General features: G+C 39.4%; 1 protein-coding gene across 5 annotated transcripts; it reads right to left on the reverse strand.

The window, feature by feature from the left end:
- Positions 1-28451: 28451 nt before the first annotated feature.
- Positions 28452-53376, reverse strand: LOC132385137 (uncharacterized). 5 transcript variants are annotated; one of them, XR_009509096.1, is made up of 5 exons: positions 53075-53376; positions 41846-41913; positions 39424-39511; positions 33380-33487; positions 28452-33282 (listed from the first exon to the last, which is right to left on the reverse strand). XR_009509096.1 is itself a non-coding variant. In XM_059956954.1 (3 exons), the coding sequence occupies exons 2-3, from the start codon at positions 33211-33213 to the stop codon at positions 32010-32012; spliced, it is 672 nt and encodes a 223-aa protein (XP_059812937.1). In that variant the 5' UTR covers positions 33214-33282; positions 33380-35264; the 3' UTR covers positions 28452-32009. The 5 variants fall into 5 exon arrangements, 2 of the variants coding, with proteins under 2 accessions (XP_059812937.1, XP_059812930.1); XR_009509099.1 differs by lacking the exon at positions 33380-33487; XR_009509097.1 differs by lacking the exon at positions 33380-33487 and having other exon boundaries at positions 28452-33320.
- Between the last annotated feature and the right edge of the window lie 18713 nt (positions 53377-72089).

The following is a 72089-nucleotide window of genomic DNA, read 5'->3' on the forward strand; positions in this document are numbered from 1 at the left end:
GTAATTATCTTAACGAAGTACATAATTGATCATGAGATCCAAGTATCGTGTATAATGAAATACATTCTATAGTGAGTATTTCATAACATAATTTAATTGAATAAGCTTGAAGTCGTGATCCCCCAACATTACAACAGCGATTGTTAGAACAGAATTATAGTCAGTCACATGTCAGTATTTCAGGCTTTATTTTACAAATATAGTTGTCTGGTTAAATTGATTGGTACATTCAAGAGAAACTTCTTTGCTCAAAACGTGGGATTCATTTGAAGATGGAGAGTATTGGATTGATTTAGGGAGAAGTTGGATCAATAAAAGAATAAGATACAAGTGTAAAGGGGGTTTCTTCTTTTTCTCTTTGTTACTGTGTATGTAATCAAAAGGGCTTCTTTTCTTTTGTTAACTAGCAGGAATGCTTCTTTGTTGCGAGGGAATGCTGGCAGAATTGTATTCCTTTGTAAACCAAATGGGGATTAATGTTCTTTCTTCTGAGTCTGTAAGCTTTTGTTGACGGGCTTTTGGGCAGATCGGCGTGAGGGGGTCGAGAGAGAGAACGCAATGCTGTAAGCTGGGCGAGGAATGGACCCCAAGCGGGGGTCCGAGGCCCGGAGGTACTCCGATGAGGGGGGATGAAGCTAGAAGTGCTTGGTTGACCACTTCGGAGGGTCCTGAGCTGCGAGTCGAGGAGTTCGGAGGGGATCGAATGGTGGCCAGAAGACTTTGGTGATTGAGCTCCAACGGTTGTGCACGAAGTGGTTTGGACTTTGATAAGTTTGGCACCTTTTCTTTATTTTTTCTCTTCATATATACTGTATCACTATTAATCACTTAGTTATAGTAACCTTTATAAATTGTACACATTTAATTGCTTATGGTGTACTGTCTGTTTTTGGGCGAGGCGGGGACATCACACAGCATCCACACCAGCTGATTACCCAGTTTGGCGGGGCCGAAGGCTGCTCCCCCTAGACGAGAACGAGCTGAGCGAGCCTGAGGCGACCCAGGGGGTTACACAAATAAAGGGAGAAAATAAATAGACAAACATGAAATTAAGTAAGAGGTGGAATCCCATAAGATGAAAGCAAGTTGTTCAGCTACCTGCAATCACAAAGCTGATGAGACCATGTGGTGCGGGGATATGAAACAATGTAGTTAATGTTCTCCGCAATGCTTCAAAGGGGGATTGGATTTGGAGTAATATTCTGTCTATCCCAATGTGGAAATAGCAGCCTTAATACAAAGGTAACTCATGCCTAGAAATATCTTTAATGAGGCAATATTCCTCAGAAAAGTGATTATTACATTTCACTATAGAGAGAAAAAATATATATACTTATTTTAATTCAATAATGCTACAAAAATGCCATTTTGTGATTACATTTCCAGGCAGATGCATATTCCGGTTCTCTCACCCCACTTTACCTCCTGTGGATAGCTATTGTTATGTAAGGTAGTAAAATGAAAGGTGTGGCATGTTACACTTTGGCACAGAGTAAGAGACAGGCTAATGAAAGGGTGAGCAGGAGCAGATGTAGCAGAGTGCGTGTGTGCATCAAACCTTGATGATGGCTTGTGAGGAGAGTGATTAGTGATGCTTGAGGAATTCCTAGCTAGAGAAAGAAATGAGGAAAACAGAAGATGCTGTAACCTTCATAAAACACTGCATAATCTGCAGCTGAACACTTCAGCCAATTCTGGTCACCACACTCTAGGATTGATGTGAAGGTCCCAGATTTGCTGCAGAAGAGATGTAACAAAATAATTGCAGAGAGGAGGACATCATTTACCACACTAAATAAGCAAAATCTCTCTTCTCCACTCTGAGGGGACACATTTAACATTTTGATGGAATATACAAGAGGGATGCAAGGAAATACATTTTATCCAAAAATACTGTTATTATGGGTGATAGAAACAGAAACAATCAGAGCCTAAAGGGAATTGAATGGGCACTAGAGACGGAATGATCTGTCAGGCTATGCAGAGTGAGAGAAGAAATATGACTGGTGGGATTTCTCAAAGAGGGGCCTGCATCAGCTCAATGGCTCAAATGTCTCCCTTTAGCAATAGTTACTGAGTGACCTATACTGTGCCTCAGAACTAAATGGCACAGGATGCCCATGACATAAACCATCAACAATAGGCTATACATTCCATCTACTGCATCCAATCAAACTCCCCCGAAGCTGATATTACAAGTGCCCTACAAGGTCAGGTTGCATTGGAGAGCAGATTTCTATTACACATGTAATCCCATGAGGAGTAAATTAGACTGAAGCTGTCAAGAACTCATTTAACCTGTAACCTTTATGGAGAAAAACTTACTGCAATGCTACTGGCAGCAAGTGAGGTGGCAATTTTTATGTTCTGACTCACATGAGAAGAATAAATATAATCCTGTACATTACATGATCATAGTCTTCCATTACTTTAGTTTCTTCAGTGCATCTGGCTTGTGGATTTCTATCTGAATTTGATTAAATTTTAATCACAATTAAAAGCCAACTTTTATAGCAATATGCTGAGATTAGTTATTTGTATCAAAATTTGTTGGATTTCATATGTTAATTCAAATTATTCCATTTAACTTGAAGGATTAAATCTAAAAAATGCTAAAAGTCAATAACTGTGAAAAAGGAAAACAGATAGTGTTGCTTTTGGAGGCATATCCTACACTCAGTTTGAGGAAAATAAAGCAGACTAGAATTGAAATAAGGTTGCAAATGGAAGGGGGAATAAGGCAAGTCAGGAGGGAGGCTGAGGCAATAGAGATGCTTTCCACAGAGAAGAAAATAAACTTAATTCCCAGGTAGGGAACATAGGCTACAAAGCTGTCAAATCAGCAGCAAAGGATAGCTAGGCAATATAACTTGACTAGGAGACAGGTGAACAGCGGCTATTTTACAGTTAAAATCAGCTCTTGAGGATGGAGGGAACCACTGGTATCAGCTCACTTGCCTGTAGATAGATCCTGGACCTCAGTGACCCGGATACAATGGATGGGCAGCTCAGCTACATTATTGGGTTTCTTCTTCTTCCTTGAGTTTTCACGGCAGTTGGCATCCACACTGTTGCATTACTGTCATCTTCAGGATTTACTATCCCTCATTGTCCATTCACTTGACTGCCTAACGTCATCTTTCCAGTCCCGTCACTCTTAAAAAAACTAAACAACCATTTCCTCCCCTGATCAATCTCCCCACATTCCAATAAACCTTTAACGCTGTTCTCTACCAGTCCTATTTTGCATAATTGTTGTAGCATTTGTTGTCTTTCCTGTGCAAATTTCCTGCATGAAATAAGGATATGCTCTACTGACATCAGACAGTATATTATATAATATTATATAATTATATAATAATAATTATATATATCTTCTGACATAGATCGGATGTTTACTTATGATAGCCAGAGTATCATTAAGGTTGCTGTGCCCAATTCTCAGTCTACTTATAATTACTTGCTCCTTCCGCTTTACTCCCCTACTCCTTCCCACATCTACTCTGTTCTGAATTGAATGTACAAACCCCATTTCCAGAAAAGTTGGGATATTTTCCAAAATGCAATTGTTACATACCCCGTAACTAGGTCACTTACCAGCAAAGATAGATAGGTCCATTGAAGTCTGATGCTACTATTTTTTAAAAGTCTTTATTTATAAAGGGGCACAAAAATAAGATTAATACAAACATTCAGATAATATACGTCATCACTACTCAATCTAAAAGAGCGGGTATAATAATAACACGGGTAATATAATCAATAAGGAACCACTCGATCGTTTGTCTAGGGGATAATATATTGTCTGATGGAAATATAAAAGTCACTCACTTCCTGCAGGCTTCAGCCTTTTGGGACCGCTGGGGTTTCACTTGTTGGAGAGAGAGATTTGTGAGAAAAGAAACTTGCCCGGGTCTTTTATGAAGCAAATCCTTTGAATTGGGGAAGCTGGTTCCCCGTGGTTAGTTCAAGAACATCGGTTCTGTGGTACCCGCCACCAGCTCCCAAGCAAGGGGAACCCAACGCACATGGCTTCCCGCTACTACGGGATTGTTAGCGTTTCTTCTGGTGCGTCTGAAGGGGTTGTTCCCCCAGACCCTCTTTTATACTTCCTCACAGGGTCTCAGGTGTCAATCAGGTTGGGATGATACAATCTCTCTCTCAACCAGCCCACTTTGCCCAAGGGCTTGCACGTAGCCTAGTCCCCAATCCACAAACGTTGTCTCCAGGAGACAATGGTCAATGTTGCGTTATTTTGCATCGTTGGGGAACGAGGCATCCGGCATGTCTCTCTCCCATCTCCTGGGTCTACTGACCCCCCCCTCACTAGTGCTCCTGAACACACTTTGATATGTAGCCACCATACCTCTACTTTCCAGAAAGTACACTAACCTCTCATTTATCATACGTTTCATAAGTTTACATATATGAGATGACAAGGCAATTGGCTTGTAATTTCCTGGTCTGCTGGCATCTTTTCCAGGTTTCCTTATTGGAATAATTATTGTCTCTTTCCAGCTCCATGGTATTCTCCCTTCATCCTAGACTTTGTTATACAGAAGCAGTAGTTTCTCCAGACTTTCTTCACTCAGGTGATTTATCATACTATAGCATATTTCATCTTTACCTAGTGCAGTCTTTCCTGTTCTAGCTAGTGCCTTTCTTAATTTTCCCATGCTGAAAGGGATATCTTGCACACCGTCAAGGTTAGTTTTCCTACATAAAGCCTCCATATTTTCAGCTTTTGTTCTCTCTCTGCTTCTTCTTCCCTTCTCAGACAAATTATCTGAACTATGTACCATAACAAAAATACTTGCCAACAACTCTGCCTTTTCCTTATTTGTTACTGCAGTCACATTTCCATCCACCAGAACTGGGTATCTCCACTCTTTCATGTCCCCTCCCATCCTTTTTATCATCCCCCACACCTCTCTTACTTGGGTTGTGTTTCTGATTGAATCACAATACTTTTTCCAGTGCGTCCTTTTTGCATGTCTTATTGCCCTCCTTACTACGGCCTGAGCTTGTTTGTACTGAATCAAATGTTGGAAGTTATGAGTTCTTTTAACCAATTTAAAAGCCTTATTTTGATTTCTCACTGCTTCCTTACAATCATCATCCCACCATGGCATTATTCTCTTCTTTGTTCCTCCTTTACTTTTAGGAATGGATGCTAATGCAACTGATATTATACCTTGTTTTAATATGCTGTCAAGTGTTTCTATGTCCATCTCATTACTGACCTGACTTAGATATCTTTCACTTTTTCCAGAAGCTTCTCCCAACTGGCTTTCTCAAGGATCCATTTCCGACCCATATTCTCTGTGACCAATGAGGCAGAAATATTTATCTTGCACCAGATTGGGTAATGATCACTCCCTACAGTTCCTTCTTGGTATACTAACCACTCACATACTGATGCAATAGAGTTTGATACTAATGTAAGATCAAGCACAGATTCTTTACCTGTATAACATCAATTCTGGTACTACTGCCATCATTTAGGCACAGTAAATACTGCACCCAGCAGCTGAACCTTCCAGATACAGGTGTATCATTACTACAATTAATTGAAACACCTTGACTGCACCGCAGCATTATTGGGTTTCATGTAGTATCTGTCTGTTATGGCTTTCTGGATTTGGATTGTTACCTTATCTCCAATTGCTCGTTCTCATTAATTGTAAGTTCCCAACTGTTGTTGATTGCTCATTATTGCATCATTAAGAAATTAGCTTTCACCATCAGGGCGGCCATTTTATATCATTTATACATTTCAGTCGGTTTAGAACCAATTTGTTGGAAGTCGAGGGAGCTTTGATCAGTATTTAATGCTACACATTGTTAGAACACCAGAAGTATTGTCTTTTTACACTGGCTCCCTGTATACTATAACACATTGGTGAATAATAAAATTGCCTTCAATGACAGCTATGTCAGGATAAGAGTTAATTATCTGTCTAGCTTGAAGAAAACAGGGAAAGCTTTTGAGGGAGGGCAGAATACTATATGAGGAGTCCTATTGTATTGGGGTTCCCTGGCCATACACTGGGCAACTTACCCATGAGGAATGGGGAGCGGGTTTTGTGGGCAAGAACAAGATTCCCAGATGGTAAACATGAGGAAATCTGCAGATGCTGGAAATTCAAGCAACTCACAAAATGCTGGTGGAACACAGCAGGCAAGGCAGCATCTATAGGGAGAAGCACTGTCGACATTTCGGACCAAGACAACGCTTCTCCCTATAGATGCTACCTGGCCTGCTATGTTGCACCAGTATTTTGTGTGTGTTCCCAGACAGTGTGTTGCTTCCCATGTGGCAGGGTCTGAGATATCTCGGATCGGGTCCTCAGTATTCTCAAGTGGGAGAGTGAACTGTCTGATGTCGTGCTCCATGTAGGTATCAATGACATGGGTAGTACAAGTGATGAGGTTCTGTAGAGGAAGTTCAGGTGAGTTAGGTGCTAAGTTAAAGGGCAGGCCTCCAGCATTGTGAACTCAGGATCCATACCACGAGCTAGTAAGGCCAGAACTAGGAAGTTATACAGTTTAGTATGTACATGGTCCTGAGCTGCGTATATTTGAATACAAGAAGAATCATAGGAGAGGTGGTTAATAATTCTGAAGATAAGGTAGCTGCTTTACAAACAGAGGCAATGTGTAGTGAAGAGAGGCTATTGATAGGGTGAAATTGCAGTCCACAGGATGACCTGCAATGTAAAAGGCAGACAAAATCAAAAAATTAAAATCAAAATCAAATAGGCAAATAGGACTGAAGGTGTCGTATCTGAATGCATGCAGTATATGGAATAAGGCAGATGAACTTGCAGCTCAGTTGCAGATTAGCAGATATGAATTGTAGGCATCACTGAATCATAGCTGAAAGATTATAACTGGGAGCTTAATGTCCAAGGATATATATTGTATCAAAAGGATGGATAGGAAGGGAAAGGGGCAACCTTGTCCTGATGGTAAAACATGAAATCAAATCATTAGAAAGAGGTGGCATAGGAAGCTGTTGAATCATTGTGGATAGAGCTAAAGAACATCAAGGGTAAAAAGACCCTGTTGGAAGATGTATATGGACTCCCAAACAATAGTAAGGATGTGGCCTACAAATTACAATGGGAGATAGAAAATGCAAACCAAAAGGGCAATGTTAAAATAGTCATGGGGGATTTCAATGTGCGGGTAGATTGGAAAAATTGGGTTGGTGCTGGATTGAAGGAGGGGGTAGTTTCAAGAGTGTCTATGAGATAGCTTTTCAGAGCAGCTCATGGTTGAGCCCACTAGAGGATTAGCTATTCTGAATTGATTAAAGAGTTTAAGGTAAAAGAACCCTGAGGAAAGTTGATCATAATCTGACTGAATTCACCCTGAAATTTGAAATAGAGAAGCTAAAGTCAGATGTATCAGGATTACAGTAGAATTAAGCAAATTACAGAGGCACGAGAGAGGTGTTGGCCAGAATTGTGGGGAAAAGGACACTGGCAGGGATGACAGCAGAGGAGCAATAGCTGAAATGTGTGGAGGAAATTTCAGAAGACACAGGATATATGCATCCTACAGAAGAAGAAATATTATAAAAGAAAGATGGCACAGCCATGGCTAACAAGAGGTCAAAGCTAGAACAAAAGCCAAAGAAAGGGCATATAATAGAGCAACATTTTTGGGAAGTTAGAGGATTGCTAAGGATTACAGGATATAAAGATCAACAGAAGGCAACTAAAATGTCATCAAGAAGGTAAAGATGGAATACAAAAGAAAGCTAGCCAGTAATATTCAAGAGGATACCAAATGCTTCTTCAGATACATGAAGTATAAAAGAAAGACAAGAGTGGATATCGGACCACTGGAAAAGTAATGGAGAGGAAGCACTGAAGAGGATGTAATGGGGTAAAACAAAATATCAGATGAACTGAATAAGTATTTTGCATCAGTCTTCACTGTGGAATACACCAGCAGTATGGCAAAAGTTCCAGGAGTCAGGGGACATGAAGTGTTTGAAGTTACTATAATTGGAGAGAAGTTTCTTGGGAAACTGAAAGGTCTGAAGGTAGATAAGTCACCTGGACCAGATGGTGTGAACACCAGTATTCTGAAAGAGGTTGCTGAAGGGTTTGTGGAGGCAAGCCAAGACCCCATAATGCAAAGATCTCATAATGATCTTTCAAGAACCACTAGATTCTGGAATGGTTCTGGAAGACTAGAAAATTGTAGATGTCACTCTACTTTTCAAGAAGGCCAGGAGGCAGAAGAAAAGAAACTATAGGCCAGTTGATCTGACCTCAGAGATTGGGCAGATGTTGGACTTGAATATTAAGGATGAGGTCTCAGGAAGGCACATGATAAAATAGACTGTAGTCAGCAAGGTTTCCTGAAGGAAAAATCTTCCCTAACAAATCTGTTGGAATTCTTCAAAGAAGTAACAAGCAGAATAAAAGAAGAAGAATCAGTTGATGTTTTGTACTTAGATTTTCAGAAGGTCTTTGAGAAGATGCCTCACATCAGGCTGCTTAAAATGGTACAAGACCTGGTAATACAGGAGAGATTTTAGCTTGGATAAAGCAGTGGCTAATTGTTAGGAGGCAAAGAGTGGGAAGGAAGAGAGTCTTTTCTGGCTGGCTGCTAGTGACATGTGGTGTTCCACAGGGGTCTATGTTGGGACTGATTCGTTTTTACATTATATGTGAATGATTTGGGTGATGGAATTGATGTCAGACAATATAAAGTTAGATGGAGGGGCAGGTAATTTTGAGGAGCCAGAGGGGATAGAGAAGGACAGACAGATTAGGAGAATGGGCAAAGAAATAGCAGATGGAATACAGTGCTGGGAAGTGTATGGTCATGCACTTTGATAGAAGAAAAAGCTATTTTCTAAATGGAGAGAAAATACACAAAAAAAAGTGAGGTGCAATGGGACTTGGGAGTCCTTGTGTAGAATTCCCTAGAGGTTAATTTGTAGGTTTTGTCCATGCTGAAGAAGACAAATGCAAAGTTAGCATTCACTTTAAGGGGACTAGAATATAAAGCAAAGACATAATGTTGAAACTTTATAAATTACTGGTGAGACCACACTCAGAGTATTCTGAGCAAGTTTGGACCCCTTATCTTAGAAAGGATGTGCTGAGAAGATTCAAAGGAGGTTCACAAAAATGATTCCAGGATTGAATGAAGAGTGTCCGATGTCTCTGGACATGTATTCACTAGAATACAGAGAAGAATGAGAAACCTAGTGAATGGTGAGAGGCCTTGATAGAATGGACCTGTAGAGGATGTTTCCTATAATGTGAGAGTCTAAGACCCAAGAACACAACCTCAGAATAGAAGGGTGTTCTGTTGGAATGGAGATGAGGAGGAATTTCTTTAACCAGAGAGTTGTGAATCTGTGGAATTCTTTGCCACAAGCAGCTGTGGAGATGGTCTTTATGTATATTTAAGACAGAGGTTATTAGATTCTTGATTGACCTGGGCATAAAACGATACAGGGAGAAGGCAAGAGATTGGAGCTGGGAGAAAAATTGGGTCAGTCATGGTGGAATGGAGGAGCAGACTCAATGGCCAATTGTATCTATGGGCTGGTGTTATTTATGTGGTAGTATGGTTCTTCTTTGGCTGTCCATCGATCTTCGATGATGACTGAGGCCTGGGCAAGGTTGTATCTGAGACCAGCAGTTGCACAAGCTGAAAGCCTTCCCCTCTCCATGCCACCAATATTGTCCAAGGAAAGTGCATTAGGACCCATGCAGCTTGGCACCGGTGTCGTCATAGAACAATGTGTGGTTAAGTGCCTTGCTCAAGGACACAACACGTTGCCTCAGCTGAGGCTCGATCACTTGACTGACGACTACACCTTCAGATCACTAGACCGATGCTTTAACTACTTGGCCACATGCCATACATGGTAGTATGGTTAGGGGGCCACTGATATCCATATCCTTTAAAGTAAACATATATGAATTTTACCTCTATTCCATGCTTATGTTGAAATGCTTCAATTAAGAGTTATTGTAACTATAAATGGAAAATACACACAATGCTCACTTTATTAAATACATCCTGAACCTAATAAAGTGGCTAATGAGTGTATGTTCTTGGTCTTCTGCTGCTGTAGTCCATCCACTTCAAGGTTCAACATGATGTGCACTCAGAGATGCTCTTCTGCGCACCACTGTTGGAATGTTCGGTTATTTCAGTTTTTGATACCTTTCTGTCAACTTGAACCAGTAAGGTCATGCTCCTCTGACCTATCTCATTAACAAAGCATTTTCACCCACAAAACTGCCACACACTGAATGTGTCTTTGTTTTTTTGCACATTTCCCTATAAAGTCTAGAGATTGCTGTGCGCGAAAATCCTAAGAGATCAGCAGTTTCTGAGATACTCAAACCACCCTGTCAATCATTCCACAATCAAAGACACTTAGATAACACTTCTTCCCCATGCTGATTTTTGACTTGAACAACAACAGAACCTCTTGACCATATTTGCATGATTTTGTGCATGGAGTTGCAGCCACATGATTGGCTGATCATATATGTGCATTAATGCGCATATGTACAGGTGTACCTAATAAAGTGGCCACTGAGCGCAAATCCTTAAATACTCAGCCTAATATTGGCAGTTGTATCAGAGATTGGGAGGTCAAATCTTCTGCTTTATTGAATTAATGTTATTAAGAAATACCCTCCATAATACGTACATCATTATTACAGTCAGGATATTAGGCTTTCAAGATCATTTCTAGAAGTGCTACATACATTTATAATATAATTATTGCCTCATCACCATTTAATTAACATAAGCATTTATAACTCAATCTACGGTATTTGCATCTGATCTGGCTGACCAGTTGTGTTTGTTTCCTCTCTGGCATCTTCTTTGACGAAGCAGATCCCACTAATGATGGCATTGTTAAATATTACAAGCTATTCATTATGAAGGATATTTCAAAGTGCCAAGCCATTTATCATTCAATTCTTTTTAAGTCATTTCAATTTATATCACATTAGAGGCTTTAAAGCACATGAATTTCATTAATCTATAGCACCTTGACCAACTGCATTCAACACATGCAAATTTAAACTAGATAATAATAGCTCTTAATTACCATTAGCAGTATCATGACATCTGAGCCACATCAGCTTGTTGGGATTTTTTTCAATGCTTTTCCTCCTGATTTTTAACATACTGTTCATTTTATAGCAATCCATTTATTTCAAACCTGTGTGTTTAATAATTTTAACCTAATGCTCTTGACTCTCTGACTTTGCCTTTATATTTTACCAGTCTGTGAGGGGAAATGTGGGTGTGATTATGATTATTTCATAAGAAATTACATTATCCTCACAGGATCCCACAATCATCACCATGAGCCAACCACCTCTCCATTTCACTGCTTCTGCAAGTATTCTCATTATTACATAGCCCATTTGGCTGATCTCCCTCCTAATTACTTCCTGAGCTTAGATCATCTTTTTTAAATATTAATCTCATTAATTGAAATTCATTTGTTTTAACACAAGAGATTCAACAGATGCTGGAAATCTAGAGAAGCATGCACAAAATGCTGGAAGAATTCAGCAGGTCAGTCAGCATCTATGGAGAGGAATAAACGGTCTAAATTTCTGGCCAAGGTCCTTCATCGGGACTGGACAGGAAGGGGGAAGAAGGTAATGTAATGGTTAGTGTGAAGCTATCACAACTTGAGGCATTAGAGTTGGGAATTTGATTCCATAGTCATCAGTAAGGATTTGTATGTCCTCCCTGTGAACATGTGGGTTTCTTTCAGGTGCTCCAGTTTCTGCCCACAGTCCAATGACATACCGGTTAGTAGGTTAATTAGTCATTGTAAATGGTCCTGTGTTTGGGCTAATTTTAAATAGGTGGGTTACTAGGTAGTGTGACTCATTGGGCTGGATGAGCCTGTCTTGTGCGATATCTCTAAATGATAAAGTGAAAGGTACTTCACCTGTTTGTGCATCAGTGCATGTTGTTATGAGCATTATGTTGTTCTATGGTTTTTTGCGCATCATTATTGTGTTTCACTTTTCAGAACATTGTGGCCTAAAAAAAATTAGTGTCAACCATTTTTGATGATCTAAATGTCTGCTATATTTTGCCATAAAGGCAAACCTACAACAATCTCTAAAATGGGAAATCCTTGCTTTAGGAAACAATTGTTGAGGTTTCTTTTAAAAGTACTGCAAGCTAACTTCTGCATACATTGACAGTAGTTTGTACTGTGAAACACCTTTCTCAATGGCTGCCATTAAGCTGCCACGGGGAAGTGAAAAAGGTAGTGTTGAAAAGCATAATAGTGAGAGGGAAGAGAAGAGGGGTGAGGGTAAAATATCTCTATACTGAGTACTATGAAAATCCCAGCAAGACTTTAAGATTCACGAAGCAACTGAAGGTGGCTGGGTAAGTACAAACATTTGTGTTGAACTGCTGCAGTATGGTCCTCTGGCTGTGGTGATTGGCTTTGAGAAATCACTGCCATCTTTGCGCATATATAGTTTGAATTATTCCATTTTTGCCTATGATTCTGTTGGCTCTATAAGTTGTATGACTGCTGTCTGCAGCACACTCCCAATCAGATGTTGGACAGCAGACTGATAAAAGCCTTTGTCATATTTGTATTTGGGATAACAGACTTGAACAGCTACAACTGTTATTTAATATGTTTCTGTGTCATGATAATCAATACAAGATAATATTATCACTTGATGACAAGTACCTTATTTACTTGAAAGTGATTTTCCTGGATATGGGAACACTTTGCTTACCAGAGGTCCCTTACGTGGTGAAAACAAGCTCTGAACTCGCTAATAATGACAGATATCAAACATAAGTTTACAATGTCAAAAAGCTAAGCACAAAACTACTGTATTGAGATGATGAAGACAAAATCATAAGATACTTAAGTGGTTCAACTGTTTGAAAAATGCAGTATTAGATGCAATGATGGTTTTTTTTAAAAAATATATTTTATAGATGTTCAGCTCACAGTTCCACAAGGTTTACTCGTCTCTGCATTGAACTGAGGATGTGGCCTGGACTCAGTCAGTTCTGAATGTTATTTGCTTACTTTTATTGTTACACAGTTTTTTTTCTTTCTGCACGCCTGGGTGTTTAACGGGTTCTATTGGGTTTCGTTATTTTGTGGCTGCCTATAAGGAGACAAGATTGTGTACAGACTTTGATAATAAATGTACTTTGAGCTTTGAACGTTATTAAAAAATTTAAATTTGAGCCGATGTTTGTCTGATGAAGATGCTGCCACAGCATTTTTGGAATAATAAGAGAGTAGTGATATCTTTCCAAGTCAGGATATTTTGTAGCTTGAAAGGGAACTTGCACTGAAACCATTGCTTCAAACATTTTCAATTCAGTTTAATTATTTCTAGAGTTCTGTTGTTGTACAGCATCAGGAGGTCCACTTAAGGAGAAATCATACCAAAAAGAAGACACCCCACCATGTGCTTGTCTCCACATGTGTAAACAATTAATCTTGCATCATAAACATGTGACTTCCATTTCTGTGCAGTATTTCTTGGCTGCATTATGCATTTAGAACAGTCCCTACCACACCTATCAAGGAAATAATAGTTAAGAAAAGAATTGCTCTGGACTAAAAGGAATGCACAAGCAAGTCCCTACTTCCATTAGACCAACTTTCCAGAAGAGAGAGGAAAAACATGTTATAAAAGTACTGGAGAGTGTAAGACTATTTCCACAAAATTAAAGACAGTAAAAATACAGTGAAGAGAATTCCATTTCCTGATAAGAAAAATAAGAAATAGTAGATGCTGGAATTCTGAAGAAAAAATAAACCACTGCAAAACACTGAGTCCAGCAGCCTTAGCGGAGGCAAAGGAATGGTTAATTCTTTGGGCTGAGGCTGTGCGTCAGGACTTCCCCATCCTACTAATCCCCAAAATTTGAAGGCAAATCATATAATAAAGTATTCCCTGAAATTTGGAGAAATAAAGGGTGATGTGACTGAAGACAGATAGAGAAGAACCTCTCCATTCCTTGTGCAGGATGACAAGACATGGACTAAAAAGTAAAGCCAGGCCTATTTTTGATAACGTTAGAAAATACAATGCAGACATAATAACATTTTGAAAATTACTTTGGCAAATGATAAGTAATACCTGAAAACTGTTAATTGATTAATCAGAACTGCATGAAAATCTCTTTTCTTTTTAAAAAGATCTTCAAAGGTAATGTATGGCCTGGGTCTCCAGACAGTCTTATCGAATGGAATAGCAAAGTTGAGGGGATGATTAAGCTTCTTCTGATTCTACACCATATAATTGTCCGCTCGGGTCCCTGGGTCTTCCACACCATGCACATAACATTTGTCAATAACTTCCCAAAAAAAATGGAGAAATTTTTAAACTGATGACTGGTTTTAGATTGGATGTAATACAACCAGGTTGGTAGGCATGTATGGAGACAATATCTATAATCTTTCAAGTAGGATATAAGCTGTTATGTGGGTTGGAGTACATGTTGAAGATTGGCAGTCAGTCGGTGAATGAACACAGACAAAAGTACAACAGGCTGAAAAGTGTGGGAGCTAATGAATTTCTTTTGATTATAATTTTGTTCTGTAGACTCTGAACAACTGTTCTGTTGTCATCGTTATATATCTGATTTTCAATGAAGTTCTTCCTTTTCTGTAAGAAATTGACACTTTTCTGTAGAGGTTCATCATCATTGTCAGTCACTTGATGCAAATCAAAACCCTGAAAGCGAACAACAGCAGGCAAATATGTTTTAAATAAAACAAAAATCATGACATTCTTACAGGCAATTACCCTTATCATTGAATTTCACTGTTGCTGTTGAATTTTATTAGCATAAAGATACAGGAAGATGGTTTCTATTGCGGTTGTACCTGGCAGACCTGAAAAAATCTGCTCAAATTATTGAGAATTGACTTTATGGTTCGTAAATTTACTCTTACCTCATTTGCATCAAAAAGTATATTTCCATTAACTCATGAAATCAGGCAGAATTTTAAAATACAGTGTTCAGTTGCATTGAATATATCCCTTGATGTGTGGAAAACTGATCCAGCATTAAACCACTTTTTCATCACAAAAGAAGCATATTTAATAAAGGTGATTGTGCATTAGTTAACTTTTAAATAACTGATGGCCATGGTCTCACAACACTAAAGAAGGCTATTTGGTCCTTTGTGTTTGTATCATCTCCATATATGCTGTTATCTCACTTGCCGAGAACAGAAGTGTGAATGGATCAGTGTTGAAAGGCCAGGTTTACAGAAAGAAATATTACTGAACACAGTTGTGCTGGGAATTTGGTGCAAACATTGCCCTGCAAATGTTGAGCAGCACTGGGCTAAGAACCTGGTGTGAATCCAATGAGGAACTGACCACAGCTCATTGCAGAGAGCCTGCTTGTTGGAGCTGGCAATGGTTGGGCTGATCGAGCAGTGTAGTTGCTCAGCACTGAGGGTCTTGGCTCTGCAACCTACCCAATTCAATGAAGAATTATTTACCATAAAGACATAATGGACCAGACCATGCTCAATCTGGCTTTTGTTTCATCTGTCCTCCACAATCCAGGTTAAGATCACAGCTTGTGTTACCTTGTGTTACTGCACAGTTCCCAATATGCTCAAAGCTTCACGAAAAACAGACTGGTCCAGAAAGTCAGTGGAGCGACTGTTCATGGATCCTAAAGTCCTGTCTCCAAACTGACCAATTAGCATTTTAGCAACTCATGCAGTTAGTCAGAGACATTTACAGACAATTGGAATAGATTAGTAACTTAAAAAATAATTCTAAAGGACAGGATTTATGAACATTGATAGAAATAGTCAGCATGACATTGTGTGAAGGGCATCTGGCCTCACAAATCTGGCTTTTTTTTTTTGAGGAGATAACTACAAAGATTGGTGAAAGCAGAATGGTAGAAATTGTCTACATAGACTTTAGGAAGGCTTGTTGTGGCCAAGAATCTTGAGTTCTTGGGATCCCAAGAGCAATGCCATCTGGAGCTTGGCTCCATGATCACTCATGGTGGTAGGGTCAAGGATGAGACATCAGACAAAAAGCAATCCAGCCAAGGACTCAAAGGTAGAGCTACTAGAAGATGATGGCACATCACAATGGCATCAAGATGGAGGAAATTTGCAGCACTGAAGGTTCCCCAATCATCTTGCATACCATCAATCAGTTAAGGACTGTGTGATGGCTGGCTGTGTATTAGCCTTGCCACATTAAACAAAGTCACGCACAGGTGTTCTCCATTAAGTGAAACACCTTTTGGGAGAACAGCATACTCAATCATGTTCGACTCGAGCGATCACACTATTACTACTAATGTTTGAACCCCTGTTTATGATATACAGTACATCAATAATTGTGGTGTGAATGCAAGGAGGTATGATTAGTACATTTGCAGATGACATGATGGAAAATTAGAGTATGAAATTTAATCCCAATAAGTGTGAGGTTATATACTTTGGAAATCAAGCTAGGGATAGGACATAAACAGTAAGTTGTAGGACATCAAGGAATGTTGGTGGACAGGGTGACCTTGGGATTCCAGTCCATAGTTCCCTAAAAGTGATAATGCAGGTAGTTTGCATGTTGAGGAAGGCATATGATGTGATAGCCTTCATAGGTTAGGGCATCAAATGTAAGAGTTGAGGCAGGATGTTGCAATATTATAAAACACTGTTTATCCTACACTTGGAGTATTGGTTACAATTCTGGTCACCACATTATAGAAGGGATGCGATTGCAGAGTGTTAGGATGATGCTTGGATTGCAGGAATTCTGCTTAGGAGAATTGGACAGGCTGAATGTGCTTCCCTAGAGACCAGAGGATGACCTGATTGATGTTCGTAAAATTATGAAAGCTAGGGATGAGATCATCAGAGTTTCTTCCCCCCCCCCCCACCACCCCCATGTTTGTGGCATGAATTTAAGATGAGAGGAAGAAAATTTTGTGGAAATGAGGAACGTGATTTTTATGCAGTGTTTCACTCACTGTCAGAGGAGTTGATGGAGTCAGATATAATCACTATATTTAACAGACTTGTATTGAATCATAGACCAATAAAGCACAGATAGAGAGCCTCCAACCCATCAAATCCATTCCAACTATGTGTCTGCTCAGCCAGTCCCACCTTCCTGTATGTGGCTCATATTCCTCCTTAATGCTCCCCTCCATGTTTCTATCTACGTGCTTCTGAAATGATGCTATTGTATCTGCTTCAACAACTTCTGGCAGATAGTTCCATATACTTGATATCTTCTGCATGAAAACATTGCCCCTCAGATAGCTTTAAAATCTTTCCCCTCTCAGCTGAATCCATGCCCCAGGTTTTTGCCTCCCCTGCTCTGGGGAAAAGATTGCTACCATCTTCCTTATCTGTGCTCCCACTGATTCTGTGAACTTCTATAGGGTCTCCCTTCATTCTCCTACTCTCCAAGGAATGAAGACCCAGTCTAGCCAATCTCTCCCTTACATTCAGGCCCTCTAGTGTCGTGAAATTTGTTAACCGTGGCAGGAGTGCAATGCAAAACATGATAAATATAGAAAAATAAATAAATGAATTGCAGTAAGTATATACGTATATTAAATAATTAAATTAACAAAGGCAGTGCAAAAACAGAAATAATGAAAAAGTGACGTAGTGTTTATGAGCTCAATGTCTGCTCAGAAATCAGATGGCGGAGGGGCAGAAGCTGCTCCTGAATTGCTGAGTGTGTGCCTTCAGGCTTCTGTACCTCCTACCTGATCGTAACAATGAGAAGAGGACGTGGCCTGGATGATGTTGGTCCTTAATAAGTAAGCCCCTTAATAATAGACATCATCTTTCTGAGGCACTGCTCCTTAACGGATTCTTGGATATTATGGAGGCTAGTACCCATGATGTAGCTGACTAAATTTACAACTTCCTGTAGCTTCTTTCGAACCTGTGCAGTAGCCATCCCCCCCCCTCATACCAGACGGTGATACAACCTGTCAAAATGCTCTCCACAGTACATTTGTAGAAGCTTTGGAGTGTTTTAGGTGACATACCAAATCTCCACAAACTCCTAATGAAATATTGCCACTGTCTTGCCTTCCTTTTTGCTGCACTGATATGCTGGGACATATATATATTTAATGCATTGACTGATGAAGGCAGAGTGATAATTGCCTTTTTGACTATCATGTCGACTTATGATGCTACTTTTGAAATATTATGCAATTGCACTTCTGGATTCCTTTGTTCCATTACACTTCCTTGTACCCTACCAAGTCCAATGTCAAGTGGAAAAGTTGCCCTTCAAGTTCTTTTAAGTCTTTAACCTTTCACCCTAGATTTTGACTGCCCTATCCTGGGGAAAAATACAACCATCTACTTTATCTGTGCCCTTCTTGATTTTATAAATCTTTATATAGTCATCTCTCATTCTCCTGCCTTCCAAGGAATAAGGGCCAGAATGCATTTGGCTAGGCCCTGGGGCTTTATCTACTTTAATGCGAGAAATCCTGCTAATACCTCCTCTTTGGTCATACAAATGCCCACCACAACATCACTACCTGTTTCCCTTTACTCTTGAGCAACCATAATTTTCTCCGCAGTAAACACCAAGGTGGAATATTCATTAGAAATCTTACCCATCTTCTGCAGTTTGAGGCATAGGCTGTCCTACTGCTATCAAAGGGGACTTGCTCTCCTTAGCCAACATTTTAACCTTAATATAGCTATAGAATCTCTTGGAATTTTTATTGGAATTTTTATTTCAAGCCCATCTTATATCCTCTTTGACCTTTTGATTTCCTTAAGTGTAGTCTAAATTTTTCATTGCCATCAAGTTATTCAGTGATCCCAGACCTCCTAAATCTTCCTTTCTTTCTTTCTGTTTCCTTTGGTTCTGTTTTATGTTTCCTTCTTTTTCTTGACCAGAGCCTCGATGTTTCTTGGCCAGCCAAAGTTTTCTAAACTTGCCAGGGTATCCTTCACCCTAGTAGGAACATGCTGACCTTGAACTCCTGATATTGCACTCTTCCAAACCTCCCATTTGCCATTTATTCCTCACCCAATCGAACCACTAGATCCAGTTGAACTTCTTCAAAATTAGCTCTGCTCCAGTTTAGAGCCCTAACCTGTTGTCCTTTACCATCAGTATCTTAAAACTGAGAGGGTTATTGTCACAGCTGTCAAAGCACTTCCTGGTTGCCATTTCAGTTAATAGTCCTGCCTTATTCCCTAAGAGAAGGTCCAGTATTGTGTCTTCTTGACCTAAGGTCCTCTATTCAGACCAATATTTATATAAGCAAGTCATTATATATTCAGTATAAGAGTTGGAATGTAATGGTGAGGTTGTATAAGACATTGGTGAAACCGAGTTTGGAGTATTGTGTGCAGTTTTGGTCACCTAATTACAGGAAGGATATTAATAAGGTTGAAATAGTGCAGAGAAGGTTTACAAGGATGTTGCCGGGACTTGAGAAACTGAGTTACAGAGAAAGGTTGAATAGGTTAAAACTTTATTCCCTGGAGCATAGGAGAATGAGGGGTGATTTGATAGAGGTGTATACAATTATGTTGGGTATAGATAGAGTGAATGCAAGCAGGCTTTTTCCACTGAGGCCAGGGGAGAAAAAAAACAGAGGTCATGGGTTAAGGGTGAAGGGGGAAAAGTTTAAAGGGAACATTGGGGGGGGGCTTCTTCATGCAGAGAGTGGCGGGAGTGTGGAATGAGCTGCCAGATGAAGTGGTGAATGCGGGCTCACTTTTAACATTTAAGAAAAACTTAGACAGGTATATGGATGAGAGGGGTTTGGAGGGATATGGCCCAGGTGCAGGTCAGTGGGACTAGGCAGAAAAATGGTTCAGCACAGCCAAGAAGGGCCAAAAAGCCTGTTTCTGTGCTGTAATGTTCCATGGTTCTATGGTTCTATTAAAGTATACGGAGTTTTGCTAACGGTATTAGTGTAGATGGGCAAACCAGGTGAAATGAATATGATGGGCTAAAGGTCTAATTTCTGTGTTGTATAAATCTTACTAAAATTATTTTTAAAAGTTATATATTTCAAAACATATAAAACGTACTACAAGACAAAAGGACAGTTTCTATCTCATCGTTATTAGACTTTTGAACAAACCTCTAGTAAGATGAGATGGACCTCTTGGCCTCATAATCTGCCTCATTATGATCTTGCACTTTATTGTTTACGTGTTCCGCACTTCTTCAAGTAGCTTTGCACTTTATTCTCCACTGTTATTGTTTTACTTTACTCTAGCTCAATGCACTGTGCAATAATTTGATGTGTATAAACCGTATGCCAGACAAGTGTAACCCTCGGTTCGGTGGCCTGCATTAGTCTAGGGGAAGACAGTCACGGCCCCTGCCAAGCTGGTGAAATCTTGTTTGTGTGGATGCTGCATGATGTTTTCCCTTTACAAATCAGTACCACGAAATAACAAACAATACACCACATGCAATTAAATTATTTGCTTTATAAGTCTTAATTTGACTTGAGGGTTACTAAAGAAAAGGGCGCATTTTAATGAAACAGTTGAGTTAATAACTCATCTCCTACCTTAGGCCATGGACTTATCAATCACCCCTCATGAGCTATTAACTTCAAACTTTCTGCATAATCACTCAAAGAGTTGAACTGCACGTGCCTGTAAAGAGAACTGTATAACTCATCTCTTTCTACCTTGGGTCACAAACTTATTAATCACCCCTGCTGCGGAGGTCCAAGATTTGTATGCTCCACGACCGCTGGACTAAGTGTGTAAATGTAGGAGGGGACTATGTTGAAAAATAAGTGTGCTAGGTTTTCCAAAATTGACTCATTCTACCTTCGGCCATGAACTTAACAATCACCCCTCATAGAAATGATGGGATGGCTTATGGGGATATTTCCTCCCCCCATTGACATAGTGCCAGTGTTATGGCATGCAGTATTCATGCAGTATGAGCTGGAAGCTGACAAATGTAAGGGAAATCATTTGGAATAATTTGTCACTTTAAGAACCTTTCACTATCTGGTTTGGCATATTAGTCCAGGTCATTCTGTCTGGAACACATTGCATGGGAAGCTAGTGGAGGTAGGAATTCTCATAACATTGAAAACATATCCGAATGAGCTCTCGAATCAAAAAGGCATGGAAGACTGTGGACCAAGCCTTTCTAAATGAGGTTTATATGGGTGGCCCATGGTGATTGGCATGGTGGGTCAAAGGGCCTATTTCCAAGCTGTGTGGCTCTATTACAGCCTTGAAAGGAGTTTTGAAATATACGTATAGGATGAAAACATTCATTAATACTAAAACTGGACATCTAATTATTATGTAGCATGGGAGCTAATGTTCTACTTTGGAGATGAGTTGAAGATGAGGCATGAAATGAAATGACATTTTCACTTAACTTGACAAGCCGGAGGAGGGCCAGGAAAGAAGGCTTAGATTTATAAGTCTACTTCTTCTGGAAGCTAGTTAATATGTTTTTCTCTATAAATCACTGCTGCAGATCACTCATAATTGGTGAGGCTCCAAGCTATTTGATTTCAGAGATCACTCATGTATGATGTGACAGTCATACTCCATCTCTTGGGGCCAAAATTCATCTTCTGTTTTATATAATCACCTGTTATGTTAAGTGCAGCCTTCCTGAAGTTCTCCACTGATACACGATTTGTAACCTTTAATAGTATTAAACACAGAAGCAGTGAGCTTAAGTTAATTTTCATTCCCCCAGATTAAAACATGGTACTTTAAATTGTCTTTACTAATGATGTTTTAGTTTATTTTGAAGAATAATGGGAATGTAAGTGTTACTAGGATTTTGACACATTGCACCTGCATTAAACTGGAATATTGTTTGCAGTTCTGGTTGCCACATTATTGGAAGAATGTGGATGCCTTGAAGTGGGTGTTAAAGATGATTAACATCCTCTAGTAGCTAGAAAGAGAGGTTGGACAAACCTGAATATTAAATTCACAGAAAAGCAAAGTTACAGTAAGTAATCAGACATTTTCCCAGGATAAAGAAAGTCAGATATTCAAGGGAGTTGGTTGAAGATGAGAATGGGAAAGTTTAAAGGAGATGAGAAAGGATTTTTTTTCACAAGGAGTAGTGGTTACCTGGAATGTACTGCCAGAGGAGATTGTCAAAGCAGACACGACAGCAGAGTTTAAGTTGTACTTGGACAGACATGTGAGCAGGGATACATGCAGGCAGCTGGGATTAGTTTAGATTGGCATCATGGTTGGCACAGACATTGTGACCCAAAGGGCATGTTGATCTTGTGGTATCCAGGTCCATGTTTAATATTCTGCATATTGTTCCAGAATAAAACAAAAGCACCAATCTATTCAGAATTAGATTTATGATCATTGACTTAGATGTCATATATATTTCTTATATATTGTGATTTATATATTTTAAAAAAATTTAGAACCTAGAACAATCTTGTGCCAACCATGTAACCTATTCTAGAAAATACCTTGAATTTCTCTATCACACAGATCTCTAGTATTCTAAGCTCCAAGTACCCATCTGTGAGTCTCTTAAAAAAAACCTTATTGAATCCGCCTCTACCATCTTCGCTGGCAGTGTATTCCAAGCACCTACCAATCTGTGTTGAAAAACTTACCTCTGACATCCAGCTTGTACCTACTTCAAAGCACCTTTAAACCTATGCCCCTCATGTTAGTCACTTCAGCCCTGGGATTGTGCCTTTGGTTAGCCACACAATCAATGCTTCTCATCATCTTATATACTTCTATCAGGTCACCTGTCATCCTTCGTTGCTCCAAGGAGAAAAGACCAAATTCAGTCAACCTATTCTCATAAGACATTCTCTCCAATCCAGGCAAAATCTTTGTAAACCCCCTCTGCACGCTCTCTATAGTATCCACATCCTTCCTGTAGTAAGGTGACCAGAACTGAACACAGTCCTCCAAGTGTGGTCTAACTAAGGTCTTGTATCACTGTAACACAGCTCTTGAATGCAATCCTACAGTTGATGAATGTCAACACACTATACACCTTCTTAACAACATTGTCAACTTGCGCAGCAGCTTTGAGTGTCCTATAGACTTGGACATCAAGATCTCACTGATCCTCCACACTATCAAGAGACTTACCATTAATATTATATTCTGTCTTCAAATTTGACATGCTAAAATGAACCACTTCACATTTATCTGGGTTGAACTCCATCTGCCACTTCTCAGCTCAGTCCTGCATCCTATCATTGTCATGCTGTAACCTCTGAGAACCCTCTAGACTATCCGCAACACCTCCAACCTTTGTCATCAGCAAACTGACTAACACTCCCTTCTATCCTTCATCCAGGTCATTTATAAAAAGCACAGAGGAGGGCTCCTAGAACAGATCCATGTGGAACATCACTGGTCACCACCTTCCATGCAGAATATAAACCATCTACAACCACTCTTTGCCTTCTGTGGGCAGTCAATTCTGGATCCACAAAACAAGGTCTTCTTGGATCCCATGCCTCATTATTTTCTGAATGAACCTTGCATGGGGAACCCATTCAAATGCCTTACTGAAATCCATATACACTACGAGAACTTCTCTACTTTCATCAATGTGTTTTGCTACATCCTCAAAGAGTTCAGTCAGATTCATAAGGCATGACAAGCCCTTGACAAAGCCATACTGACTATCCCTAATCAGATTACGTCTCTCCAAATGCTCATGAATCCTGCCTCTCAGGATCTTCTCCAAAAACTTGCCGACCACTGAAATAAGACTGACTGGTCTATAATTTCCTGGATTATCTCTACTCCGTTTTTTGAACAAGGGACCAACATCTGCAACCTTCCAATCCTCCAGTACTACTCCCATCCCTATTGATGATGCAAAGATCATTGCCAGAGGCTCAGCAATCTGCTCCCTTGTTTCTCATGGTAGCCTAGGGTATATCTTGTCTCATCCCTGTGACCTAACTAACTTAATACCTTTCAAATGCTCCAGCACATCTTCTTTCTTAATGTCTATACACTAAAGCATTTCAGTCCGCTGTAAATCATCCCCACAATTGCCTAGGTCCTTTTCACTGATGAATACTGAAGCAAAATATTCATAATGTATCTCCACTACCTCTTGCAGCTCCATGCACCTGTTTCCACTACTGCTTCTGATTGGTTATTAAGTATTAATTAAGTACATCTGCTACCGCATCTGATTCCATGTACATGTTTCCACTATCACTCCTGATTGGTCCTATTCTCACAGGGCTCATCCTCTTGCTCTGGAGCTCTAATTGTACCTAGTTTCTTGAAACTTTTGTAAGTGTTCTTTTCTTCTTAACTAGATCTTCTACATCCTTTGTACATCGTGGTTCTTTTACCCTACCATCCTTTCCCTGCCTCAATGGAACATATCTATGGAGCACACCATGCAGATGTTCCCTGAACATTTGCCACATTTCTGCCATGCATTTCCCTGAAAGCATATGCTTCCAACTTATGTCCACAAGTTCCTGCCTAATAGCATCATATTTCCCCCTATCCCACTTAAATGTTTTCCAAAATTGTCTGCTCCTATCCCTCTCCAGCGCTATCTCCAAAATGCTTTCCCACTGAGACATATAATATCTAACCAGGTTCATTCCCCAATACCAGATCAAGTACAGCCTCTCCTCTAATGTGTTTATCTACATATTGTATCAGAAAACCTTCCTGAAAATACCTAACAAACTCCACACCATCTAAACCCTTTGCTCTGAGGAGATGCCAGTCAATATTAGGAAAGTTAAAATTACCCATCAGAACAACCTATTATTATTGCACTGTTCCAGAATCTATCTCCATATCTGCTCCTCAGTGTCCCTATTATTATTAAGAGTCTATGAAAAACACCCAGTAGAGTTATTGCCCCCTTGCTTCTGACTTCCACCCACAATGACTCAGTAGACAATCCCTCCATGACTTCCTCCCTTTCTGCAGCAATGATTCTATCTCTGATTGGCAATGGCACTCCCCCACCCTTCTTGTCTCCTTCCCTGCTTTTTTTGAAACATCTAAAGCCCGGCACACTCACCAGCCATACCTGCCCTTGAGACATCCAAGACTTTGTAAAGGCCACAACATTATAGGTCCACTTATTGATCCATGCTCTAAGTTCATCCACCTTGTTTACGATACTCCTTGCATTAAAATAGACATACCTCAATCCATCTGGCTGAGTACATCTTTGCCCTATCATCTACTTATCCTTTCTCACAACTTCACTACAAGCTGTCTCTACCTGTGTGCCAACCACCCCATCCTCTGCCTCTTCACTTCAGTTCCAACCCCCTGCAAATCAAGTTTAAACTTTCCCCAACAGCATTAGCTAATCTCCCTCCCAGGATTTTGGTTTCCCTCTAGATCAGGTGCAACCTGTCTCAATTGTACACGTTACCCTTTCCCTAGAAAAGTTTCCAATGATCCAAGAACTTTAAACCCTGCCCTCTGCACCATCTCCTCAACTACTCATTCGTCTGCACTATCTTCCTGTACTACCTTCACTAGTCTGTGGGACCGGGAGTAATCCAGAGATCACCACCTTGGAGGTCCTGCTCTTCAACCTCCTTCCTGACTCCTACCCCTCTCCTGCCTATGTCATTGGTACCAACATGTACCATAACCTCCAGCTGCTCACTCTTCTCTTTAAGTGTAATCTTCAACCACTCAGAGGCATCCTGGGCCCTAACACCTGGGAGGCAACACACTATCCTGGCGTCTCTTTTGCTGCTGCAGAATCTCCTATCTGTCCCTCTAACTATCAAGTCCCCTATGATTAGTGCTCTGCCTGAATTTGCCCTGCACTTCTGAGGCTCAGAGCTGAACACAGTGCTATTGGTCTGGCGGATGATGCTTTGCCCAGATAGGTCACCCCGCTCAGCAGTATCCAAAGGGGTGTACCTATTGCTGAGGGGAATGGCCACAGGGGGACACTGCAACGACTTCTTTCACCCTTTACCTCCTACCAAATTCTGCACTCTGGGTGGAACCACCTGCTCAAAAGTAATTTCTATCAATTGCTCTGCCTCCAGATGATCCTAAGTTCATCCAACTCCAGATCCAGTTCCTTAATGCAGTCTTTCATGAACTGGAGTTGGCTACACTTCCCACAGGTGTAGTTATCAGGGAGATTAAAATGTTCCATGAATTCTCACATCCTACAAGAGGAACATTCCACTGCCATGTCTGCCATCCTGTCTGCACTGTACAATGGGCAACCAAGACCAAATCCTCAAACCTGTGTCTTTGTCCTCGGTCTCTTCTGATTGAAGCCTCTTGTCTCAAAACCTCATGCTCCTATTCTCACCACTGGACTTCTCCCAACATTGACCACCCTGACAATGGCCACCTTGCTTGTCTCTTCTGTACTTTTATTTACCTCGAAGTGTTCTGTTCCTTCTGCTGAGTGGGCCTCCGGAATGTCTGAATGCCAGCAAAGCTTTCCTTTTATTCAAGTTTTGCCAATCTGCGAGTAACCATCGCAAAGTGCTGTGTTCCCACCACTGATTGGGCCTCTGGAGTCAATATGGAAGCATGATCAATTGTTTCTCGCAATTTAAAAATGAAAGCTTCAGAATTTCTGTGTGTACAAGTGTGGAATTATACAGTGCAAACTAAATTAATGAATTAAGTAAAAGAAATTCTGTTATTGTTGATGCAAATATGTCACAGAGATACATCACAGCATTATTACAGCACAAGAGGATATCATTCAGACTATCAATTGTATGTAACTCCTAATAGAGTGAGCCATGAAGTCCCACTTCCCCACATTGCCCTTGATTCTCTCTCAAGGGTGAATCAAATTCTTTTGGCATGATTCTGGTTCCAGCAATTCTGGAGGGAATAATCTCCCGTTCATGTATACTAAGTTTTTACCACTCATTTCTCCTAATTTACTTGCCCAGATTTTAAGATCAATATCCTGAATCCTTTTTATGTGTACTTTCTTCTTCTATTAATCCGTTATGAGAAACGCATAATCTTGAACACCACAGGAGAAATTTTTCAACTGTTTTTGTTCCCAGGAAAACAACACTGGATTCCCCAGTATAACTCTGGAGCCATTCTGGAGAAATACATTCTTCCACATTTAAAACTGTTCATAGCATTCTGATAAGTTTCAGAGTGGGGTTATGAGCACACAAGCAAACATTCCCTCAATTAGTTCTTTTATATTTATTTCTGCTGTATCAAATCTTATTTCTGTTTTTATTAAGAAAATCTTCTTCATGCCCACTCATGGTTTTTTTTTGTATGTAGTCACAATTTGTTATAGTAAAACTTATTATTCTAGGAAGTACAGAAACTAATTCTTAACTACTGGTTTAAGCTTCATATTATTCTGTTTCAGCGCATTTTAAAATGAAATGCAGTTTTATTATATAGTGAGCTCAAATGATTAGGTTCACTGTATTCTGTGGAATTAATTATGCAGTAAATTCAAAAATGGAGTGATCAGACGCATCCTTAAAACTCAAAAGACCTTAAGTTATTTGTCTATTAAATCCTACCTTCACTAATCCAGTTTCACAGCTTCCTGTTACAGCTCAAACTAAAATGAAAATACTTATTTCATCTGGATTTTCAATTATAGGTCTCTTTTGGCATTATAAAATGATAACAATTCACAAAGAGCAAAGAAAGATAATCAATTTATTTAGATTCCCTCATTCCCAATATTTCACTTCTAAATGTTCATGCTCTTTTTATCAAATCATTCCCATTTATTTATATTAACACTATATTTCTTAAAATCTATAAGTACCCCAATTTCCCTTTGTATTGTACTTGAGAAATGTAACTTGCAAGGACCAGGATATCAAGCTCATGGTTTCATTTGGCTAAATTGCTAAGATACACCCTTGTACAGGTTTACAGTTGGCCTTTTAAGATTGAAGCATTACTAAGGCATGGAAATTAATTAAAATTCTAAATAAATTTCCCCTTACGCTAAAACAGGATGCTGATGTTGCAGATGTCCTGGTTTGTAGAGAGTAAACTGGATGGAACTGGTAAAAAGGGAATGCTTATCATGGGAACTGAAAATACTGAGCTGGATCATGCTGGCAAGCCAACAATTCTCTGTGTGTGTTTGTGTAATTTTCACATTTCTGTCTACAGAGTTGTGCTGGAAGTCCGATGGAGGTATATAAGGTATGTAAATCTCACCACCAACTACCGAATCAATTTCTATCCCCTCCAATTTGCACCAACTGTAGCCAGAACTTCTGTAAGATGTCATTTATATTGGGTGACCACCCTCACCAAAGTTTGGTGATGCATTGAGTTAAAATTGCGTATTCAACTTGTATTAATAGTTTTGATGTACATGTCAAACGAGTTTATTTTTATAAATATATAAACTGGTAACTTGATTTTTTTACTATTTCTTTTTTAATACTTTATTTTCAAAATTTTCAAAAAACAATATCAACAAGAACATAAGCTCAGACATGTGTGAAAATAAAATGAGCAAAAAAAAACAGGACATAACATTAGAGGGATGCCTGTTGTACAGAGTGCTCAAAAGTGCTAAATCATCTAGGCCTCCTCTAGGTAGGCAAGAATTGGAAACCAGATACCCGAAAATTTTTTAATTGAATTGTTTCTCATGAACCTGAGCCCTCCTACAGACTTGGGCTTTTGCAAATGAATTTTCGAAATCCTGCGTTTCTTGTAATTCCAAATGTAAGACAAAATCATGGAGTCCAACTATTTAAAGAAGGCTGATGTGAGTAAAATAGGGAGATTTTGACAAAGATAGAGAAACCTAGGAAGGGAAACCATTTTATTTGAACTTATACGGCCAATCATGGACAGAGGTAGAGTTTTCCGGCTTTCTATGTTCTGTTTAAGTTTTGAGATAAACTCTGCGAAGTTTAATTTAAATATTAGTTTAGGATCTTTGGTTATTGTCAAGCCAAGATAGGTAAGGTGATCTTTAACTACATTAAACAGGACACTTTCCAAAAAGCCCGTCATGTAGACATCAGAGAGGGGCACGAAGTCATTTTTTGTCGGTCAAAGGAGGTGATTAAATTTAGAAGAAGGGGGACTGACTTTTCTGAATTTTATAAGTACAGTGTCACATCGTTGGCATATAAGCTAATAAGAGTTTAAATACCTCCCACTTTCAAACCCACAATATTTGGTTGACTTCTTATTTTTACGGCGAGGGGCTCTACTGCGATGGCAAAGAGGGCTGACAAGAGGGCAACCCTACTGAACTGAATGGTGTAGGGGAAACATAGTTACATTGTCGCCATTGGTTATGATAGAACACATTGGGCTGGCGTTTATCAATTTTACCCAAGATATAAATGATTCACCAAACCCAAATCTGTACAGTGTCTCAAACACGTAACACCACTCAATCTGGTCAAAAACCTTCTGTGCATGAAGGGATAAGATTGCTTCACCACTGGCTTTCCGATGATCAGCATACAAAGTATTAAGGAGGTGTCTGACATTGGAAAAAGAAAACCTGCCCGGGATGAATCCTGTCTGATCAGGATGAATGATAGATGACAAGTGCTTATTTAGCTGGTTAGCCAGCATTTTAGTGATTACTTTTCTATTGTAGTTCTGGAGTGCAATGGGCCTGTAGTTGATTGGGTCTGTTTCCTCTTTACCTTTCTTAAGAATGAGGGAAATGGTAGCGTTGTGCAATGTTTTAGGCCAGGCTTTGTCTCTCTTAGAGCAAGATATCATTCTGAGGAGGAATGGGGTGATCACAGAACTTCTTATCAAATTTTCAGCCAAATCCATCTGGCCCAGTTGCCTTGCCAGACGCAAGTGACTTAATGGCAGAGGTTATTTCTTAAAATCTGAAGTCAGAATTTAGGTCCTTCCTGGCAGCGTCACTGAGTTTCGGCATTTCAAAAGAGTCGAAGAAGTCTTACAAGTCAGATTGCGCGGCATCGCATTTAGAAGTGTAGAATTCACTGTAAGATTCTTTAAACAGTCTTTTACCTCCTTGGGGTTAGTTAACAGGGTGCCTGCCCTTGATCTAATGCAGTGGATTGACCTTAAGGCCTGCGCGCCTCTAAATTGCCATGCTAGGAGCCCCCCAGGCTTGTCCCCCATTTTGAAGTGCTTTTGTCTTAATTTTAAGAGGAGGTTGTTTATTTGACTGCCCAAGATGGAATTGTACTCATATTTAAGCTTCATTATCTTATTACAGTCTTCAGAGGATTTTGAATCTTGGTATGTCACTTCAAGGGTTGGGAGTGTATTCTCACTCTCTAATAATCGTCCCTCTTTCTCCCTCTTAGCAGCAGATTCATATGAAATTATATGCCCACGATTTACAACTTTTAATGTCTCCCAGAGTGTGGAATCTGATACCTTGCCGTTATCATTAATTTCTATGAAATCTTTTAATCTGGTGGTGATGTTTTTTATAAACTTCTTTATCAGTGAGTAGGGAAGAGTTAAGTCGCTAGGAGTAGATTCGTTTGGGAAGGGAGAGATTTAGCGACATTGTCAAGGGGCTATGGTCAGAAATTAATATATTATGATACTTTGTATTGGTGACATGAGAAATTAAATGAGAGTCAACCAAAAAATAGTCTATTCTACTATAGAATTTGTGAACATGAGAATAATAAGTATATTCCTAGTCAGTGGGATGTTGAACTGGCCAGATATCTACCAAATTCCTAGATTTAATCAAATTGTTTAGGACCTGCACTGACATGATATTTGGGGGTGGGCGGGAGGGCAGTCTATCTAAATATGGATCTAGGTAACAATTCAAGTCACCGCCGATTATTATATTTGAATTACTGTCATCCAGAAGTAAGTCAAAACTTCCCAAAAAAAAATAAAAAAAATAAGCTCGTCTGTGTTTGGACCGTAAATATTAAGGAAGGTTAGCAGAAACGAATTACAGTAATAGTGCCAGAGGCCATAATATACCTGCCGAGAGGATCTGTGGTCATGGAAGTGAGTTGAAATGGAATATTTTTCCTACAGAGGATAGCCACACCATGGGCATGAGAAGTAAATTGTGACTGGTAAACCTGTGATATCCAGCTAGACCTCAATCTGTTTTGCTCAGTTACTTTGATATGAAAAATCACATCTGTAGATAGAGATTTGAGATGTCTAAAATCTTTGTCCATCTTAACAACATGACCAAACTCTTTAACATTCCATAAGACTATTGTAATACCTTTGCCCTCCAGCTGCATTCTACCATGAGACCTCTGCATATGAGAATAAAGGAGAGATTATTGCAGTTGAGCACATAGTAAACATTGCAGAATGACTGGGAGCCTCATAAAAACACAACATGCAAAAAAGAATAAAAACATGTCTGAGCCATAAACAAGAACAACACACACCCCAACCCACCCCTCATCACGTCTCCCTGAACCAGATACATAGTTCCCCATTTCCATCCAAAAAGAAGCTGCTGGTCAGGTAATTAACATGACACAATTATCACAAACTCCTCTCTGAGACATTTTATAATGCAAGCTGTATAATACCGTTAAACAAGTGCTGTTAGGGCTGGGAGAGTTGTCCAATGTCCTCACCTGAAATTGGGCATTCATGACACCAACTCAAAATTTTCCATTATAATAACAGCCATATGTAAAACATTCTCTGCAATCAAATCCCAGTGCAGCACATAGCATTGTAGAGCTATGTATAACAAGCAGTTCCCTCCCCTTATCCCCACATGTAAACCGACACAAGTATAATCTGAATGAACAGTGTCAATGTATCTACTACTTGTTGCGTGTGTTATTCCTTTCCAAGAACCGTGCTGCTTCCTTTGGGTTGTCAAAGTCAGTAGGCGCTCCTCCATCCTGATGGTAAATATGGAGCCTGGCTGGGTACCACAGGGTGTGCTTGATTCCTCCATCACGCAGAGTTTGCAGTACATCCCGAAAGGTTCGACGTTGAGTCATCACCTCACTAGTGTAGTTCAGGAAGATCCCTTGTTTCCCTCGTACTCTATCGGTCATAGTCTGCGGCGGCGCAGGATCAGCTCTTTCACTTGAAAATGGTGAATATGTGTCAAGATGGTACACAGCTTAGCGCCAGTGACCAGCTTTGGCTGGAGAGAGCGGTGTGCACGATCGACTTTAACCGGGTGCAGGAAATGCTCTTCCCCAAGCAACTTTGGAATTAGTCTGGAAACAAACTCAGTGGGTTTACCATCATCTTCGCCCTCTTGTATCCCTACAATCTTAATGTTGTGTCTCTGGGAATGGGCCTCTAAGTCAAGCACTTTAGCTTGGAGCTGGCGATTTTGTTTCATTAACTCTAAGTACTTAGCTTCAAGCACATGTGCTTCGAGGTCGCTAACGACCAGTTCTTGATTAGCCACACAGGCTTGTAGATCGGCCTGTGAGGCCACAAACGTTTGGAACTTGGCCTCAAAAATATCAAAGTGATTGTTAATGCCACGCAGAACTGACTCCTGTCCTAATTCCTTGCACGTGGCATGAATCTTGTCCGGTGGTATCTCAGACATGGAGGAGTTATTTACACGCCCATTGCTAGTGGTAGCACTAGCTCTAGTGGTTTGGCAGTCGGCGGTCATGGCTTTGTTGAAGACGTTTGGCTTCGGCATTTTCAAACTTTTCCATAGACTTAGTTTAGGTGGAGAGAGTAAACGCACACTGTTAGCCAATGAATGAATAAAACACAGTATAATAATGATCTTGTCGAGGCCTCGGAGAGGAGGACTGATCAAACACGTCTAATCTATATGCATGCGCACTGGCAATCCCCATTTTTCCAACTATTTTTAAATGTTCTTTCAATTCAATGAGAAATTGTGAAAAGTCTTGGGTAGCACAGAAAGGAACTGGGTGAAATCAGTCTTATTTAGACGTAAGAAAGGGTTCATGCACAGAATCAAGGCAATTGTATTGAAGACTACAGGTAGTATGATAAATGCAAGGAAGGCAATTTAACCCATGGCTGTAGCCATTGTATTTCTAACTTTGAATGGAACTGTTTCCATGCTGTATCCTGGTTTTCCCCTGCATCCTCTCCAAAGATTCCACATCCTTTCCATAATGAGGCATTCAAAATGGAACACAATACTATAACTGTCTAACCAGAGTTTAGTGAAGCTGCAACATTATCTCATGGCTCTTGAACTCTTTGAAGACTTACCTAATGAAGTCCAATGCATCATATGTCTTCTTAACCATCCTGTCAACACGTGTAACAATTTTGAGAGATCATTGGATTGGTCCTTGGATCTCATGACTCATGGCTTTCTACATGAAAGTTCATGGGGAACACATTACTAAAATCTCTAAAATATAAAGAAAATAAGAATCAAAGCATCTATTTCAACAGGAAAGAAGCACGTACTGTAAGTTTAGATTTTTCTCTGCCATGTCACCCCAATGTCACCCGACTGGGAGAGAGCTGTCTCTTTCCCGGACTTCTCCTGTCCACAAGCTCTCTCAACTGTACCTGCTACAAGTAATACAAATTTAAAAAAATGCAAATACTCTGCAGGTCATGCAGCATCTGAGGCAAAACAATTTCAGGCTGTTGTACTTACTGCAAATCTAAAGAAAACTTGCATGTTTTAAGTGGCAGAGAAAACTAATGAGGAAAAAGGGGATACTTGTAATGAGGAGGACACCAAGAGAAAATGGATGATATGGATTGGTATTGTGAAGGAAAGGGTGAAGAAGACTTAATAACAGAGAATCTTTTTGAGGAAATGTAAATAGATGGTGAATAGAGAGAGAGAAAAACAAAGAAAAATTACAATGGAACAATGAGGTACATAACTCAATAGATGAGGTGTTCTGTGAGTTTATGGTGACCTTCATTGTTACAGTGCAAGATGCTGAGATAAATCACAATGGGATTCAGATGGAAAGTTGAGGTGACAGACAATGGGGTCAACCTAATGAGGTATTATTTGGGTTACTCAAAAACTATCATCCATCCAACGGTCGGATCCATCAGTGTAGAAGAGAGTATGCTGAGAACACTGAACGTAGTGCACTAAACTAGAAGCGCAAGTGAATTATACTTTACCTAGAAAGAGTATTTAGATAATGCATATAGACAAATTAAAGGGCAGGTTGCTTCCTCTGTGGGTGTTTTGTGAAGGTGCATAAGAAGAAGAGTTATTGTCGTTGGAGAAAGGAGAATGAATTCAGGATTTGCAAAGGAAACAATCCTTTCAGAATGCTGAAAGTGATGGGCAAGAAGCAACAACCAGAAATATTGACTCTGTTTCTCTTGCTGACTCTGTTTCTGCTATGTCCCATCATTTGCTACATTTTTAAAACCTTAATTTTAATTTATGGGCCAGCCAGTGGTGTAGTAGTACCAACACTGGCCTTCAAGGCAGATGGTCCTGAGTTCAAATCTGGCCAGGTCCCAACCTCAACAGCAGCAGTATTTGTGCAGAAGAAAACCCTACAATCTACTTCATATCTTGCCACGGAAACCCTTTGGACAACTACGCTATTCATTGGGCTGCCTTGAGTCAATGTTGGCACTCAACATTTTTATTTATATATTTTCTTGCAAATTTGAATAGATTACATTATATATAAGTATTTGAGATTTTCACTTTATCATATAATATAAACAAAATCTATCATAAATAATGGCATCTCAATTGCAAATGAGCCTCTGTTTAGTGATTTACTGTTCTGTTGTCTGACAATAATGCATTTTTATGTATTTGATAATAGGCAGTAGAGAGGCAGAAAATTTTAGTTAAATAAGATAAAAAGAACTGGGCTTTTGCAATTTTTAATAAGATTGAGTATTATCATTTAAATGATAATGCTACAGTTACATTTATTATCTATCCCAGGTCACCCAGAGAAACTGATATTGGACGTTCTCTAAGCCACTGCAGTGCTTATCATAATATCCTACACTGATATGGGAATTGCAAGATTTTAATCATTTGTCAAATCAGGATTAAGTTTTATTCAAGTCAGGGTGATGTGAGACTAAGAAATAATGGCATTTCCATGACCTTGTTGACTGTGTGTTTCTCAGAATACTTAGATTTTGTATATTGCCAGAGTAACGCTTGTGCATTCTAATTATGCGTCCAAGAGATTCTGATGCCATAGTGAGATAGTGGATCCTAAATTTAGAACTAAAGGTGCCATTCCATCAAATTGGGCTAAAACTGTGGGTCATCAACCCATCTCTGGGTTCAAGTTTTTCTACAAGCACATTTCATTGAATAGCTTCAGGGTTACAGTATATACCACACATGATGACGCATGAGATTCAGAAAAACAAAATGAGGAATATTAATAGCTAAAGTAGATAGACTTTTACTGGAAGCATTGTTCACTGAATTTCAGGTTTGCATTCTATAGAAAGGGGGTTAATGAACTGGCAATAGTTTATAAAAGATTTATAAGAAAGTTATCAAATTAAGTAATGCAGCCAACAGAAAGAAATGAGAAAATTGTCACTATTTTCACTGGAAAATCATTACACCACGAGAAGACTGGATGGATAGCAGTTAGATGAAAGACTTAAACAGATCAAATATAGAAAACATATATTTACCTATATGTGAAATAAACATTACTATGTTTATCGGGATATGTCCAGAACAAAATGGCATAAATACAATATATTGAAATGATTGCTTTACATGTCACTGCAAATATTATTTACTATTACTACAAATATTACTTTACATTACAGGTTAGGAGAATGTAGAAGGTTTTTTTGGAATAGATTTATACATTGTGTATTAAACATTGAAAGGGATGTTTGTTACATTTATTGGAGTGATAAGGGTATTGGATGAGAGGAGGTAGTTCAAAGAGGAAAAAGTTTGTGTGCAATATACAGTAAATGTCAGTTCAGCTAAATGTCCTATTTTCTTGCCACAATGTGTGCTATTCTTTATAGATTTGTAGTTACATCAAGTTCAAAGAAACAAACCCAGCACACAAACAGTTTAGAAAACATAGGAAGGTGTCCTTGAAATTGACAACAGTCAGAACAAAAGAATTAAATAAAAGGAAGATAGCCTGAAGATTAAATGGGATGTCAAGTACTGTTATTGCTTAACTAAATTCGCAAGTGCAAAATATTCTGTTCATATCTGAAGAAAGACAAATGAATAAACTTGAATGAAGTAGTAAAGTGACCTCAAAAGATTGGAGTTTAAACAAATCTTGTTTTTAAAAAAAAAAGAGAAAAAAATTTGAAAGATGGATATGAAAGGTCAAACATATGCAAAATACCCATCTTCAATAATAGCTACAACAGGAGTCCGAACAAGAGATGATTTGAGAGAAATGCTAAGGAATCAAATCATTCAGGGGAAAAAAAAAGGAAGGATTATACTGGAGAGAAATTCAAAAAGCCTTTGAAGGGCTGAATGTGAAACTGCATGTTTGCTATTTTTGTGAATTGAGACTTGAGGTATTGCACATGAAGAAATGTACCACAGGAATCATGAGTATGACTCCTTAACCAGTTTAAGGTATTAGCATATGTTAATTTTATATAATTCATTTACATGATTAGAATAATTCCAGCACCAAAAAAAAACTAGGGGCTTGTATTAAAAAAATGAAAATTTAATTGCTATTTGAAAAGGAAAGGGAGCAACAAATGATCTGCAATACCATTAATCTTTTTTTTTTCTTTTGCTGAATGTTGGATGACAAATGCAACCTGGAGCTTCAGTTGGCTTTTTTACTCCAAATGAGTGTGTTATTTTAGTACCACATTTCATTTGTCTACTCAATGTCACTCCTATTGGCCTCAAAACTGCACTGCACAATATTCATGCCAATCAGTATTTGTGCAAATCCACTTGTGTTCTATGTTGTTTGATGTTATGAATAATTAAAACCTATCCACATAGAAGTAAAGATACAAAATCCCAACTGGCAGAGTTTATATCCTTGTGCTTAATGTCTTCCTATTATTTCTCTGTGTTTTGATATAAGGAATTTGTCAATTCATGAATATTTTTACGGGCTATCAGCTTCGCAAATATCCTTTTAACTATGAAGTTTCTGTCCCTTTTCTTCTGTCCTTAATTCCATAGAAATAACGTATGTCTTACAGAAGGTTTGCAAATATTGATAGGAAGTGTTTTTATTCTAATTTCTGATGCACTTAAATCCATTGAGAAGTTCTTATTTTGACAAATAAGAATTATGACTTCTCTAGTACAGGATATTTAGGAACACCAACCAAAGACAGCTCTGGATTTAGTTTTATGAATATTTATTAACTTCTTTAACAACAGCCTTTGAAGAATTGGATAGGGGAAAGTGCAGAGTGGAGAAGGTATTTAAGCTATTTTAGTGACATGGCAGTTAAGTTACTTTCATGTTTCTTTATCAAGGAAATTAGTTTAGATGCATTTTGAAAATGTATCCAATAGGATTCCACTGGGACTGTGATGGAAAATATGTAGACGTTTTGAGAAAATTAAACTTAAGAATTGAGCAACCAAGACAAAACTATGGCCTATATAGCTCTCATTATTTTGCTTTACAAAGCAGAACAGAATGTAGAAAGCAAGTGAACTGAACCCAGAAGAGAAGCAGAAAATTTTACAGATGACTATGAGATAAAATAATAGAGACAACAACAAACACAAAATGCTGGAGGAACTCAGCAAGTCAGGCAACATCCCTGAAAATGAACAGACAGTCGACATTTTGGGCCAAACCCTTCTTCAGTACAGAAGGAAGGGCAATGATGCCGGAATAAAAAGTGGGGGGAGGGGAAGGAGGCAAGCTGGAAGGTGATAGGAGAAGCCAGGTGGCTGAGAAAGGACAAGGGTTGGAGAATATGATAGGAGAGAAGAGTGGACCATAGGGAAAAAGTGAAGAAGGAGGGGAGTCAGGAGGAAATGGTGGGCAGGTGAGAGGAAGTAAAAGTTAGTGGGGAATAGACAAAGTCAGGAAAAATGTCCTTCTCAGAAGGAGAAAACAATAATCATGCCATCAGGTCGGAGGATCCCAATACCGAATATAAGGTGTTTCTCCTCCGCGCCTTGATTGATAGGAGGCAGCGAGTAGAAATAAAAGGATTCTTTTCTGGTTGGCTGCCAGTGATTAGTGATGTTCCACAGGGAACGGTGTTGGGATTGCTTCTTTTTATCCTGTATATCAATGATTTAGATGATGAAATAGATGGCTTTGTTGCCAAGTTTGCAGAGAATATGAAGACTGGTGAGGGGCAGGTAGTTTTGAGGAAGCAGGTAGGCTGCAGGAAGACAGATTAGGAGAATGGGCTAGAAAGTGGCAAATAAAATATAATTTTGGGAAATGCATGGTCATGCACTTCGGTAGAATAAATAAATGTGTAACTATTTTTTTTAAATGGAAAGAAAATCCAAAAATCTGAGGTGCAAAGGGATTTGGCAGTGCTTGTGCAGAACATCCTAAAGGATAATTTGCAAGTTGAGTCAGCTGTGGGGAAGGCAAGTGCAGTACTGGCATTCATTTAAAGCTGTCTAGAATACAAGAGCAGGGATGTGATGCTGAGGCTTTATAAGGCACTGGTGAGGCCTCACCTTGAGTATTGTGAACAGCTTTGGGCTCCTTGTCTAAGAAAGAAGTGCTGGCATTGGAGAGGGTCCAGAGGAGGATCACAAGGATAATTCTGGGATTGAAAGGGTTATCACATGAGGAATGTTTGATAGCTCTGGGCCTGCACTTGCTGGAATTTAGAAGGATCGGGGTGGGGGGGGGGGGGGGAATCTCATTGAACCCCTTTGAAGGCTGAAAGTCCTAGACACAGCAGATGTGAAAAGAATGTTTCTCATGGTAGATGAGTCTAGGACAAGAGGGCACAGCCTCAGGATAGAGCGGAATCCATTTAAAACAGAGATGCGGAAAAATTTCCTTAGCTAGACAGTGGTGAATTTGTGGAATTTGTTAACACAGGCAGCTGTGGAGGCCAGGTCATTGGCTGTACTTGAGGTTCTTGATTGACCACAGCTTCAAAGGTTATGGGGAGAAGGCCAGGAAGTGGAGCTGAGGAGGGGGGATAAGGATCGACCATGATTGAATAGCAGAGTAGACTCAATGTCTTAGGGTGTTGTGTTCTTAACAATAATATACTTACACAATGACACTATCAAATAATTGGGTAATTTCCATTTTCTAAAATGTATTTTATTTGCTAAATGCTCTTGGTGCAAAATAGAATATGTGTATATATTGAATGAACACAATCTTTAATTTTGGTTCTGTTCAAGTTGTGCATGTATGTAAATCAGTTGTTAATATGGATTTAATGCATTTTTTACTGAATTGAAAAAAAATCAGTCTTGAAGTGAGAATAATTCTAGTGACAGGAAATATCAGCACATGGATTTTGTGACACGTTATGAATTTCAATGCATGTCCCAAAGGATAGCGCTATATATATACCTGTCTGATTCCCTGTGCCTCAGCTGCTTCACTGATGCTTTATCCTCAGTATGTTGTAATTTGGTCAAATTTGAAAGCCTTAAGAGGCCTGCAATAAAATCATCACAAACAAGCATATCGTTAAAAGTTTGCTACTCAGACTTCAGCAAAACATTATTTTTGATCTTGATTTTTCCAACTTTCTAATTCTGAATTCGGGTGTTTCCCTCTTCACTGCTAATGTTAACAGAAATGCTTGTACCAGCCAATTAGCTCTACCTCTTTTGAAGTCAAATGTTGAAGAAAGTATTGCACTTTGATTTGCAGAGAGAGTTCCTTTGAATTTATGCTCAGACGACTGCAGATCCTTGCTCTTCAGCTGGTAATGTTGTTTTCCTTATCCTTTACAAGCCTAAGGACAATGGGCCACTAAAGGAGTATGGTATTAGATGGCTGATGAGCACTGTTAGATTTACTCCTAACGTATGTCAGCAATAAAGCATATCCTTGCCCATAAAGACTTTGCAAAGTGTCCCTTGAAAATGCTGTGAAGATGTGGACAAATATTTTGTGGCCTGATGAAACTAAAGTGGAACTTTTTGGCCCCAACGCTAAAGAGCGAGTGTGGCATAAATCTAACACTATACATCAGCCAAGTAACATCATCCATACTGTAAAGTAAGGCGGAGGTAGCAGCATGCTTAAGGGATGCTTTTCAGCAGCAGGGACTAAGAATCCAGTCATTGATGGGAAGATGAATGCTGCTAATACAAAAAGATCCTGGATAAAAACCTGATAGCCTCTGCCGGATAGCTTAAACTGGGGCGGAAGTTTATTTTTCAGCAGGACAACGACTCAAAGCACACTTCTGGAGTAACCACAGAGTGACTTCATATGAAGAAAGATTATGTCCAATCAGAGGCCTGACCTTAAGCTGATCGAATATCCCTGGCAAAAACTTCAAGATTTCTGTCTGCCGCCACTCTCCAACTAACCTGGCACAGCTTGAGTGAACTTGCAAAGGAGGGATGAACAAATCTTGCTTTACCAAGTTATGCAAATGTAATAAAGACTTAGCCAAAAGGACTATTGGCTGTGCTAGCTGTGAAAGGTGATTCAACTAAATACTGAACAAAAGGGGATGAATACTTTTGAATCGCTGACATGTCAGTTCTTGAATTTTTTTCATGCTTTACAACTTTCCCTGCCTTTTTGTGCTCTATTGTGAAAAAGGTACATGTGACACACAAATAAAAGTTTTTAGTTAATTTGATCAAAATCCCTGGTTGTAATACCCATTTATCTGAACAAAGGGTTAGGGGCTGAATGATTCTTTAAGGTACTATGTCATGAAATTTGTTTTTTTTTGTGGCAGCAAGACAGAATTTGCAATAAATGACAATAAAAAAATAAACAAATAATGTAAATGAGAAACAATGTTCATGGATTCATGGGCTATTCAGAAATCTGATGAATGGCAAAGGGAAAGAAGCTGCTCTTAAAGTAATGAGTGCACATTTTCTGGCTGCTATCCTCCTGCTCATAGCAATAATGAGAAGAAGTCATGTCCTGGATGGTGAGGGTCCTTAAAGTTGGATGTTGACTTCTTAAGGCACCACCATTTGAAGATGCCCTTGATGGTGGGGAGGCTTGTTCCCATGATGGAGGTGGCTGAGTTTACAGCCTTCTGCAGTGTCTTTCAATCCTGTGAATTTGAGTTTCTATACAAGGCTGTGATGCAATTGATCAGACTGGATTCCACTATACATCCTGTAGAAATTGGCTACAGTATTTTGTGACATGTTAAATCTCCTCTATATCCTAATAATGTCATGCCTACTTTGTCATTGCATTAATATGTTTGTCCTGGGATAAATATTGACACTTAGGAACATAAAAATGCTCACCCTTTCCAACACTGATCCTTTGATGAGAACTAGTGAGTGTTCACTCATCTTCACCTTCCTGAAGTCCACAATCAATTTGTTGGCCTCACTGACATTATATGCAATGTTGTCATTGCGATACCACTCAACCACCAACATTCATTCTCCTTCTCATGCCTCTTTCCTATCTAACTATGAAAAATACCTTGCCCATTGCTTCCTCTATCAAGTATTCATTGGAATGCCAGCAGCCCTGCTTTCAGAGGTTCCTAACTTCTGAAGTGACCACAGGGATATCTACATTTCAATAGTCACTTCATTAGGTACACCTGTACAACTCCTTGTTAATGCAGATATCTAATCCATCAGAGAAGACATCACATGAAGATATGATGGCCAAACAAAGAGCACGTTGAAACACCACTCCTCCGCACGAACAATATTTCAGGCCAAATGTGATCTTTGCCCTGCTCTAAAGCTGAATCTGTGGAACTGAAAGTTGAAGATTTCAGGGAGGTTATCTTTTTTGAAGCATAGGTAGCTCAGATGCTGATTACCTGTTAAGATCCGTGACCGTGTGTTACATGCAACATCATCCTCAGGGCACAGTCTTTATCTCAAGCAGCTGAAGAGGAGAAAAAGAATATTTCAGTTCATATTGAGAATTTTTATTACTTTAACGAGCTCAATTTTAACTCCACAAAACTGGATCACTATGTTTTCTCTCAGTGTTTACCCTTCCCCATATTTGCAAACTGTTTTTCTTATGATTTAACCTCACATTTGTCTCTCCACTGCAGGAACAGAAACTTGAAGGAAAATTTTAAAAAAAGAAACAGAAGTTAGCACTGGATAGCACTTATCAGCAAGAAATATGATTAACTTCAATGATAGAATGCACTGTATCAAGTTTATTGTCATATAATTATATACATGTATATAATGTATGTAACCATATAATGTATATAGATGAAGACAACATTTCTCTGAAAAAACTCAGTGGCCACTTTATTAGGTATGTCTGTACTCCTGCTCATTAATTGCAAATATCTAATTAGTCAATCATGGTTAATGGTGTGAAAAACAAAATAAAAATCCAGTAAGTGGCATTTCTTTGGGCAAGATCACCTTGTTAATGAGAGAAGTCAGAGGAGAATGGCCAGAACGATTCAAGCTGTCAGGAAGGTGACAGTAATTCAATCAACCATGCATTACAACAGTAGTGCACAGAAGAGCATTTCTGAATGCGCAACACATCGAACCTTGAAGTGAATGGGCTACAGCAACAGAAGATCACAAACATACACTCAGTGGCCACTTTATTAGATGCAGGAGGTACCTAATAAAGTAGCCACTGTGTGCATGCTAGAAGGACTTTAAAGCTTCCTGTATGGCAAAATTAGAACTTCCTTCAGGTGTGCTACTCTGCCCTGCTACTTTGATTGAAATCAGTTCTGTCATAATGCACACAGGTCCTCATTTGGAACTCGAAACAAGGCTCTTGGTTCGTAGAGATGTACTGTTAAAAGGGAAAAGACTGTAGAAAACAGAGTCAATCAAGTACACCTTCATTTCTCCTTCATAGTCAACCAAGAAAATTACTTCAGAACAAAAGAGAGAGCCAAAATTGATTAATAATTGTTAAAATAACAAAGAAGGCTATTTTCTCCCTCTTTTCCACATTCACAGTTGAAATATACATGGTCCATCTGTTAATTTAATTCGCCATTTTAAACCTTGATGCTTATTGCAGACTATTTTCTGTTCATTGGAAGTGCTTCTTTTAAAAAAAACTGATAGAAGTGATCATGTTTACAAAGGACAGCATATCTGAGGTGTGTACTCCATTGTTGACTCTCACATTAGGAAGGATGTTGGCATCTGTCTATTAAGATAATTAATTGTGGATGATTTTCTGCATATGCATTCACATTGTTGAGGCTGGTTTGTCATTTCCCTTAAGTCTCACAGTTGATCTTTGGTTCTGTTTGTAAATGTTAATTGTTCCATTTTTTAACCCAAGAGAAATTACATGTAGAAGCAACAGATAACAGTATAATCACAGTAAAACCTCAAAATAACTAAAGCATTTACTATCTCAGCTTTGCTTGTTTCTGAACATAAACTTCAAAGAAATAAACTGGAAATAAACTCAATTTCTTAAATGTTGTATGATGCCAATAATTCTGAAAAGACAACTCATATTATTACAAAGCAATTTTGGATATTTGAGGAGCCATGAACATGACTAAAATCAGAAAGATGTTTTTAGTCAAATAATCAGGTTATTTCATAAATCGATAAAGACATTTAAAATTATGTAGAATTTACTGAATCTTTGTTTGCAACACAACGTAGCATTAGCCGAATTCATCAGGTTGTAGTAAGTCTGACCAATGTGAATGCTGCTTTCTTTCATTGATTTGTAGTGTGTATGTGGCCTTGCCAACACTTATTACTCCTGAGAAAATGGTGGTGAGCAGCTGCCTTAAGCCACTGCAGTATCTGAAATGTAATTGTTGTGCTACTAACTGAAAATGAATGCAAAACTGCTAGACTTGCTGAAGGGTGGTAAATGATTAGATTCATAAACATCCGGAAGTTATACTGCATACTGATACAGCACACACAAACAATTTCAAAGGCCTATTATAAGAAAATAATGAAGCTTAGGAAGCAACATGCTTGAAGATGATTTATTTACTTTCATAGGAAATTATTGGATCTTAACACCAGCGAAGAATATACATAAAATAATAGCAAAAGCTTGAGCCCACAATTAATTACAACCTCACTCATTTTCATCAAACATTCATGAATTTTCTCCCTGATATACTCTTTCTCCCCGGCCAACAAATCTCAAACTCCCAATCATCCCAACGGAGGCTTGAAGCCTCCTTATCCCATTCATTAGGCCTCTTCAAACTTCAGCCACACTTCTTGAACTGTGACTAACCTTTATCGGCTCTGCCTCTCTGTCATATGTATTAGCACATATTGATTGACACGCTGCCCTTTGCTGACTTAGACTGCTTTTTAAGGACTGATCAATATCCAGGATACACGATTGTCTTTGAAAGATCTCAGACTTGATTGTTTCCAGCAAAGCTGAGGAATGTAACTTCACCACCTGTCATTCTTTTACCTGTCATGTTATGCCTAATCCCTGTGATATTTCGATGACACAACAGGTGATGATGCTGTTTAACACTTCTGCCATGGGAAACGATGCACCTGTTTTCAGTTTTCTGTTGAGATAATCACTGATATTCTTTTACTGAGACCTTACCATTATTCATATGTAAATAAAAGGCAAAATCTACTGTGACTTTTCAAGTCTGCTTACTATATTCGTTTAAGAGGTTGGGGCGAACACCTTTCAGAGAAGCCTAAAGCTTCTGGCAATTTGGAACTAAACCAGTCTGATGGAGCAATTTCAATTACTTTAAGGGCTTGGAGAGACATTAATAGGATTTTTTTTGCAGCCAGGACTGAGAGGAACATATACAAAATGCTTGACAAACACAGCAAGTCGGAGAACATCTTTACAGAGGATAAACAGTAGACCTTTCAGCTCTTGGCCTGAGGCATCAATTGTTTATTCCCCTTATAGATGCCTATCCTGAATGTAAGGCTTAACGAATGATCTCTGCCTGACACATCAAATGCTTCCTCACTTGTTGAGTTCCTTCAGCATTTTCTAACTCTTACCATTGTCCTCTTGTTGTGTATTTAATATTCAAGTGATATTGTGAATATATTGTTTGATTAAGCATTCTTCATTGTTTATATAATGTATTGTGGGTTACATGTAACCGTACGTAAATGGCACACGTTAGTATGCCGTCACATCATACCTGCATGCTTTGCTTAAAGTAAAAACAAAGTTAGACTCTCATTCCTGCTTCCATTGTTTAACTTTCAATCAATTTTTATGTTCTGGAGTTACAAAGTATAACAGTGATGATGAGAAAGTTCTAAATGAACACAAGATGACGACTAACCTGTTGAAGCACAGCGAGGCATTCAAGTTTTTTAAAAAAGCGCTGTACATTTTCTTTGCAAAATGGAAAAAATAATGAATAAAAGAAGACAGGGAATGGAAGATTTTATGAGTTCATAAGCAGTGAGTACTAAGTGATAATAATCATTTAACGAAAGAGCAAAAACTCTCTGTGTCAGAAAGATAGGCGTGTTCCATTGTACAGTGGATAACTGGCGCATGTATACAGAGTAAATGAGCAGTATTTTAAAGCAAATGAAATTGCCTATAAGAAATAAGTAACAGTTTTACTGAGTGCATTACATTTAAAGGTGTGCAGTTGCTTAGAGGTCTAACTGCTCCAACCAAATCAGCCAAAATGAGCTTTGCTAATATTATGAAAGTAATACAGGAACTTTTAGAACTGAAGACATTGTACATTGTAGAATGCTTTAGGTTTCATAAGTAGAATCCAGTGGAAGGGGAATACATTTCAGCAAACATAACTGAATTGAATAAGTCAAGTTAAGTATCATCAGTGCCGCAATGGGCTTAATGATGCAATGAGAGATCATTTATTTTGTGGAAATTTACTAAAGTACAACTCGCATTTAAGAGAGCAGTTGAAATCACTATATCAATGGAAACAGCAAACAGAGATGTAACTGAGTCGCAGTCAGGAATGAAAATGAGCGTGATCAAAATTATAATGTCTAAACAGAAACTGGCCAGGCCAAATAAATTGTGTTACCGTTGTGGTCAGGCTTTCTAACTCCAGACCAATGCAGGTTTAAAGACAAAGCTTGCAGAAAATGCCACAGAATAGAACACATATGAAGGGCATGTCAGGCAGACAAAAATAAATGGACTGTGCAGGGATGAATAAAAGATTAATGTCCAGTTGCAGTTTCAAAAAGAGCACTAATCTGCACACTGAAAAATCTTATAAAGATGAGACTGACACAGGACTTTGCAAAGTGAAAACTAACAATAGACAACCAATATGGGTTATACCAAAAGTAAATAGCAAATCGATTAAAATGGAATTGGACACTGGCTCTGCTGTTTCAGTCAATTCAAAAAATGTGCTTGAATGGCATGTCAAAGATCCTGAACTGAAGCCTGCAGATATCCAGCTAAGAACATAGACAGGAGAAAAGATAACTCCTGTAGGAATGATACACAATAATAAACAAGCCACATTGGGTTTGTATGTGATAAAACCAGGAGGGTCAGTGTGTGGGGGGGACTTGCATGGCTGAGACAAATACAACTTGATTGGAGATCCATCTACCATTTGCATGCCATAACCCTTATAAGACAGCCAAATGAAAACAAATTAAATAATGCACTGAATGATGCCACAGCAGTGTTCAAGAATGGCATTGAAAAACTAAAACATATCAAGCATAAAATGATGATAAATGAAAATTGCACAACCAAATTTAACAGAATCTATTCGGTTCCTTATTCCATCTGCGATAAAGCAGCCATTGAGCTAGATGAAAGTGAATGAATTCCTTCCCAGGTTGATTGAAGCCTATGGGCAACTCCAATGATCCCAGTAGTCAAAAAGAGTGGGCCTATCAGGATCTGTAGTGATTTTAAGGTCATCACCAACCCATTACTGAAAGTAGATCAATGCCCTTTTCCCAGGATACAGGGTATCTTTGCAAACCAATCTGGAGGAAAACACTTTAGCAAAGTGGACTTAACTGAGCTGTACATATGGTTGGAGATGGAAGAAGAGTTTAGAGTTTTTCTCATCATCAACACTCACAAATGACTTTATTGTTATAATAAGCTTATTTTTGGAGTAGCATCTGCTCTGCTATTTTATCCTGGCTGATCCCGGATACACACAACCCCATACACCTGCCTTCTCGCATTATCCTTTGATGCCCTGACCTATCAGGAAATAATCACCTTCCGCCTTAAATATCTGCACAGACTTGGCCTCCACTGCAGTCTGTGGCAGAGAATTCCATAGATTTGCTACTCTCTGGCTAAATAAATTCCTCCATACCTCTGTTCTAAAGGATCTCCCCTCATCTTTGAAGCTTTGCCTTCTAGTTCTGGATACAACCACCAGAGGAAACATCCTCTCTACATCCACCCTATCTAATCCTTTCAATATTTGGTAGGTTTCAAAAAGACCCCCTCGCACTCTTCTAAAATCCAGTCAGTACAGGCTGAAAGTTGCCAAATGCTCCTCATATGTTAACCCCTGCATTCCTGCAATCATCCTCGTGAACTTCTTCTGGACTCTCTCTAATGACAAAACGTCCTTTCTGAGATACGAGGCCCAAAACTATTGACAATACTCTAAGTGCAGCCTGACTAGTGTCTTATAGAGGCTCAGCATTTATCTCCTTGCTTTTATATTCTATTCCCCTTGAAATAAATGCCAACATTGTATTTGCCTTCTTTACCACAGACTCAATCTGTAAATTAACCTTCTGGGAGTCTTGCACAAGGACTGCTAAGTCCCTCTGCACCTCTGGTGTTTGAACCTTCTCCTCATTTAGATAATAGTCTGCATTACTGTTCCTTTTATTATCATACATTTCCCAACACTGTATTCCACAATGGATCAGGTGCTGCAAGGCTGTCCAAGCACTCAGTGTTAACTGGATGACATTATTGTTACCGTTAAGGATAACAAGGAACATCTCCAAAATCTCAAGACAGTGTTAAAAATATTAGAAGATTATGGACTCAAAGCACAATGCAGCAAGGTTGAATTATTTAAACCAAGCATTACTCACTGCTGTCACACCATTGGCACCCAAAGATAGCACAAGTGTGCTGAGAAAATTCAAGTCGTGGTGGATGCCTCAGGCCCAAATGACATGTCAGAGCTGTGGTCCTTTTTAGGATTTTTTAATTACTGTAACGGGTTCATGTTAAACCTTGCTACTTGGCTCCTTTCCTTGAACTCAACAAAACAGGTCGGAATGGTGACTTTCCAAAGGGCAAAGGAAATGGTTGTGTAAGACACTGTACTAGCCCACCTGTCCAGAGGAAAGATATTCAGAGCTGTCAGACCCAGTTCCTACAGTCCCAGATCAAGTCATACTACCACAACAGAGCAGGCCACAGAACCCGAGATTGTTTCACAGCCACAAGTCTCACCTGCAAAGCAGAGTGATCTTCTCCTTGTCAGGAAAGATGATATCCCACAGGATCAAGAAAGTCTCCATAGTAATTAAATCTTTAGGCTTGAATGGGAAAATCTAAAATTTACTATGCTGTGGATGTCTGTATAGAAGCTGTATTATGTAGTATACAGTATATAAATCAAAATGTATTCTGCATTGAGCGGGTGCTTATAGCTAAGCAAGGAGAAGTGTTGTGTATTTAATTCTTTGGTAATATTTGAGCAAATTGCAAATATATTGTTTGATTAAGCTAAGAGAGCCAAGCAAAAAAAAAATGTTTTTTTCTACCATCTTTCCCCTTCCTTTTCAGCCCTTAATAGGCCTCGGCTCAAAACATCAGTCATATATCCATGCCCATAGATGCTGCCTAACCAGCTAAGTTCCTCCAGCATTTTGTGTGTATTGCAATGGGACAATATAATGGCCTGTGAAAAGTTAGTCCACAATGACTTCATTTGATGAAAACTTGTAAGATGTACTGTTTGTTATAAACCAAACCAAAGCTGAATGAATGTTATTATTTCTGAGATCAGCCTCTTGTAGTGATTGCTGCTTATGCCTGCACTGGTTTGAGTGTTTTCAAACTCATAATATTTGATGAATTTCCCATTCTTGACTGACATATTGGTGAAGTCATAACAATGAGTGCCTATGTTTTATGTCAGTGGCCTACCATTACATGTGTATTTTTAAAGTGCAATCAATACAATCTTAATGTTCATATTCCACAACTCATGCACTGAGTAGAATTGTTCCCCTTGAGATAAGAAATAAATTGTATGTACAGAGAACAGAAACATCCCTCAGTGATTTGCTGCTCTCTAATAGCGTCGCACTCCTGAAGGGGAAGAGAAGTGACCTGAATGCAAAGCTAAAAGATAGCTTGGAATCCAGACATAGCCTACTTTTATGTTTTCATGAAGGTAATCCTATGTAATAGCCATGCTAAGTACAAAAATAGAGAAGGATTTCATACTAAATGCCATATTTAAACTCTGTCATTTCCAGAGCTAATTACATATATTGCATTGATTATTGTTGGTACACTCATACACTTAATAGTTAATGTAGAGTATTTGTAAAATATTATCCAATTATCATAAATATTCAGATGTGGAATAAGAATTAAGTCTTTCCTTTGAGAGACAAAGCTAAAAGATTAGATTTAATTCAGTCATAATCCTCAGCTAACATTAATATCCAATTTAAAATCTATACTCTAACTTGATTTCTGCAGTGAATAGGAACGCCAACGTCTGTATGTTAGGTTGGTTTAAACTGTCTGGTGTTTGCTCACTCCTCAGAGCCCTTATAAAATTATTTTAATGCAATTCATCATTGATGCTATTTTTGCAGGTTTAATCTACAAGAGGTTTGGCATGCTTAAGCAAAAGTAACCCTATAACATGTCAGCAGGTTTTGACTGATTATTCCTACTTTCACTATGTGTCAATATTCATCAGCAGGACAGTTTATCTTCACCAATATAAAACACACAGGAGGCTCTATTAGAAAGCCTTTAAAAAGATGTACGAGGATCATGTTGGGTGATTAACCTACACCTGTTGATTCCAGTATGATTCTACCCATTAATTATAATGATTTCTGGACTGGCTGCATGCATTAGCAGTGGTCCAACATTATAAATGGTTAGCACCAGTTAATCCAGTCTGTACCTCATAAAGAGAGTGTATTGTGCCTGGAGCAGGTGCTGGTAATCATGCAGAAAATGAATATGACCATGGTAACAGTGAAGAACATCAAATTATGCTTGAGAATGACCTCCAAGAATATTCAGGATGGTGGAAGACAGAGGAATTGAGAGTGATTTCCTCTGATGGAGGGACGCTGAGAGCTTTCCAGGCACATAATGTTGGAAGTTGATGCCTGAGTGTTGCCCCAAGTACTTCAGTGCAGTGCTGCCGTGAGGTTCGGTGATCTCTGAAAAATGTTTATCTGCTACTGCATCAAACACTGCCAACTCTAGCACCAGCCTTATTCTCTGCTCTGTGTATCAGATCTGCATTAATGACGTCCAGCATTCATCTGTTTCATTTTACCCTCTCTTCCACACCAGCTTAAAACCCCTCAGCTTCTCAACACACGTACACACACACACACACATAATATGGCTTTGATTATGTGGGGATCAGGGGAAGGAAAGGAAAGGGTTAAAGACAACGTCCAGGCCACATGCACAACACGCAGGAGGAACTCCTGGTGGAGCAGCATCTGTGGAAACAAGCAGTCAACGTTTTGGGTCGAGACCCTTAATCAGGACTGAAGAGGGAGGGGGCAGGGGCTCTTTAAAGAAGTTAAGGGAGAGGGTGGGAAGGAGAAGGCTGATAGGTGTCAGGTGAAAAACCAGTAAGAGGAAAGATCAAGGGGTGGGGAAGGGGAAGTAGGGAGGGGATAGGCAGGAAAGGTGAAGAAGGAATGTAAGGGGAAAGCACTATAGTTAGTAGAAGGAGGTGGAACCATGAGGGAGATGATAGGCAGCTGGAGCAGGGGGCAGATTGAAACTGGGATAGGAAAAGGGAGGGGGAGGGAATTACTGAAGTTGGAGAATTGAATGTTAACACCTCCATTGTGAATGCCAATTGATCTTGCAAGTAAGGAACACACAGTTTACCTGATGCACCATCAATAACTTGGAGACGTGAGGTGAGATATAGGCTTTTATTGGTTGGAAGAAAGAACAAGCAGCAATTGACCACCAGACTACATCCTGGAGACTGAAGCCGGGGCTGTGTCTCCAATCGTCTTTATACAGGGGTCCGTGGGAGGAGCCACAGGAGCAGTCAGCAGGGGGGGGGGGGGGGGTGTCCAGACAAGTATATGTAGTTCACCGCATTACCAAATGGTCAATATCTAATAAGTTAATTCTGTATAAAAATGGCCTTCCCGGAGCTCTATTGTTCTATGCTCTATGTAACTTCGAAACAGGAACCAGAGTCATATGTAACCCTTCTCAGTATTCTGAAAACTCTTGAATACCTCAATCAGGAGGAAATGTGGAACACCATTCCTACACCACAAAGACATTTCCATTTTTCATTTGCTCCATGAAAACTGAAACTATTCAAAGGGCGAAGATTGGTATCATTGTCTTGACATTTTGCCTTCACCTCCATCATGAGTGATCATGAAGTCCTAGGCAGAGGAACACGATAAGAAACTAGGTTTCGGGCAGTTTTGGCACATTGGTCTGTCTGAAAGAAGCTCAACAACTGAATTAATAAACAAACATTTCTATTGACTGTATACAAAAGATTTCTTTCTAGAGTTACTATAGACACCAATTTCCTCTCAATCTTGAAGCCAAGAATGTAATTTGCTTAACTGCTGCTGACAGAAGAGTACTAACAGTGTCAGCAGTTTCCTGGATGGGAAGAGCATTTACAAGCATAATTATTGGTCATTCTAAAGAGCAGGAGTGACAGGTGTATGGTCAATTCCTACCTGAGATCTATGATGAATTATTAATGTCATAAAGGTACCTTTATTTTTTTAACAATCACATAGATAGTACTTTAGTCAATTTACATTGAGCATAATTTAAAATAAGGATAGTGAACTACTGAGTGTTCTTTCGAATCTGTATTCTTCCTCATTTCTGCGATCGGTAGCTGCTGTTTGATCTTCTCCAAATGGAAACAGGTGGCCTGCACTGCTCCTGCAGTCTCTTCAGCCTCCTGTTCAGTATTCACTGCACTTTTCTCCAGCTTTCTCTTCCTCATGACTTCTTCCAGATCAACTTTCTCCAGTCTCTCCATCTTCATTTCAAACTTGATTCTATAGAGACAGTCACTCACGAGCTGCGATCTTCGCCAGCCCTGGCACGTGTCCAGAAAACACTTTAACTCTGTAGTTCTCAGCCGCTCCTGCAACAACCTCGCTTCATATTCTCCCTGGGTCGCCTCAGGCTCACTCAGCTCGTTTCCGTCTAGGGGGAGCAGCCTTCGGCCCGCCAAACTGGGTAATCAGTTGGTGTGGATGCTGTGTGATGTCCCCGCCTCGCTCAAAAACAGACAGTACACCATATGCGATTAAATGAGTACAATTTATAAAAGTTACTATAACTAAGTGATTAATAATGATACAGTATATATGAAGAAAAAAATAAAGAAAAGGCGCCAAACTTATCAAAGTCCAAACCACTTCATGCACAACCATTGGAGCTCAATCACCAAAGTCTTCTGGCCACCATTCGATCCCCTCCGAACTCCTCGACTCGCAGCTCAGGACCCTCCGAAGTGGTCAACCAAGCACTTCTAGCTTCATCCCCCCTCATCGGAGTACCTCTGGGCCTCGGATCCCCGCTTGGGGTCCATTCCTCGCCCAGCTTACAGCATTGCGTCCTCTCTCTCTCTCACCACCTCACACCAATCTCCCCAAAAGCCCGCCAACAATAGCTTACAGACCCAGAAGAAAGAACATTAATCCCAATTGGTTTACAAAGGAATACAATTCTCGTTATCAGTAAATTTTAACCCAAACAAGCTTCCAGCACTCTCTCGCAGCAAAGAAGCATTCCCACTTTTAACAAAACAAAGAAGCCATTTTGATTACATACACAGTAACAAAGAAAAAAGATGAAACCCGCTTTACATGTGTATTCACATTTACTGTTGGTTACCCACCTTCTGAAGTGTTTCATCCTGAAGTCTGGGTTGTCTGATTATTCACTTGAATTTTTGTTTTCAAACTTGACCTTTCATCATGTGATACTATGCTCAGTTAAGTATAGGACAGGCTGATCAAAAATTTCTTAACCAGCATTTTCTCCCAACAAAGAAACCAATGTTCCTGAAAGGAAAGTCACATCCTGAAAACAGAAACACCTGTAGGATATTCAGTAAGGCCATGAATTCAGTTCGGTTTCATTGTAATTCAAAACAAACCATAATACTGGGAATTTCCATGGTAGTGTACAAGATTTGCATGTTCTCCACAATTGATTTTTATGTGAAAGCTCACCTTCGACAGTGCACTTTCGTTCATTATCCTAACCCCCTCAGTGCCTGCAAACTGGTTTATGCATGGAAGCCACTTCAATTAGTATGTAATGTATGCTTGACATTGTTGCTGCAACCTTCTAGCTTGAATGCACATTCAGAAACGATATGGGCCTCAGATGTAGGAGCAGACGTTTTTCAGAGTGCAGCAATCTTCTCTGAGAGTAATTAACAGGACCCAGACCTATCTGGGAAGCTATCAGTGAAATGAAAACTCAGTCTTATCAGAATATTCCTGTTCCTTCCATACTGAAAAGGCTCTGTTTCTTTCCATTCTGGAGACACTGGAGGCCCAGTAGTCCCCTGCCAAGTACTAAACTCCAAGGACACAATGGCCTACCACCTATCAGAAACACTGTTGCCCTTCCACAGGACCACAGGTTGTTTTTCCCAATGAGAAATGCCATTTGATGATTTCTCTCAATGCCAAGATATCATCTTTTAAAATGAGTCTTCATGCAAATCTGTTTCCTGCTCACGATTCCAACTGTATGCATAATCACACGGAAGGCTTGGAGAATATATGAGGGATTGAAGGCATGCAGTACTTTTCTAAGCCATTGCCTTGAACATTTAAGAAGAATAAGAAGTTTTAAAAATTACTTATGAGATGTGAGCATTACTGCAAGGCCAATATTCATTGTACATCCACGGTGAAGTTTGAGAAGGTGGTGGTGAACCTTCCTTATGAACTGTTGTGCTCTTGTGATAAAGACATTCCTCTATTTTTGTCAGATGCAGAGTTTAAAGATTGAGGCCAAGCAACAATAAAATAATAGCAATATATTTTTTTCAGTTCACAGAATATATTGCTTGGAGTAGATGCTGAAATTGTTGTGCCCAATGTCTTTATAGAAGACATGGTTTGAGTACTGAAAGAGAAGTCTGGGTACATTCTGTGGCCAGAATACATCATTTCTGGAGGCAGTGAATGGTAAGGTAGTGAATAAGATGACAATCAAGTTGGCTGCTTTGTCCTCGATGGCTTCAAGCTACCTGAGCATTGTTGGCACTACAACGATCTAGGCAAACACTGAATTTTTCATCACAGGCCTGATTATGCCTTATAATTTGTTAAAAAGCTGTAAGGAGGCATGAGGCAAGTCACACATTTAGAAAACTGAGCTTCTGACCTGTTGTTGTAGTTACAATATTTATGAGACGATTTCTAATCAATGATATCCCCTAATCTATTGGTGGTAGGAAACTTGGCAATCATAATACCATTGAATGCCAAAGATATCTGCTTCTTCCATTTCTTATTGAGAATAGTCAGTTCTTTCACTTGTGTAGCATGACTGTCAATTGTCCTCTTCCAACTCAAGTCCGCGTTATTTTCTCCAAGTGGATTATATGTAAGTTTCATGTCATACTAATGTGCACTTCTGACTCAATGGGTTGAATGGCCTCCTTTCACATTGTAACTTTGTTATGATTGAGTGATTGTCCAGCCAATAGTTATTATGCAATTATTCATTGTGCAAAATAATACGCATATTAGAACATAATCAGCAAGAGTACTTGTGAATAAGAAAAACAAGTTGATTTTGCAGTTCTGTCCCTTTTTTGAGAATTTTTGAATGATTATTTATCTACGCAAATTAAACCAGCCTTCAAAAACAGACATCTGGCTCACATAATTTTTGTCCAAATGTTCAGAAGGAAATTCTTGAAATTAGTCTTCTCTTTATTGTTCTTTTGTGGTGAAAATTAAATTTGACTTCCTCTGTGTTTTTCTGTCATATCAGAGTACAAATTCAGAGAGCCTTTGTTTGTTTCTAACCTAAAGCAATACTATTTCCTACCATGAAAGTGGTCACATACTGAACCTCAGCAGAGAGGAGGAAACTGCTCCTAAACATTGAGTGTGGATCTTCAGGGTCCTGTGTCTCCACCCCAATGATCGTAACACAAGGAGAGCAGGTCCCAGATGGTGAGGGTCTTTAATGATGGATGCTTCCTTCTTGAGGCACTGCTTCTTGAAGAATGGGAGGGTTGAGCCTGTTATTGAACTGGTTGAGCCTACAACCTTCTGCAGCTTCTTGCAATGCTGTGCATAGAGGCCTCATACCAGGCTGTGATGTAACACATCTTGTAGAAATTTGCACAAGTCTTTGGAGACATACCAAATCTCCCGAAACACCTTATGAAGTAGAGCTCCTGGAGTGCTTTCTTCATTATATGCTTTGGTGTGTTAGCCCAGGATACATTCTCTTTTTGATGCATGCTAGCCAAAGAGGAATGTGGGATGAGGCATTGCAGGGTTTATGTCGGGACCACTATAAGTCCAGCAGTAAAATAAACCAGAGGACTTGATACAATGTTGAGGAAGGGCTGGGACTGGTGACATAATTTATCTTTACATTATGTAATGGTTAGCTTTAATTCCCCTGAAGTGTGCATTATTCTTTTTCACCAAATGAATAAGTCTGCTAAGTAGCAGTCAAACAGGCATTCTCATCCAATTTTCCCCTTTCCTGTATATTTGTCTTCTTGGGAATCATCTTCCTTATTTCCCTACCCCATCACTTTCTCTGTCTCTGCCTGTCACTTGGTGTACGCTTGTCTCTCAATTTATACTGAGAAATAGATCTATCTTCCACAAGCTCCCAGCTTTTAAGAGTCATTCATCACCAATATCTTTTTACTTTTTGCATTAGTGCACAAGAAAGGAAGCAGATTTTTCAGGACAATAGTGCGATTATTTAAAGTTGACGGAGTGGATTGCCCATTTGTTAAGGAATTCACTGACTTTTCATCCCACTGAAATCAAATTTATCACGAATATTTGTAGTATTGCTATAAGCAACCATGGCTGCAGTCTTCTTTGTTACTTGCATGTATGCTCTGAATTTCTCCTTATCTTTACATTATCCTTAAGTTCCAAATTCAGTTGGCTAATCTGTCAATTTCAATGTTTCAAAGCAGTTATGTTTGCTATTGAAAAAAGACAAATTTAGCATGGGTAACAACTAACATATCTTTATTTGGGACACTCCATCCATGGCTTCAGCTGGACATGAGCAAGTGCGACCTCGCTCATCAATGTCACTTCCGGTTCTAGGTGAACCACCCAAATTGCACACTGGGAATTGACGTTCCTTATTATGTATATACGTAATAATACATCTTCTTAAAAAAACAACATAATACTCCATCCTCATAAACCTGCAAGAAAAAATAATTCTTTCCAACAAAGTTATGGTAGTTAAGGTAGGGTACAGGAACCATAGTGTACAAAGGCTATAGTAAATCTAGTCAATAAGAAAAGAAAAGCTTATGAAGGTTCAGAGAGCTAGGTAATTTTAGAGATCCAGAAGATTATAAGGCTAAAAGGAAGGACCTTAAGAACGAAATTGGGAGAGTCAGAAGAGGCCATGAGAAGGCCTTGGTGGGCAGGATTAAGTAAAACCCCAGGGCATTCTACAAGTATGTTAAGAGCAAGAGGATAAGATGTGAAACAATAGGACAAATCAAGTGTGACAGTGGGAAAGTGTTTATGGAACCAAAGGAAATAGCAGAGGTACTTAATGACTACTTTACTTCTGTATTCACTATGGAAAAGGATCTTGGTGATTGTAGTGATGACTTGCAGCAGACTGAAAAGCTTGAGCATGTAGATATTAAGAAAGAGGATGTGCCACAGCTTTTGGAAATCATCAAGTTGGATAAGTCACCGGGATCGGATGAGATGTACCCCAGGCTACTGTGGGAGGCGAGGGAGGAAATTGTTGAGCCTCTGGTGATGATCTTTGCATCATCAATGAGGACAGGAGAGGTTCTGGAGGATTGGAGGGTTGCAGATGTTGTTCCTTTATTTGAGAAAGAGAGTGGAGATCACCCAGGAGATTATAGACCAGTGAGTCTTACTTCAGTGGCAGTTAGGTTGATGGAGAAGATCCTGAGAGGCAGGGTTCATGAATATTGGAGAGGTATAATATGATTACAAACAGTCAGCATGGCTTTATCAAGGGCTGGTTGTGCCTTACAAGCCTGATTGAATTTTTTGAGGATGCGACTAAACACATTGATGAAGGAAGAACAGTAGATGTAGTGTATATGGATTTCAGCAAGGCATTTGATAAGATTGATGCACCATTAATAACTCACTCTGAGACGTAAGGCGAGATATTGGCTTTTATTGACTGAAGAAGGAACCAGCAGTGAGTGACCATCATACTACATCCTGGAGAATGAGGCAGAGGATCAGACCTCGATCGCCTTTATACAGGGGCCTGTGGGAGGAGCCACAGGAACAGTCAGAAGGGGGCATGTCCAGACAGGCACATAGTTCACTACATTCACCCCCCCTTTGTTTGAAAGAGTCCCCATGTGGCGAAGTTTCTTACAGGTCAAGTCTATCAGGTGGTCGAGTCTGTCGCTGCGATCTACGTAGCATCGGCTGTGATTGCACCGATGCCGGCAACATTGGTGATTGCACAGGAGACGGGGGTTGTGCTGGTTCCAGCTCATGCATGTGCGAGGCACCTGGTATATAAGTGTCATGAGGAGTCCATGTAGGGCCTGGTGAGCGCGGTGTCACCTCGGGTACAGGGTTCATAGTTACCGGAGAGTGTTCAGGGTAGTGGTCTGCTGCACCTGCGGGCGCCAGGTCGCGAATGGAGACCGTGTCCTCCCGCCCATCAGCTAAGACCATGTAAGCATACTGGGGGTTCGCATGCAGAAGGTGAACCCTCTCGACCAGCGGGGAGTATTTATTGCTCCTGACATGTTTCTGGAGCAGCACTGGCCCCGAGGACATCAGCCAAACTGGTAGAGTGACAGACTTACTGGGAAAAGAGAATAGGAGTTGGTGAGGGGGGGGTGGGGCCACCATCCGACCACCTGGGCCCTCCAAGGGCTTGTGCTTGGCTCAATGATCCGCTCCCTGAGCAGCCACTGCACTTCTGACTGAATGAAGGCCCTGTTCCCCGCACTGTACCTCTCGCTTTTAGTCGCCACCGGTTTACGGTCGGGGTCAGGTTGGCGAACAGTGGCTGGGGAGGGACCGCGAGAGTGGAGAGACTGCAAGTGGTGACGGTAGCGCAGCTGTCGTGTTGGATGGGATGTGTGTGTCGCTGTGTATGTGTGGTCAGTAGTGATGAAGTCCCACAGAACTGAGGATTCCGGACAGTGAGTGGTGGGAGGGGCCCGTCATATGCCATAGTCACACTTTCGAGGTGGCTCTGGAAGTCCAGCCCCAATAGCACAGGTGCGCACAGTTGAGGCATGACCAGTAGCGCAAAGTTCCGATATTCTGTGCTTTGCACCACCAATGTCGCTACACAACCCCCCCGGATGTCTGTGGAATGCGACCCAGAAACCAAATGGATCTTCTGACTTACTGGCCGTGTTGCAAGTCCGCAGCGTTGCACTGTGTCCGGGTGAATAAAACTCTTAGTGCTGCCCGTGTCAAACAGGCATCTAGTCCTGTGCCCCTCCACCCGGATGTCCATCATGGACCTTGCAAGCGGGTGTGGGGCGCTTTGGTCAAGAGTCACAGTGGCCAGAATTGAATCGCCGTCGGGGTTCCTGGTAAGCATCGGAGGGTTGGGGGCGGGGCATGCTGACGTCAACAAAGATGGCCGTCCACATCCGGGCATGCAAGATGGCGGCCCCCACGTTTCACCTGCAGCGCCGCACTCCGCTCGCAGTTTAGACTTACAGACCTCGGCGAAATGGCCCCGCTTTCCGCAGCTGGAGCAGGTCGCTTCTCACGCTGGACAGCGTTGTCAAGAGTGCTTTTTGTGGCCACAGAAATAACAAAGCACAGGCTTCTGAAGGGCCACCGCCATGGTCGGGTTTGGGAGCTCGTGGAATCGCGACTGGCAGCGGTGATTTCGCTCGCGGGAGCCGGCGGTGGCGGGGTCTGAGGCGTCCACGGAACCGGCGGGGAATCGCGGGACTGGACAGCGTCGGCGTGGTGCAGCGCAGCTTCCAGAGCGTTGGCCGTCTCGATCGCCAAGCGTAAGGTAAGATCGGAGTGTTCCAGCAGCCGCCGGCACATGTACACTGACCTCAGTCCCGTCACGAAGGCGTCTCACACCAGCAGCTCCACATGCTGTTCTGCCGTGAGCGTCTTGCAGTCACAAGCTTGGACGAGTGTCTGTAGTGCTCGGAGAAACTCGGCGCTCGATTCTCCAGGTCGCTGTCGCCACGTAGCTAAATGATGTCTTGCATAGACGGTGTTCACCGGCCGCAGGTACTGTCTTTTGAGGGCGTCCAGTGCCCCTTCGTAGGTCGGCAGGTCCCGGATAATGGAATGAACTTTTGGGGTGACGCTCGAGAGGAAAATTCTGTACATAACGGCAGGGTCAGTCGCACGAAGCTCCGCCAAGTATGATTGGAAGCATGCAAGCCAGTGTTCAAAAGCAAGAGCTGCTTCAGGGTCTTGAGGGTCCAAATCCAACCTTTCCGGACGTAAAACGGTTTCCATGTTTTAAAACTTCCAGTCAATAAAATTGATGCACCATCAATAACTCACTCTGAGATGTAAGGCGAGATATCGGCTTTTATTGACTGAAGAAGGAACCAGCAGTGAGTGACCATCATATTACATCCTGGAGAATGAGGCAGAGGATCAGACCTCGATCGCCTTTATACGGGGGCCTGTGGGAGGAGCCACAGGAGTAGTCAGAAGGGGGCGTGTCCAGACAGGCACATAGTTCACCACAAAGATACCCCATGAAAGGCTTATTTTAGAAAGTATGGAGGCATGGGATGCAAGGGGACATTGCTTTGTGGATCCAGAACTGGCTTGCCACCAGAAAGCAAAGAGTAGTTGTAGTCGGGTCATATTCTGTATGGGTTGCTGACTAGTGGTCAGAGATCAGGTCTGGGACCCTTATTCTTTGTGATTTTTATAAATGACCTGGATAAGGAAGCAGAGGGATGGGTTAGCAAGTTTGCTGATGACACAAAGGTTAGAGGTGTTGTGGATAGTGTAGAGGGATGTCAGAGGTTACAATGGAACATTGATAGGATGCAAAACTGCGCTGAGAAGTGACAGATGGAGTTCAACGCAGGTAAGTGTGAAGTAGTTAATTTTGGTAGGTCAAATATGATGGCAGAATATAGTATTAGTGGTAAGACTCTTGGCAGTGTGGAAGATCAGAGGGATCTTGGGGTCCGAGTCCATAAGTTGCTCAAAGCAGCTGTGCAGGTTGACTCTGTGGCTAAGAAGGCATGTGATGCATTGACCTTCATCAATTGTGGAATTGAATTTAGGAGCCGAGTAGTAATGTTGCAGTTATATAGGACCCTGGTCAGACCCCACTTGGAGTACTGTGCTCAGTTCTGGTCACTTCAGTGCAGGAAGGATGAGGAAATGATAGAAAGGGTGCAGAGGAGAATTACAAGGATGTTGCCTGGATTAGGGAGCATGCCTTATGAAAACAAGTTGAGTGAACTTGGCCTTTTCTCCTTGGAGTGAAGGAGGATGAGAGGTGACCTGATAGAGGTATACAAGGTGATAGGAGGCATTGATTGTGTGGATTGTCAAAGGCTTTTTCCTGAGGCTGAAATGGCTGCCACAAGAGGACACAGGTTTAAGGTGCTTGGGAGTAGGTACAAAGGAGATGTCAGGAGTAAGTTTTCTTATGCAGAGAGTGGTGAGTGTGTGGAATGGGCTGCTGGCAACAGTGGTGGAGTTGGATATAATAGGATCTTTTAAGAGCTTAGAGAAATAAAGGGCTATGGGTAACCCTAGTAATTTCTAAAGTAGGGACGTGTTTGGCACTACTTTGTGAGACAAAGGGTCTGTATTGTTTTGTAGATTTTCTACGTCTCTATGTTTCAAAGATGGTTACTTTAAGTTCAATTGTAATGAGCAAATACAGTCCTCTGTTCACTCATCCACTCTTAATCCGTCTGTGAGGTGGTTTATCTACATTGATGTATTGCTTTCACTTGCTGTGTTAATATTAGTGTCTTTCTGAGAACTCTGAACAACAAAGATACTGTTTACATCTGCTAGCTCCTTTGGTGTACTGACAAATGACATGTCACATCTATGAATTGGAATTTAAAGTTGTAGATCCACGTAGTTCCTTCTCAGTTGTGTTCCCCGTTCTGTCTGGATTTAGTAAGAATCTGGAGCAGCTTCCTCTTGAACATATCCTTCAATGGACCATGTGCTGGAACCATGAACTCGGATTTTGCACTTGATCTCCATATTTCAGGACTGGTAGGCTTTTTGCAGTCTCGTTGAGCTACTGTTTCTGTTTATCTTTTTCTTTCTCTTTAACAATTTGACATTGTGTGCTCCTTTTGGTATCAACAGGTTTTCGTGCACTGGAAAGTTAGTATGTGTGCATTGAACCATCATTGTTTGGGCTAGTGACAGGCCATTCTGCAATGTGGCACTTCTGTAAATCATTAGATTTTTGTGAAAGTCCTCCCATCCATCTCGCACTTTCTTCATGAGGCCCTTCACTACCTTGACCAAACTCTCTGTACAGCCATTAGATTTGGGGTGATGTGGTCTTCAAAGTGTATTTAAACCCCAATCATTGGTATTCTGTTCTTGATGTGTACCATGGGTTACTAAGAAGAAAGCATATTCTGGAAGAACATAACTAGAACTTTTATTTAACAGCAAACAGCAACCACCTTTAACAGTGCCATGCTTCTAGATCATTTGTGTCAGTTCTACATCTACTCATAGTTCCTTCCAATCACGTTATTACGCATGACATGTGATATCACCACATCTTCCCTTCCTTAAAAAGAAAAACAATTAACAGCATTAATAAAAAAAATGCATAATTTAACATGTCTCTATCAGTCTCTCTGGGGGGGGGGGGTTTAAGAACACAAGTAGAACTTCTAAGTGGTTCACACAGTTCTTGTGTTTTGTTGTTATTTTCATGCTTCGTCTGGTCTGCATCAGTTAATAGAAACATTGAAGTTAACTCTTTCTGGAGGTCTTTGAGAAGAAATCGCAATTCATTCATTAACTGTGTAATCTCCTTTTTATGCTGAGACTTTATCATTTCAATAAAACCTCAATTTCTTCACTTGTGCTTTCACTTCTTCAATTGGATCCTGATTCTTGTCACTCCTTGGCTTCAAATCAGTATTGTACTGTATTGGCAAGTTTGGTTTTGGTGGCAATGCTTTGTCAGATGCTGGAAACAAAGGGATGGATCTGGGATCTTTCTTTATGACTTCTTTTATTTTTGCCGTGTTGGAATCAAATTCTGTTTTCTCTCACTCTTTCATCAAGTCACTGTATTCTGACTCTGTGTCACTGTCCAGGGCTAATACACTTTTCACCAAATTCAGTCTCTCACAGGCAGATAAACCCAATATTGACTGTACATTTTTAGGCATGACCCCAAATTAAAGCGTGTGTACCATATTTTGGGTGATACTTTTGCCACACAAGTTCTTTTAATTGGAATGTCTGCAACTGAATACCCAGTCACCTTTATATTTGTCTGATGTAACTTTGGTCTTGGCTTTAATACATTAAACTCATATTCTGCATATACATTTACTTGTGTTCCAGTAACCAATTTAAACAGAATATTGCTTTGGTTCACTTGCAATGGCATAGTCCAGTTATTCTTACTTTGCCTGTTTTCACAAAGCACATCTACATAAAACTCCTCGCGTTCATTTTCAAGCACTGCACTTACATGTTTTGTTTCCTTTCTACTTCTGCAACAGCATGAAAAATGATTACTCTTACAGCAGTGATTGCACATTTTCCATACGCTGGACACATTTTAGGCTGGTGCTGCCACTCATGGCGATCACAAAGTTTTTTTTCTTTCAGATGACGTTTTTCTCTTCATTGGTTTCGTTGTCACTTCAACATTTTATGTTTGCGCTTTACAGTGTTTACACTGCCGTTCCTGATAAAAAGCTCTTTAGCCTGCGACATCACAGTCTCCGAAGCTTTGTAAAGTGCCACCGCTTTTTCCAAGTTCAAATCTTGTTCTAACAATCTTTCTCTCAGACCATTATCTAGAATGCCACAAACAATTCTGTCTTTAATGAGACAGTCTGTAAGCTCTGCAAACTCACATGTTTTGCTGTGATTTCTCAATTCCATAACAAATTGATCAATTGTTTAACCAACTTTCTGCTTGCAAGTAAAGAATTTGTACCGTTCATACCATTCATTGTGCTTCAGTAAACAAAATGCTTCAAACTTGTCGATTATAGCTTTTAGATTCAAATGATCTCCATCCTCAAAAGGAAAATGGTTATATATCTCAATTGTATCATCCCTAATCACATGGAGTAGAATTGCTGCTTTCATTTTCTCCATTTTATTATCTGCTCTGATCGCCGATAAATAAATTTCAAAAAGCTGTTTAAATCGTTTCTAGCTTTCAGTTACATTTCCAGTCAGCTGAAGCATTGATGGGGGTTGCAAAACTCCCATTCTTAAAGCTGTTAGCAAACAACAAAAAAGTTTGTGCTCTTTTTTTCCTTGATTATCTTCATTTCTCCCATGTTAGCAAAACAAATTATTCTTACAGACTGACTTCTGACACCATGTTGTGTTCACCATATTGTGGGTTACTAAGAACAAATCATATTCTGGAAGAACATAACTAGAACTTTTATTTAACAGGAAACAGCTGTTTAACACTGCCATGCTTCTAGATCATTCTGTCAGTTCTGCTCATGCTCATAGCTCCGTCCAGTCACATTCTCACACGTGACATGTGATATCACCACAATTGACAAAATACTCAAATTCACAGCTCAAAAAATGTTGACCATTGTCTGAAACCATTTCACATGGATCTCCACGCCTCACAAACAGCTTTAAGGAAGGTGAAGACTGCTTTGCTGGATGTTGATTGCAGTGTTGTAACCTCTGGGTAATTACAAAAGTAGTCTGTTCCAACAATAAGACTTGTCCCATTATAATCAAACAAATCCACTGCAATTTTGAAGTATGGCCTGCCTGTTACAGGGTATGGTGTAAGTGGTTCTGCTTGCTGCCTTGGTCTGTAGGTAAGACATATTTCACATGAAGCAGTTGTCTGGCTGATGTCCAGGTTCATTTGTGGACAGTCCATCACTTCACAAGCTCTTCACTTACATTCTTCCTCACCAAGATGCCCTTCATGTATCTTCTGAAGCATTTCTTTGTGTGGCAAAACTGGAACCACAAAACTGTTCCCTTTGAAGACCACAGCTTCCACTACTGAAAGTTCAGCTCTGCATGCCCAATAATCCCGAATACACATTGGACAGTCATTCTTAGTTTCTGGCCATCCTTTCTATATTGCCTCTTTGAGTACTTTCATTGTTTCATCGCTCCTTGCTGCTGTCCTGATCTTCTCTGTTCTATCGGGAGGTGACAAACATGTGAACATAAGCCTGTATATCTATTTTAATCTCATGGTCACTCTTTTCTTTCTTGTTGACTGTTTGAGAAAATCTATCAGCAGCAAGTGTATATCTTCTTGGTGTGCAGATCATCTCCATGTCTTACTTCTGCAACCTTATCAGCCTGCACCGTATCCTCATGGGACAGTCATTCAGTAGTTTGGACAGAATTCAGACTGTCTCCACTGTCTCTGCTTATGGTCTGTCTCCACTTCTAAAGCTTGTCCATAGATGTACTGATGGAACTTTCACATGCATATGTGCTGGCAAGAAGCTCTTTCTCTATCTGTGTGTAGTTTGCTACCATACATGTTAAAGCTCTTGAAGCATAGGCCAGATGTTGCCATCTGTCATCATGCTGCCACAGTATACTGCTCCAAGACCATGACAGCATGAATCAGCTGAGATCCTAGTAGAACTTTCCGGATCATAAGACCTCAGTAGCGGCTCTTCCGTTACGATCCTTTCCAGCCTCTGGAAACACTCTTTTTGCTCTTAAGACCAAATCCACTCATTTCACTGCTCAAGGAATGACTGTTTACAGTGCTGACACAGTAGACAGTTGAGGGATGAATTTAGCCAGGTAAGTCACCATCCCCAGGAAATGTCTCACCTCATCTTGGTATGGGAACTGTACTTTCCTCAATCGCAGGACTCTGCAGAGAGTGGTGCGAACAGCCCAGTGCATCTGTAGATGTGAACTTCCCACTATTTATAACATTTACAAAGGTAAGTGTGTAAAAAGTGACCGAAGGATCATTGAGTCACCCCAACCAGAAACTGTTCCAGCTGCTACCATCCGGGAAACGGTACCACAGCATAAAAGCCAGGACCAACAGGCTTTAGGACAGCTTCTTCCACCAGGTCATCAGACTGATTAATGCTGACACAACTGTATTTCTATGTTATATTGACTGTCCTATTGTAATACTATTTATTATAAATTGCACATTGCACATTTAGACAGAGATGTAACATAAAGATTTTTGCTCCTCATGTATATGAAGGATGTAAGTAATAGAGTCAGGTCAATTCAATTAATTCAAACAATGATGTCATCCATCATGATCTCAACATCAGGCACGTCCTTAGTGATAACGTGGATAGTTTTATGGTGGACTTCTGGTGCAAACAGAATCCTTTACACTATCTGAAGAAAGCAATATCTTCCCTCTGGTGTATTAAAAGCTCACAATCTCAAACTTGCCTCATCAAGCTTCATCTGCAAAAATCCAGAAGATCTATCAAATTTGTTAACTTAGACATGATGTACTCCCATGTTAGCGATTTAACATACTCTCTCTTGATGGCTTTATTGTGATCTCTTGGGTCTAGACATATCTGTAATGCTCCATTTCTGTTTTCTTTCTTTTTCAATATTTCTATTAATTTTCATATAGAAGAATATAGAGTACATGAGGATATATATTATGAATCAAAAAAGATAGAATAGTACAGAATACATTATATTTAAATCACACTTGCAATCGCAGTACCCTATATTCATAATCAAATATGTATATTAATTAAATTGTAATTTGAATTGTAATAATTTTATTATAAAATAAAAATCTAAAGACTACCAAAGTCGAAGCTGTTTGGTAAAGAAAGAAAGATGGAAAAAAAATCCTTGTCACTTATAAGCCAAATTTTACACCTAATCAAAGGTTTTGAAAGTAGTTCAAGAATGGTCCCCACAATGTTTGAAAGTCTTGGTTAGAATCAGAAACTGAACAATGGTCTTCTCTAAATTTAAGCATGACGTAACATCACGTTACCATTGAGCGTGAGTAGGCCGAGCAACATCCTTCCATTTAAGCAATACCACCCTCCTAGCTATGAGAGAAATAAAAGCAAATATATGCAAATCAGATGTCTCCAAAGTTATGCCTTTTTCTCCAACATGGCTGTAAAAGGGTTAGGCTTAAAATTTACTTTAAAAAGTACAGAAAAAGTTTGGAATACTTCCTTCCAGTGTTTTTCAAGCCTAGACTTGTCCAAAACATATGGATTAGTGAAGCCTCTCCATTGGTACATCCATCGCATTAGGGAGATATATCCAGATAAAAACGAAATAGCTTGTCTTTGGACATGAGGGCCCTGTGGTCCACTTTAACTTGTAGAAGGGAGTGGTGAGCACATAGTGATGAAGTGTTAACCAATTTAAAAATTTCATTCCAAGTCTCCTCAGAAATTGAAATCTGTAAATCTTGTTCCCAGGCATTTTTAATTTTATTTAAAGGAGCCTCTCTTATTCCCAATAACATACCATAAATATTGGATATTGAGCCATTATGAAAAGGTTTCACATTAGAAATTGCATCTAATAAGTTCTTATCAGAACTCATAGGAAATGTATGTAATTGAGATCACAGGAAGTCTCTAATTTGTAGATATCGAGAAAGGTGGATTCTTGGTAAGCTATATATAGCTGACAGTTGCTCAAGTGAAAAGAGACTTCCTGCAACAAACAGATCCTGGAAGCATTTAATACCCAATCTATCCCATTCTTTAAAAACTACATTGTCAGAGAAGGTTTAAAATAACAATTAGAAAAAATGGAACTAGAAAGAGAAAATCTCGATAAACCAAAGTATTTTCTAAATTGTAACCAGATTCTCAAAGTATGTTTAACGAACAAATTGTCAGTTAGTTTATTTAAAGATAAAGGAAGTGAGGATCCAAGAAGAGAAATAATAGAATTTTTTTTAACAGATTTAGCTTCTAAAGAGACCCATACTGGACAGTCCTCAAGGTTAATATAATATGCCAAAACATAAGATTTCTGACTGCCCAGTAATAAAACCTAAAAGTTGGTAAAGCTTACGATTCTTTTTAACTTTTTGAAAGTGAATCTTATTTAATCAAGAGTGTTTGTTTTTCCATATATACAAAGATAGAATTGAATCATGAGAATCAAAAAAGGACTTAGGTTTAAAAATGGGTAAGTCTGAAAAAGGTATATAAATTTAGGCAGGATATTCATTTTAATAGAGCCAATTCAACTAATCAATGATCGAGAGAGGGGCAACCATTTTGATAGTGCATTTTTCACATAATTCAATAGAGTAAGAAAATTTTCTTTAAGTAGGTGTTTATAATTCTTAGCAATTGTTACACCCAAATAGGTAAATTGATTTCTTACAATTTTAAAAGGAAAGTTAGTATTAATTGATACGAGATTATTCAAGGGGAAAAGTTCACTCTTATGTAAATTCAATTTATATCCTGAGAACTGGCTAAAACAGGAAAGTAAAGAAAGCATAGGAGGTAACATGCTCTCACCATTAGAAAAAAAAACAATAGATCATCAGCATAAAGCGAAACTTTGTGGGCAGTACCTCTCCTTAAAATACCACTGATATCACTAGATTCTAGAAAAGCAACAGCTAAGGGTTCTAAAGTCAGATCAAAGAGCAAATGACTCAAAGGACATCCTTGTCTGGTTCCACATTGGAATTTAAAAGGCTTAGAATTCTGAAAATTTGTAAGAACCCGAGCAGAGGGAGATAAATAAAGTAATTTAATCCACTGAATGAAATTGGGCCCAAAGTTAAATTTTTCTAAGATTTTAAATAAATAATTCCATTCAACCCAATCAAAAGCCTGCTCTGTGTCTGGAGATATCATGCATTCCAATATCTCCTTAGAAGGAGAACACACAACATTCAGTAAATGACGAATATTAAAATGGGAATAGCGATTTTTAATAAATCCAGTCTAGTCATCAGATATGATAGATGGTAAAATATTTTCAAACCTACGAGCCAAAACTTTAGATAGAATTTTAGTATCAACATTAAGCAGAGAAATGGGCGTATATGAAGGGCATTCAGTGGGGTTCTTATTTTTTTTTAAGAATCAGCAAAATGGAAGCTTCATAAAAGGATTGTGGCAGCCTACACAAACTAAAGGAATCCAAAAAGACAGAACATAAATGAAGCATAAGCAATGAGGAAAAAGCCTTGTAAAATTCTCCAGAAAATCCATCAGGACCCGGAGTCTTCACAGAGTGCAATAAGCCTCGGCAATTTCCTCTTAAGGAATAGGTTGATCCAACTGCTTTCGATTATCAACAGAAAGTACAGGGATGTTTAATTGATCTAAAAATTATTCATTACAGTATTAGGAGAGTCAGAACCATAAAGTTTAGAATAAAATTCTCTAAAGGTGTCATTTATTTCTAAATGGTCAGTTTTCCTATCACCATTAGCTTTACGAAGTTCTTTAATTTGCCATTTAGCTATAAAGGTTTTTAATCGGTTAGCCAATAATTTATCTGTTTTTTTCTCCACTAATATAGAATTGACTTTTATATTTTTAAGAGTTGACTTTCAATTCGATATGATAAAAACAGATCATATTTAGTTTTAATTTCAACACATCTTTTATATAAAGCAGGATCTGGAGCCAAAACATATTTTTAGTCTAATTGTTTCAACTGATTAGTTAAATCACTTCTCTCTTTATTAGCTTTTTCTTAACATTTGCAGCACAAGAAATAATTTGTCCTCAAATATAGGCCTTAAAAGCATTCCATATAATAAGATTAGAAGTCTCTTCTAGCATATTCCCTTTAAAAAAACAGAATAATTTGTTTCTCCAGGAACTTTAAGAAATCCTTATCAGATAGCAAAGTTAGATTAAAACACCATAATTTATTTATTTGGGGGAGACCAGGAAGTTTTAAAGATAAAAGCACAGAAGCATAGTCTGAAACAGCAATCTCTTTATATTCACAGCATCGAACTAATGGAATCATTTGATTATCAATAACAAAATCAATAATCAATGAGAAAAAAATGAGTACTTCCTATCTTCTAGATGTAAAAAATGCCAAATATCAACAATACCACATTTCATTAGGAAAGATTGAATTAATAAAGCTGATTTGCTAAGGGTTAGCTGGTTTGGAAGATGACCAATCTAAAACTGGATCTAATCAGCAATTAAAGTCTCCTCCCAAAACTAATAAATAAAGAATTAAATCTGGCAAGTGTGGAAAAAAAAACACTCAAAGAATCCTGGGTCATCTCTATTTGGGGCATACAGATGAGCAAATACAATGAATTTATTTTCTAATTTTCCTGACACTATAACAAAATGCCCATTAATATCAGACACTACTTTATGTTGAACAAAATGAAAAATATTATCTGTAAAGATTGGAACCCCCCTAGATTTAGCTCGAAAAGAGGAATGAAAATTTAGACCTTTCCATCTGCTAAAAAGGCATGGATTGTCACATTTACATGCATGAGTTTCTTGTAAACAAATGGGAACCTGAAGTTTTTTTTAATATAGGTAAAAATCTTATTCCATTTCACAGAGTAATTTAACCTTTTCATGTTAAGACTAAGTAAGTTAAGAGTTTGATCCATTTTTAATATTTAAAAGAAAAGTTAAGATTATGACCATACTGAAATGTATATTAAAACCAAATATTGAACCTTTAGATAAGGTAACCAAGCAACAGATTTGCCTGAGAACCCAACACAGCTTCCAGAAAAAGAGCCCTTCCCCTTCCCTCCTCGCAAGCCAGAAAGCTTACCAATAGATAGCCAGCAGCTACTACTAATAACATCACCCCTCAAAAAAAACCCCTGCTGTTTCCAATCTATATCAAGGCTAACTGTATTCCAACCTAGACAAAACAACAAAAAAAATTAAACCTCATACCAAAAACACACACAGATCAATTATTGCAATTTCAAAATGATAAAATAATTAATACCCATACTACTAATATTAATAGAGAAAAAACTCAAATTGTGTATAATATAAAATATCAAAAAAAATCAAAAATCAAAATACACGAACACTCAAGGTATTAGCTCATTAAAAGCTTATTCTCTTAGTAAAGCACTAAAAGGTTCATAAAAAGAGTTAGCTACAAAGGGTTACCAAGAGTAAGAGAGGCAGATATTCATGCAGAAAGATACTGAGCAATTAATCTTCTGATTCAAGAAATTTTTGAGATTCTTCAAACAAACGGAATCACTTGTTTGAGCCATCCTTCAATATAACTCTGAGCCATGTGGGATAATGAAGAGAAGGCTTGAAACCTTTGTTAAAAAGTTCTGATATAACCTTTTTAAACTTAGCATGGTCACTCATGACCTCAGATAAAACATCCTCAATGATTCTTATCTTTTGGCGTTTATAATCAATCATTCCTCCAACAGGATTCACGAATTAAAAGCTCCTTAGTTTGAAATTTGTGTAAACAAACTATGACCGATCTGGGTCTTTCTCCTGGAGCGAGCTTAGGAACCAATGATCTATGCGCTCAATCAACCATAGGCAAAGATGATAAAATTTCAGGAAATAATTGTGCCAAAAAACTTGCAAAGAATTTTGTAGTCTGATCACCTTCAGTTAACTCTTCAAGGCCCAGAATTCATAGGTTGTTTCTTCTGCTTCTCTTTTCTAAGTCGATAATCTTCTGCATTAATTTTTCATTAGCCTTTGATTGTTTTTTACAAAGCTCTTGTAAGTCATCAATTTTCACATCCAAAATTGTCAGAGTTGCTTCATTATCTTCAATTCGTTTATCATGTTCAACTATGGTTTTTTGAAGAGAAACCAATTTCGCATCCACCTGTTTAATTTTAGATCTGAGCTGCTGACATTGTTGCTGGAACTCCTCAGAGGATTCTTTTCTACATCTTTGAAACAAATCCATAATGGATTCCAAAGATGCATAGGATCCTTTTCTTTGCTAGTACCTTGGGCACTCTTTGTAGTCATTGTGAAGCAATATCAAGTTTAAGAATATGGTTTCAAAACAGGTTGGAAACAGTAAAGTAAATAAAATAGGAGCAACTTCAGAATGCTGCTACTCCATCAGAAACCAGCAGGAAGTCTTGTTCTGCTCCATTTCTCTTTTGCACAATGGCAGTGAGCTTACCCAATCTGCTCGTTTGTCAAATTTCTGTATGACATTTATCTGTTCCATGCATGCTACTTCTTGCTCGAGTTTGTTGCCAATTCAAAATGGAACTTCCTTGCATGCGTGGACAACAGGAGCCACTCTCTCATCCATATGAATTTTGTACTGTGCACCTTTCTCTTAGTAGCCCCAACTTTGCAGCAATTTGCAAAGTAATTCTACTTCCCACAATTATTGCAGGACGTTCTGTAAGCAGGACACTTGGCTGAGATATGCCTACCTTCACATTTGCTGCATTTTGCTGTTTAAGCCTTCCCCTTTGCTTTGGGGAATGTTTGTGTTATGCCCCTCTGTTTTCACAGCATGCACTGCTGTTCCTGCATTGTTCAGCTC

Source organism: Hypanus sabinus, chromosome 2 (genome assembly GCF_030144855.1).
Source record: "Hypanus sabinus isolate sHypSab1 chromosome 2, sHypSab1.hap1, whole genome shotgun sequence".
Classification (NCBI taxonomy): Eukaryota; Metazoa; Chordata; class Chondrichthyes; order Myliobatiformes; family Dasyatidae; genus Hypanus; species Hypanus sabinus.

What these genes read in the sequence shown, in the direction of transcription:
- LOC132385137 (XM_059956954.1), bottom strand. Translation starts at nt 33,213, where the DNA reads ATGGTTAAGAAGACATATGATGCATTGGACTTCATTAG. An exon ending in GATGCATTGGACTTCATTAG is followed by an intron (nt 32,644 to 33,175) that starts GTAAGTCTTCAA and finishes ACCTAAACTAAG; the next exon opens with TCTATGGAAAAGTTTGAAAA.